A 61,016-nucleotide genomic window follows, 5' to 3' on the forward strand; every position below is an offset into this window, starting at 1 on the left:
GCTCCACAACAGCCCTTCCAGCCATGGGGACTCAGCTCTGAGCCCCCAATAAAGCAGCCTGGAGACCCCCATGCTCGTGTCGGTCCTCCCTCACTCACAGGCAGAGCCTCGGGGTTACACCAAGCCAGTGTCTTTGCTCTGGTTTTGGGGGTAAACTGCAAAGTGGTGCAGAAGCCTTGGGTGGGGCCACGGGCTCTGGGCACAGGAGATGCCTGGGTGCTTTGCTCCATCGTGTGGGAGAAGCCAGCACTGCTGGGACACCAGGTGATGGTGATGCTGAAGGGCCACGAACTCCCTGTCCCACCCAGGCCATCCCATGTGATCCTGCTGCCCTACCTCACCCCATTATCCACATTCCCTTCCTCTCTGGAACCTCTCAGCAATCAGAAAACTCAGAGGCCCCCAGATTTCCAGACCTTGGATCTGAGCATGCAGCTGTGGATTCCTATGCCACAGCCCTCTGCATCCTGGCAGCACTCTTCCCACTGCACGCTCCCTTGGGATTTGCTTTTCCATCCAGAGGAGCAGATGTCCCTACGTTTGTCCCCTCAGGGCTGCAGGATTTCAGTAGTTGAGGTGCTGGGGGGTCTGGGACTGATGGGGATCCCTTTGTACCTCCTTCAGCCTGGGCCTGTCCTGAGATGTGCAGGGGATGTGGAAGGCTCTGCACTGCTGGACAATCACTTTTTCTGCTCCAGCTCTGAATTCCCCATATATTTGGTGTCCTCTCAGCAACCCTTCTTGTATGTGGCCCTGCTTGCCTCATGGCAGTCCCCAGGAGCCTGGACTGCTCCTGTCACGGAGCCACTGGTGGCACAGGGGCTGCCACAGCCCCACGGGGAGTTTGGGGACCCCACCCACACATCTGCCAGCATGAGGTCTGGGGTGCTGCGGTCCCAAAGGGAGTATAGATGTCTGTGAGTGGCTGGGGCACCCTGAGAGTCCCTCCAGTTTGGGGAGCAGAGGGAGACAGAGAGGAGCTGCAAACTCCCTGTGCCTGGCCCAGCACTCAGGGTACCACTCTGCATCCCACCACAGCATCCCTGCAGCTCCCCATCCCCAAACAACCCCCCCAGTTCAGCACCAGGCAGACAAGTCCCAACTCATGGCCGGGTCATTTTGCCCCTTGTGCCTCAGCCAGGCTCCACTCTGCCCGTGCCAGCCCCCACACTTGTCCCACAGCCCCTGGCCCACCATGCCATGTTTGCCCTTTGCCACAGGTGGGCTCAGACATGGTTTCCCCACCGTGGGTGGGTGATGGCACAGAACTCGGCAGTGCCTGGGGCGCTTCAGAGTTGGATCCAGACGCTCCATCTCTGTGGCCAGGGGTGAACCCCGGCCCAGCCACTGCCCCGGCCTTGACACTGTCTGCAAACGGGAGCCCCAAAAGAGTCCAGTAAAAGCCATGTTTGAGTTTCTAGCTTGGCAGCAGTTACTATAGCTACAGCAACGGCACCTTGCAGATTGGTTTCCATAAGAGCTTGGTTACTATTTAACATCTCCACCCACATTAGCCCTGATTAAGCGAATCAATAAGATAACAGGAGAGGCAGGTTTCCTCGCCCTGCCTCTCCGCTGCTCCCTCCTGCCTTCACCTAGTTCCTTAGTGAGAGACATTTTTATTTATTTATTTAGATTTCTTTTTTTTTTGTTCCTCTACTTCCTCTGGTTTTTCCACCCCAAGTCCCCATAGCAGTAGCCGGCGAGACATGGTCAATGTAAGCACCCAGCTAAGCGCTAAGATGGAGGCTCCATATGGTGAGTACGGCGTTCCCATCGCCCGCGCTGCCGTCCCGTCGCGGGGACCGGGGCTGCCAGCGGGCAGCAGCCCCCAGCCCCACATCCCAGCCCCGCCACGCTGCCTGGCCCCCACCGGCTCAGGCACCTGCAAAGGCTGGAGATGGAGGCAGGAAAAGGGCTCTGATTGATTTTTTATGCGATGTGAATACATCTGTATACGCGATTTCTCCCTCCCGCTCTACTTGGCCCGAAGAAGAAGGCACGTGCCCAAGCTGGCAGAGGGGCTGCTGGAGGGTTTGCAGCACAAGTGGCAGCAGCTTAGAGGAGGTGATGTGCTGCCTCAGGACATGCAGCCAGCCCCGGTGCTCGGGCTGTGGCACAGCCGGGCTGTGTGAGCGGGCACAGCGGGCACAGCCAGTGCCGAGCTCCCGCCAAGGGCCGGGGCTGGGCCGATGTTACAGCTGGGCAGGTTTCCCAGCAGGGAGTGCAGTACCTGGATGAACAGCAGCCTCCAGCCTCTGTGGTGCAGAGCATCAGGTGGCACGTCGCTGCCCAGGCTCCTGGCCGCAGGGAATGCTCTCCAGGCCTGTGCCTGTGCTCCCTGCATGGCACAGTGGGCACCAGCCCGGAGCAGCCCTGCGCCGCTTTGCTCCTTGGCTGTGCTGGGTGCCAACTGCCAACAAATGCACGTGGGCACCAGGGGACAGGTGCCCCTGCCCGGGCTCACATCAGCCCGCTGTTATCCTCAGGACAGGTCAACTGTGCCTGTGCTGCTGCACAGCAAAGAGCTGGGGCTGGTTTGGTCCTGTGTGATTTGGGAACACCAGTTCCCTGGATGTGGCCAGGATGTGGAGTGAGGCCACAGCAGTTGAGGTCTCACAGTTATGAGGCTCTCCATCACTCTCCATGGCTCTCCATCACATCCTCATGGCTCTCCATCAGTCTCCATGGCTCTCCATCACTTCCTGTGGCTCTCTGTCAGATCCTCATGGCTCTCCATCACTCTCCATGGCTCTCCATCACTTCCTTATGGCCCTCCATGACTTCTCCTGGCTTTCCACCACCTTCCATGGGGCTCTCCATCATACTACCTTGCCTTTCCTCACTCTATTTTTCATGTCCTGCTTCTCTTTTCCTTTACAAACATGTACAGCCCCCCCAGCCCACCTTCCAGCCAGGTGCCAGGAGGGCTTGTGGGACTCCCAGGCCACCTCCTCACACTTTGCTCATGGCCTTACTTTGGGTGGTGGTTTCTCTTGCTCCAGACCTGCAGCCTCCTGTGGGTGCCACCTCCAGACCTAACCCACCCCTGTGGTGGCATCCACACTGCCCTGTGCATCCTTGCCCCAGTCCTCAGCACTTCAGTACTCTGCAGATCACTTTATTTCAGATCACATCTCCCCATGCTGAGCCATGGGCTCATCAGCATTTTGGTGGATCCATGGCCTGTGGCAATAGAAACATGTAGGAACTGCACAGGGTCTGTAGTAGTGTCACTGTGCTGGGCTGGACCAGGCAGCTGTGGTCAAGCAGTTATGAAATGCTGAGTTTTAGCCTGTTTTTATCAGGTTGCTCATTTGTGCATCCCAGGCCCACAGGAGCCAGGTCTCTGGAGGACCTCCGTTCACCCTGGCCTCTGAGCTGCAGGATACAGAAGTGGGACTGGGCCTCACACAAAGCTGGACTCAGAAAAATGCCCAGTTTTTGGTCTGTTCAGTGCAGGTCGTGGCTTTGTGTCCAGCTGGTGCTTCTTGGACAACGTGCAACGAGCCATGTAATTCAGGATGCTTGTGAACTGGTGGAACAAGGGCTTGATGCCTCTGAGATGTGCTGAGTGTCAGATCCTGGAGCAAGGACTGGCCCAGGAGCAGTGAGTGCTGAGCATCCTCCATGCTGAAGCCCCTGCTGCTGGTGGGAGATGGCTCCTGGCCCACCCAGCTTGCTGGGACTGACTTGAGCCTCCTTTGCAAGAGAAGAGGAGGCTCAAGGGCTGTTCCCATCAGCCTGGGAGACAGGGTAGTGCAGGATGGCTGGATCTGGCTGCCCCCACATCCAGGGTGCCTGTGTCCAGCTTTGCCCCAGGGTGCAAAGCCAGCCTCATTTCTGTAGTGAGCAGCCAGCTTTGCCTGACAGAAGCAATGCAAGGAGCTGGACAAGCTCTTTAATCACTTAAGATGAAGTTACTCTGCCCACTTGCATCTGGCTGTAATGGGAGCAGCCTCTTGCCAGCCCTGGAACATCAGGGACCTAAAACACAGGCAAGCAAACATTTCCGATATTATTTTCCTCCTGATTTTTTTTTAAATTTTTTTTTTTCAATCCTGGTTTTCTCCTAATTTTTCAGTCTGAGAGTCAGTGACTGAGCCACATGCTGAGCTTGGGCAAGTGCAGGCATAGCCGGGTGCTGTTGGGTGGATGGGGAGGAATCGCTGCCCATCCCACCCGCGGCCGCTCTCCCATCTGCTCCCGGGGCTGAACAAAGGCTCGGGCCGGCACCGCTGCCTGCGAGCCTGGGGCCGTGCGAGGGGGAGAGAAATAAGAAGTGTAACAAAGCGAGATGGGCCTCCCAGAGCAGAGCGAGAGGAAACTCAGAGTGTTGGCAGAAGGAGGGGAGCCCTCATAAATAAAACGGGTGAAAAAGTTATCCAAATAGAGGCGAGGAAGGGCTGGAGGGACAGGGGACCGGGCAGTGCAACCCCTGGCAGACTGCAGCACTGCAGGGCTGGGATGGGGGTGGGCAGCAGGGTGGGCACAGCAGCCAGGATGCATCATCATGAAGATGGCAAAGTGGTGGCCAAACCCTTCCCAGGGCCACTGGCAGTTTTATTCCCGTGCAGAGCAATGAGGGGGCTCACACAGTGGTGGTGGTGCTGAGTCCCAGCCCAGCCCATCAGTGCTGCTCTCCCAGCCCTGGAAGGACAGGCCATTCCAGCTGGCATGGCTGGTGGATGCACACCAGGGTTCACCTTCAGCATTGGATGAGCCTTCAGACTTAGAGGGGTTGCACAGTTATTTTCAGTTTCCTTTGACAGATAGAAACATTTTCTGATTTTTCCTTCTCCCCCTCCATCTCGAGGGCTCTGGGATTTCAGCCTCCATCTGAAGCCAGGGATATATTCAAAGGGGGAATCTAGGCACTGGCATTCAGCCTCAGGTCTAGCCCTCTCTTGGCACTGGTGGCATCAGTAAGAGCAGAGAGTGGGGCATCCTCCCACTGCAGTTACTGCAACCCTCCCATCCATCCCCTGCCCCTGCCATCAGCATTCCCCCCAAACCATATCTCGGGGGCACTCTTTTCCCTCCCATCAGACTTGTGCCTTGTGGAAGGGATCTGGGGGATGCACTGCCAGGTGGTGACAAAGGTGGCCTGTCCCCAGCACCCTGCACTGGCCCCTGGCCAAGAGGGGAGTGTTGCCACAGCTCATGGAGAGCCAGGGAGCTGGAGCACAGTCAGCATCCTCACCACCACATGCTGAGGGCAGGCTGGGAGCTGGAAAGGGCTCCACTGGGCAAATTGGTGCTAAATCTCTATGGGAAGCTGCAAATGGTTGTGCAAGAAGGCAGGGGATGGAGAGAGGGTGAGGGCATCATCCTCTGCTGGGCAGCGAGGAGGGGATGAGCCCCTGGCTCCACCTTTATCCTCCTGATGACACTTGGGCACCATCCGGGCAATTGGTCTCAATCCCAGTGCAGGCAGCACTGGGAGCAGCTCTGGGGTCCCCAGGGCCTGTGGTTACAGCAGGGCCCAGCACATGATCAGGGCTGGCCCTGATCAGTAAAGCAGCTTTGGAAAATAGCTGAAAAATGTGAGACGTCATTGCTGCTCAGGCGTTCTGGTCAGATGTGAGCAATAGTTTCAACTGAGGAACATAAAAGGAGGCAGAATTTCCAAATATTTTTACTTTGCATTGTGAAACAATTATTTTTCACTGCCAAATGCATCTAGTTTTTTACAGCTTTCCACTAGATATGACCCGAGCTAAGCTTTTCCTCCTTGATTGCTCGTGTCAGCTGCTACTTAATTCCTCTGTTTACACCTCGTGCTCTGTGTCCATGGCCCGGAGGCCATCAGGGACCAGTGGGTGTTAGGACACCTGAGACAGCCCCCTTCCTTGTCCCCATTCCTGCTTGTCCTTGCTGGCTGTTGGGGGGAGGCTATAACACTGGTGTGGCAAGGTCAGCACTTTCCAGTGCTTGATGCAGGCAGGAAGAAGCACAGATATTTACTGAGATGCAAAAGGGACAATCACTGCTTTAGAGCCTTGGCCTGATCCCGAGAGTTATTTGCTGGTGCTTGGTGAAGGTTTCCCTGGGGAGGAGCTGGGGATGCTCCCCCCATTTCAGGGGCTGCAGGGATGCTGCTCAGTGTCATGGGGCAGCTGCACTTGCCCACAGGACTGTGACTTCTCCTGCCTCACCCCAGCTGTTCACTGGGCCAGCAGCACCCCCTTGGCTTTGCTTGAAACACAATGGTATTTTTATAGAGGGGAGTGAGCCCAGAGGGCTGCTGTCAGTAGGAAATGAGCTCTGGCCCTGCGAAGTGAGCAGCAAGAGGTTCTGGAAGGCTTGAGGAGTGTCTGAGATATGTTCTGAGCTTGGCAGGGCAGGTGTAGGTCTGCGAGTCAGACATACTGTGTTAGTCATCTGCTGACATCTCTTGAATGGCATTAAAAATGTTTACTTAGCATGAGTGCAAGGGGATGGTGAGCAATGGTGGTCCCACAGACAGCAAGGGCTGGGTGAGTTTTGTTTTGCATACAGCAGTATTTACAGCAGGGCCAGCAAAGGGGCTCAAGGCAGCACACAGGGCAGAGCCAAGGGGTGTGTCGGGCAGGGGGATGCCTGCAAGCATCTCTGCCAGCAGGCTTGGGGTCAGAACAGGGCAAAGATTGCAAAAAAACATCCGCGACTGTTTGTGTTCAGGCTCCTTCTCTGTTTGCTTTCCTCAAATATTCAAGCAAACAAGGCTCCTGGCAGAAATGTATGTGGAAATGGCAAGTGTTGCAGAATTTTCATGGAAGGCAGGTTTCGAGGTAGTGGTTGTATTGTGAACCTGGGGCTGATGGCTCTGCTCTCCTGTGCTGGGCACAGGCACCACATTCCCAGCTTCAGCCTGAGCATGGACTGCAATTACCCAGCAAATCCCTTCAGGAAGTGCATGCCTCAAAAAATAAAGGTAGGCTCAGGATGCTCCACTGAAGTTATGAGAGGAGCAGCTCCATGCAGAGCAAGTGGCTGTGGAAAGGCACCAGCAGTCAAAGGTTCCTGGCTCCAAAAAGCTGCAGGGTCTGCGAGGCCAGACCAGTCTTTCTATCCCAAAATGCTGCAGCCAGCAGAGGGACTCCAGCTGCATCCACACAGTAACAGGAGCTCTGGTGCTGAGGGGCAGACAGGGACCATCACTATGGGCTCAAGCCCCCTGAGCCCCCAGCACCAAGGTGTCACTGAGGGCACAGCCAGTGCTGGCACCTCCTGATGGGAAGAGGACTGACAGTAGGGAATGGGTGACACTATGTGCCTCCTGCTGTAGGTCACCAAGCGTGGCCCATCTCCTCTGTGATGGTGCTCTGGGAGCCCTGACACCTTCTCCTTCTCTGGACATCCAAGTGGGTTTTGACATCCCAATTTCATCGCAGCCCTACAGACCTCTGACTTTGCCCCGGACTTCCCAGGGCAACACCTTCCCTGCAGCTTTGCCCATCCATCTGTCAGGGTGGGTGGCTCAGCTCCTGTGAGCACAGGGCACCCAAACCCACCAGCCAGTGGTGGGGACCAGTGGGCACCTTTCACCTGCCTCTGCACCAGAAACCTGTCCCAGCCATGGGTGTGTGTGAGATTTTATAGGCGATAACACCTGGGAAAGTGGGAAACGCAAGGAGAGCCATACACTCAACTTCCTGGCATGGCCCAACGCTCTGGTTGGGAGAGCCAATGTCAACAGATAGACCTGAAGGAAGGAGTAAAACCAAATACCTGGGCACTTCTCAGAACAAGAGCTGTAAAACCTGCACAAACCTGAACAAGTGCCACAACACTGGTTTATGTGGTCAGAATCAATAGTAGAGCCCACTCAGCGTGTTTGCTGACACATAAACGACAGCCACCGTGCCATGTTTATGGCCCAGTGCCCTTCATGGAGTCCCCAGAGCCCAGCTCCTCTGCCCTGCTCAGCCACTTCTCTCCCCCTCTGCTCCCAGGGGAGGCTCATCATTTTGCTGCACGGCCCCCAAGAGGCTGACACCCCATGGCTGACACCCCATGGTAAGAGACTGCTGCAGCTCCTCTCCAGTGTGCCAAGCTGCCCTGGCTTCCAGCTGGCTGGACAAGTCCTGCATCCCACCCCATTGCCAGGATGGCACTGTCCACCCCACTACTCCAGTGAAAAGCAGTGGCTCAGCATGGGAAGAGGATTCTCTGGTGCTACTGTCACCCAAGGAAATCTGGCAGTGGGCTGTGAGACTGGGTAAAGTGTCAGGTTAATGGACAGGGCAGCACTGGGGGGCTCAGCAGAAGGCATAAAACAACACACACCCACATGCACCCCGTGGAAAAGGGCCCTGACTGTGCTGCAGTTTCCCATCCAGCTGCCTGGCCTCTTGCTTGCAGTCACCACAGCTTGTGAGCAGGAGCAGGTCCTGCCCCAGGGATGGGCAGGCTCAGCCAGGTGGAGGTGCCCAGGCAGGGAAGAGTGTGCAAGGCTCTGATGGATTCCCAAGGGAACCAGCCTGGCATCGGCAGGGCAAAGGCGGCATCAACAAATGAAGGGTGGAATAAGGAAGCAGGAGGGGCAACAGGACAAACACCCAGGCTTCAGATCCACAGCCCTGGCTGCTCTCCTGCCTAAAGTCTGCTGCCATTGAGGACTAAATGGTGGTGGGATGGAGGGGGTGGAAGCAGAGCCGGGTAGTGCCTGTGGCTCATCCATGGGTGTGTGCCTGGGGACTGCCATCGGCTGGGAGAAGTCTGTGTTGACTTGGGTGTGTTTCCCTGTTACAGGCATTAAAAGCTGTGTGGAAACAGAGGGGTGAAGGGAGGTGTCATGGGGTTACACACAGTTCAGTCCCAGCCCTGCCCTTGATGCTGCTCCCTGCTCCATGTGGGAATGTTGGGCATCAGCCCCCACTGCAGCAGCTTCACCTCCAGAAAAAGGCCCAGAGAGGGCAGTGCTGGGGTGCCAGAGAGAGGTTTCTTGTAGTCTGGCAGTTGGAAAATCCATTTTCTTTCTGTGGGCTTGTCTTGGATGGGCTGTGGGACAAGGCACAGCCAAAATCTCAGGCTGCCTGGGATGGGAGCACCGGGTAGGAAACTCTCGCCTGCCACCCTGTTTCATCCCCATGCCTCCTATCCCACACATCATGATGGTGGCCAGAAGGGGAGACCAAGGTTGTTGCTCAAGGATGTGGTGTTCTGGGTATTTATATAAAAACATTTTAAAGAGAAAACAGTCAGCCCCTCCCTGGAGAAGGAGTCAGACCCACTCCCACTGTCAGACACACCCAGGCACATTTTCTGAATCAACCTCTAGAGCTGCATGTGTGGCCAGGCACCCCCTGCCCAGAAGAAACCCACTGGCAGGCCAGAGAGCAGGGTGAGGGCACCTCTGAAAGGTGGCCCAGAGAGCAGCAGGTACTGCTGTGGGTGCAGCCGCGGGGCACAGACCCAGAACCACCTTATAATTTTCCTCCGGGTAGCGGCCAGAACCCTTTAAAACCTGCAGCTCTGCAGCACAAACTCCTGCTCCCCATCAAATCTCATTGTGACCAGCATTAAGGGATTAGCCAGTCCCTGCTGCTGCACTGCAGCCAGCTCCTGGGCATGGCTCGTGCCCCGCTGCCCACGGGGGGCTCACCCACGGCTGGACAGCCCCGTCCAGGGGCAAGACTCCCTTAGCTCTGCCCACGGAGCTGAGCACCTCTGGAAGATGAATGGCAGCAGATACGACCTCCTCCAGGAAACTCCAGGTACCCCCCGCGCTCCCCTCGGCGCTCGCAGCACGGAGAGAAGGGGCTGCGTAGCCAGGCTGTGTGAGTGAGGGGCACCAGCAGCCCCCAGGGCCTCCCGTGGGGATTCAAGCTGCCAAAATGTGCTTATTCCCACTGGTCCCCACCCGAAGGGACCCCGCACGTTTTGCTTTGTGCGGGGTGAACATGCCAGGTTTGCGGGTGCTGATGGCTGATGTCCCCAAGTTCATTCTGGGGCTCAAGAGAGAGGCACCCCAATGTGGGTGGTATGTTGGGGGGTGCTGTGACTCCTGGGGGAAGAGGTGGTGGAGTTAGGCTGGCATCCCATGGACACTCCAGTGACTGCCTGTGTTGTTTGCAAAATGATTTAGTCATTCTCAGCCCAGCTCCCAGTGTCTGGCATTACTGCCCTGTGCTGCAGTCTCAGCGGGCCTGGGGACGGATCCTGCCACTTGCAGCACAGCCTCTGCTCCTGAGCCACATCTGCAGCAGGATTTACCCAGTCCTCATAATGAAAGCTTAAAAGCAACTAAGAGAAAAACACTTCCGACTCAAACCTTACCAGCTGCATGGAATTCTTACCAGAGTAGTTTTTTGGTTCCCCCTCTGTGGCCCCCTCCAGAACTTGTCCCACTCCAGCCAGCTCTGTGCTCAGCCCCAGCACTCACAGGGACCTTGGTGAGGGGGCGAGGAAATGAGGAGGCTGAGTGGGCTCAGGGTGCTGCTGGAGGGGCTGCAGGCACTTGGACATGTTTTATTCATCCTGAGCCCTGCACCCCTGTTGCCTCACAGAGCCTCATCCTCAAAACACCCCGACATCCCCCCTCCACCCTGGGGCACAGCAAAAACCCTGGGGCTCCTCTGGCCTGAGCAATTCCCCCCAAGCAGGGCTTGTGCTGGCAGTGGGGTTGGTGCCTCCTGTCCAGCCTGCATGCCAGTCACCACCCCACGGGATGAGCTCCCCACGCCAGGGCTGAGTGGGGAGCCACGTGCTGGGGGCTGCTCCCAGCAGTACCTGAGCTCTTTATCAGCTGGCAATTCATTTAGGAAAGTTCATGGCTTCAGTGTCCCGTGATACGTTCGGTAGAAATGGTTCATTTCCTCAAATGATGTAGTTTATGGTCATAATATAGTTTAATATTTTTATGATACAAAAGGCCAATGGCACTGGGTCTTACAGGAATGCAAAAGGAAAAATAATAGTGTTATCCAGTCTTGGAGACACAGGTCAAATACTCAAAGGCTAATTAGCAGTTTCCCATGTTTGGTTGCAGCTGGCACTGCAGTGTCCTGGCCATGGGTTCCTGGGACTGTGGAGACCTGTGATCCCTTTCCCTTGCTGTTCCCCATGTAGGAGACTCCCATGTTCCCACACCTTGCTTTCTGCTGTGTTTTTGTGTCCCTGGCAGTGGACAGGATGGTTGTCTTGTACAGGGGGGTGTGTGGTGGCCACGGGCTGCAGGGCTGCACAGCTGCTGTGGACACAGAGCCCCTGGGTCCTGTTTGGCTCCTACTCACCTCTTGCTGTGCTCTGGCAACTGGGACACTGGGGACAACAGTGTCCTCTGGGGACAACACAGGCTGTTCAGCACTCTGCACACTCCTGCAGAGAAAAATCATTTTGCACTAACTTGTTTCCTTCTGTCTCCAGAAACTGGAATCTCTCAAATTTTAACTTACCACCCCTTTGTGTTTTCTTTTTTCCTATGCCCAGCCTACCTCTCCCCATTCAACCCTGCCAGTGCTCCCACCCACAGCAGCTTTTGGCCTTCCTCGTGCTGCCTCCCATCAGGGGCCTGCTTGGCCCTGTCCTGAGATGTTCCCCCAAAGTTCAGCTCCCCAGCTGGGAATGACTTTGCCAGCCAGCCCGGGGCAGGAGGAGGGCAGATGGAGCAGCCCACAGCTTGGGGTTCAGGAAGACACTTTCTGCCCTTGAGGTGCCCTTGCTTGGTCCTCCCCTGGGGCTGTGGGCTCCGACTGTCCCCCTGCTATCCCTGCCCTGCTGCAGCTCTGCCTCCACCCTCCTCCAGCCCCCCTAGCAGCTTTGCAGACTTTTGCCTTGATTTTGAGTGAGGGCTGATCCCGAGAGCCCCAGCAGCCTCTGGAGGTCACTTCCAGGCGTGGCTTGCTGATGCATCCACCTTTGCAAAAAGAAATTTAAAAAAAAAAAAAAAAAGTAAAATTTGATGTGTAACCATTGTTGATTTTGGCTGTTCTCCTCCCCCTATTGCTCCACAGCTGGAACGATTCAGGGGCTGTTTCACGTGTGTACAATGAACATATAATGTCAACGAAACGCAAGAGCCCTGCAAACAGCTGGCAGGGCTGAAGGCAGGGACTTGCTTGCCTGTCAGACTGTGAGCTCAGTGAGAATCCTCGTCCTGGGAAGCTGCAAGATTACTTCAGGTCCAAAGGGATCACATCCACCTGCTAAACAAGTTCCCTCCAAGTCCAGAGTGGGCTGCTGAGTTCCCTGCCACACTAAACATGTGAGCTGGTGAGGCACAGAGGGCAATAGGTGCTTATTGCTGGCAGCAAACCCTCCTCCAGAGCTGCTGCTTCCCTGTGGCTTCTGCTCCCCCATTTAAATGGGGCTTAAACCACAGGCAAGCAACTGCCAGTGCAGACAGGGCATCCAAAACAGCACATGGCAAAGTCAGAGATTTTCTGGATTTCCTCCCAAAAAGGCAGGAGAGTGTTTTGCAGGAAAGTGGCCAGGTCTTCACTGGGTTGAGATTTGGGTGGAGTGCAATGGTCCTGCTGTAGGGGCTCAGGGGGGCAAGTGGGATCAGTGGTGGGAGCTGTAACTCGATACAAATTGCAGCCTGTGGTGTAAAGGAAGGAGATGAATCTCACAGTTCCTCTTCCTCACTTGGTCTTGGGCTCAGTGGGCAATTTTACATGAAAACAGAGCAGCCAGATTTCCAGAGCCTCAGGTCCCAGAGGCCAGATGCTGTTTTCAGGGGCTGCAGTACAGGCAGGGTGATGTTGATACACACCAGTAAATGCCCTGGCATTTTTGAGCACAGCTGCCCTTCTGGGAACAACTCTAACTTACTGTCCTTGCATAATAACAGCTCCCAAGGGAAATAATAATTACTTCCTCAAGAGTTCAGAGCCTTTGTTAGGCAAGATAATAAACCCCTTTCTGGTCTTGGGATGAAAGGCACACACGGTGTTATTGCCAGAGCAGTATATCCTGAAATGGTCTGACTGTCCCCAGGTTTGCAGTTCTTTCCCTACCACATTTGCAGAGCAGCTATTTATTTAACTCCAATAATTGTCTCCAGCCCCAAAACCCATGCCAGCTTCAGCTGAGATGCACATGTTGCTTTTGGAGAGGAGTTCAGGCAGAGTCTTCTACCTCCTTTGAAGTGTCTCTTCCCATGTACAAAAACCGCCTTGATTCTCCACACTTGGCTTTTGGTTGGTTTGGCCCCATTTTGATAACTTTGGCATTGGTGAGAAACAGCCTGAGGTTGCAGGCTGCCTCTGTCACTCTGAGCTGTGCTGGGGAGCCTGGGCTGCCACCACATGTCACAAGCTCATCAGTGGCAGTGTGTCTGGGATCTGCTCAGGGACTGCCTGTCCTGGGCATCACCCCAGCCCCAAACCACATCTGTCCCAACCTCAGTGGCAGGTGCTTCAGCCCTGGGGAAAGTAAATCACCAAGAGTGACTTGCTGTTTAACAGGCCAGTAAAATTGCCCCTTCCCCCAGGCATGTGGCTCTTGTCTCCTCCTTCCTGTTGGTGCTGGAGCTTGTTGATCATCCTCCCTGTCGGGAGCTGGTGGATCATTTTGGTTCACCTCCACAAAGTGTTTTGCCAGGACATGGATGTGCTGTGTGCAGCTGGCAAGGGGCAAACAGACCCTAAGGAACTTCTGCTGAATCACCAGTTTTCCTGGAAGCTTGTCTCTGCTTCTGGGGGGATGGACACGGGAGCAGACCCCTGTCTGTGTGTCTGTCATATGATTGCCCAGAACAGAGGCAAAGATCTGCTCCTTGGACTGGGGGCTTGTGCAGCTGCACTGACCTGTAGCCCCCCAGCCCCTAACAAATTCCTTGGAGCTGCTTATTAACACACTGACAGCTCTGCTCCAGAGTCATGCTGAGCTAGAAGGCAGAAGGGTTTGACAGTGTGGCCTAAATATCCCTGTTTACAAAAGTCTGACAAAACACAAGCCCTTGGCTTTATCTTTCCCATTTGGAAATAGTCACAGAGCAAATATACTCATGGCATGGAGGGAGGGGGATTTATATTGACTTTAGAAAATTCTGTTCTTTAAAAACAGGAAAAAAAGCTCATCCTCAAGCTGTGCAGACTGGCTGTGAGACCCAAAAGTCCTGTGTAGAGGCTTAAAGCCTGCCTGCTAATCTGTAGCAGTTCTGTGTGAGCAACTCAAGCAGTAAACTGCTCTCTGTTAATTTTTTAATGCAGAACAAACAGGTCAGGAAATGATTAGCATGAGAATAAGTTGAGCTTAATTGGGAGAATCAGAAAAGATGAGAGGGAAGAGGCAAACTGGAGTTATCAGTTAACCATACAGAGTGGCTCTGCCTCCACAAGCTCATGTTCCCTCTTGCTTTTCACCCCCTCTGAAGCTGCTTTTTTCCCCCCCCTTCCCTTATTTAAATCATGAGATAAAATTGCTGGTATAAGCACAATGGAAGTCCTTGTTTCACTTTCTCAGTTTCTATCTGTAGTGACTGGTCAAATGAGTTGCAGGTGATAAGACTCCTACCTGGTTATTCCTGATGGTTCTTCCCAGAAAGGGAGCTGCTGACATTAAATGCAAAATCCTCTTTGTGCAAGTACCAGTGCTGTGCTCCAGTGCAAAATTTCGGCACGTTCCTGGCAGATCCAAGGACTGAGCAGAGGCATCTGTGGGCAAGGGGAAGAGCAGTCCTCGGGACTGCTTGGACTGGAGTTTGGTCAGTGGTCGGAGATCTATATTCTCAGATAGGCAGGACTTTGTCCACAAACTGGAATTTGAAATTTCAAAGGGGAAAAAAAAAAAGGCAGAAGGGACCTTTGCATGTGTGGAGATGACTCTGCTGGTGACGTTCCCCCAGGACTTTTGTTCTTTGTCTTGTAACTGGGCTTCCTGCTTCCCCACGGCTCGCTGGGTGACACAGTGATGGGCTGGGCAGTGCCCTGACCTTGTTCAGGGTTTTCCTGCTCTACAGAGGTTTCAGACCTGAGCCCATCTCTGCTTCACTTGCATGCCAAGAAAAAGCCATTCCAGCTCCACAGTGGCCTTGGAGCTGCGAGTGACACGAGAGATGGGATATGTAGCAGGGACAGCAGTGGTGGCATCACCAGTGAAAGATGAGGTTGGTCCTGCTGGCTCTGGGCACTGGCATTTCTGCCAGGCATTTCTTAAGAGTGGGGAGCTGGCAGGAGGAGATCAAGAGGCATAAAAACTGGAGACAGGTTCAGCCAGTGGCTAAGGAGAAGCTTCCCATTAGGACAGTCAAGCATGAGCTGCCTAGAGAGGCTGTGCACTCTCCATCCTTGGAAGTGTTCAAGACCCCACTAGATAAAGCCCCAAGCAACCCATGCTGCTCTCACAGCTGCCCCTGCTTCCAGCAAGAGGCTGGAGTAGAGACTTCAAGGTCCCTTCCAACCTCAATTATCCTCTCATCCTACAACACCCTGTTCAAGAAGTGCCCGAGGAGCCCTGAGAGAGGTGCCTGATCACCCACTTGACATGAAGAGCTCAGAGGTAGCTGATGGCATCCTTACCAAAAATGCCCTATTAAATACTCTATTCCTGATTCTCATTTACTGAGAAGCAGAGATCTTATTTTCAGGGAATCCCCTTTAGCATTGCATGAATTCACCAGTCAGGGATATATAGATAAGACAGAATTAGTGTCATGATGTGCCAGTGTGGGAAAGGATTTACTGCTCCACAGATAAAAATTAAATACTCACTTGGCATAGAACACTTCATGCCCCAGAGCTGTCATGGTCTCCTTTGCAGCCATCTCCTGACACAGGAAACAGTGGGTGGAGGGACAGGAGGGAGGAAGGGATCTGGGAGCAGAACTTCCCTGGAGCACCTGATCTGGGAACAGCCTTCACCAACTAGTGGGCTTTTACCAGCTATGAGTTGTCTCTCTTGGACTAAAAATGACAAAACGTCTTCTGTAACCAGAAGTGTTTGAAACAGCCCCACAACCAGCTGCTGACTTGAACATCTCCAACCTAAAACATCTGCAGGGCCGTGGGGTCCTGTTGGTGAGTCCAAGCCATGACTACATTGGCAAGCTGTCCCAAAACCCACCACACAAGGATGTCAGGGGGAGACCAGGACTCCTCAGGCAGAAGATCCCAGGGGAGACATCATCTCCCCCAAGAGCCTGTGCCCAGGGAGCAGCCGACACGTCTCCATCAGAGCCCATCTCCAGGGCATGGTGTCCTTGGCTGGTCTGGCTGCGAGAAGAGGGATTTGGGAGGAGGCACTGGTGACCCACAGAGGATGGTGGCAGTGAGAAAACAACAGTGAACACAATTCCAGGCGGAAAACACCATGTCCCATTGACAGTCCCAGCCTTGTGAGCCACCTAATGCTCTCCAAACTTCCCCGCTCCTTATCTGCCGCTCTCCCGCACACGCTGCCTCTCCAATTTCTATTCCTGGCCCTTTTAATCCTTCCTGCCTGGGGAGCAAACAGCCTTTGCAGCCTCCTTGCTCAGCAGGCTATTGAAGCAAAAGGTTTGTTTTGCTGAGCAGAGCAGAACGGGCCGTGTTTTTACAATATTTTACCAGACGCTGTGGCAAATCCTGCACATATTTGACCTGGTGTCTGTAGCATTTATCTAATCAAAGGGATCACTGTGGCCTGGCCAGGACTGGGATGGAGGTCCCTGGGATGAGGCTATGGAGGGGGCTATGCTCCACCTTAGCATCCCCATGCCGGTTTGCACACCATAAAATCAATTTTTGGCCAGGATTGTGTCTGCTTAAGAGAAGAGCCACCTGAGTGCAGAGAGCTCTGGCCTGTCCCTCAGGTGAACTGGCCAGATGACTGTTTTACCTACAGCAAAGGGTCATTTATCACCAGTCCCAAGTGAGAAGGCAGGGGCTCTCCCCTGAGCTCAGATTCACTCCTGCATACCAGAAGCCTCAGGGTAGAAGAGCTGTTTAGAACTGTTATGTAGGTCATTGTTGTGGGGGGGTGGCAAGGGCTGCTTGAACAATTCCTTGTCCTCCTAAAATGTGAATAGGAAATCATCACTAGCATCACTGCCCAAAGGCACGAGCTATTGTGGAGCCAGAGACCTTGGTGTCACACCGTGGCCCTGGAGGCTCAGCAGGGCTGGCAGTGCACTGGGGTGCCTGGGAAGGACAAACACAGCCCAGTTGGGAGCTCAAACCAACAGTGCTGGTTGCGAAATCCCAGGGATGTTTTCAGCGCAGAGCGAACTGATACCAGATCATTAATTGCTGGTTCTCTTGCACCACGTGCCGTTCAGCAGTCGATTAAATCCCCACTCAGTGATCTCACAATTGCACAGAAATGTCTCAGTTCTGGCTGAAGTGGAGGAGTGATGTGCTCAGGGGCAGCTGGGGAGGAGAGCACCCAGGGTTAGCAAAGAGGAGAGCACAGGCAGCTCTGCTGCTTGCTCCAGTCAAGGGGGTCCAGCACCAGCAGGGTCAGACCCAAGGTCTGGGCGAGGCAGCAGAACCACCGTTGGTGCACCCACAGAAGGAAAAATCACACTGCAGAGTAGAACTCTGCTGCGTTTTAGTATGTCTAATTTATTATCGATTATTTATTATTTAACTCATCTAATTAAAATTTTAAGACACATCAGTCAAATCCTGAGGCTGGGGGTGTTCAGCATGGAGTGATTTCAGTCATGGGACAGGAGCTGCCCTGATGATTCCCAGAGTGCCTGTGCCACCCTCCAGCCCCGCTCACTGCTTGGGCACGGAGAGTGGGATCTGTTTATGGGGCATGCAGATGCTGTAAAACCTGATTTATAGGGAAGTAAAAGGAGTCATACACTTTGCTTTACATAGCAACGTGTAAATTGCCAGGCAGGAGCTGACCTTCCCTGACCGTGAGGGAGAGAGAAGGAGAAGGAGTGGGAGGGATAGAGGGAGCAAGAGAAGAGAAAAGCAGGGGTGAAGGCAACCAGTGGTGGGGAGGGGAAGGCAGTGACAGAAGCCAAGAGCAACCTTGTTCTGCTGGTAGGGTTTTCTACAAGTTTTCCATCCCAGGCACCATTAAGACCAACATTCAGCACCAAGGTCAATAGCCTGGGAAGGTGTTCCCTTGTCGGTGAGAGCCTGCTCCCCTGGTCCTGCCTGTGCCCAGGAGGAGCCAGGATCAGCAAAGTGCCTTGAGATTCCATAATAAACAGTCAACAACAATCACTGCAGCTCCACCAAAAAAAAAAAAAAAAAAAAAAAAAAGCTTAGCAGCATTCGGCAGCATTCTGCAGTGGGTGAGATGATTAAAGATTAACCCCTGCCTCCTGCCTCCACCCCTCTGGGGAGTATAGGCCTTGAGGCTCAGCAAATCCTTTCAGAGAAATATCTGAAATAAAAGACAACAGATAGGGGACGCAGCCAAGGCAGAGGGAGGCAAGAGGGCCAATAGCCTCGGACAGGGGAATCGGTACAATCTGGCCCGTGTTTGCTGATGATAATGCGCCTTTCCAAAGCCCTCATAGACATGGAGATGGCAGATTATAGCGCAGCGCTGGACCCGGCGTACACCACCCTGGAGTTTGAGAACATGCAGGTCCTGGCCATGGGCAACGGTGAGTCCCCTCCGCCTTCTCCCCTCTGCTGGGGTGGGATGAGCCAGGGGCTGCTGGAGGAGAAGTCCCTGGGGTGGCCACCAAAATGCTCCCAGCAGGGCTGGGGCACGGCAGAGGTGTCAGACGGGGGGCTCCCAGCAGCTCATGGGGGGTTTCTGCTTCCCCCAGGGAAAAACAGAGGTGTCTGAGCAAAGCTGTGTTTGGGGTAGGTGGGATGGTGCCCTGCAGCCCAGACACCTCGGGAACAGGCACACGGCAGGAGCTGGGTGGAATGAGAGGTCCCCACCAGACATTCAGCCCAGGGATTGGGCCTGAGGCTGGACACGGTGGGGTCTCACCCCCCCCAGAACCCAGCCAAGAGAAAAGCCTGGCCAAATGATTTTGAGTGAAATGCTGCTGATGGTTCACCAGACAGATGACTCAGCCTGTGGCTCCAGAGCAGAGAGCCAGCACCAGTCCAGCAGCAGCTGGAGATAGGTTTTCCTGGAGCAGAAAGGCATTTAGCACCTGGCAAGGGTGAAAATCACTATGAGAAGTGATTTAGGCACTGCCCCCACAGCTGCTCTGAGGCCATGGCCCTTCCCTTGTGCAGTGCTGTGGTGTGGGGTGGCATTCCCTTCCCTGGGAGCACGGGGGGGCCAGGAGGCTCAGCCCCCAGTAAGACGGACAAGGGGACATCGAGAGGATAGACAAATGTTCCCATCCCTTCAGGAGGGTACAATCACACTTAACTCTCCAGGATTCACACTGGCCCACCCATTTGGGGACCCAAGAGTCCTGGTGATTAAATGCTCAAAGATAACAGAAGATTCCCCTCCAAGTCCCCCCTAAAGTCTCTCTAAATGTGATGTTAATGGCTAAATGCAGCACACCACAGAGAGCAACCCTCCAAGCCCTTTCCTCCTGTGTGTTGTGTCACCGAGGCTGCTGGGCACCTCTGTCCCAGAAGGGCTGTGCTGGTGGCATGGACTCTCCCATCACAGTCTCTGTGGGTCTCCCCCAGGTTATGGCTCTGCTCCACCATGGATGTAACACCGTGGTGCCAAAGCAGCTCTGCTGTGCCATAACCTGCCACTGCTCTGGGTCTCAACCCCTTCTCCGCTCCCTCGGTCTGGTCCTACCCACCCAGGTGCCTCAGGGCCAAAAGCTGCCCCCTCCGGCTCTGCTGATGTCCATGGGCACTCAGGGACAAGCCCAGGTCTTGCTCCCTCTCTCTATCTCTCTCCCAACCAGCAAGCATTTGCACAGGGGGCTGCGATTTGGCTCCCCTGGACCGAGGGCTCTCTGGGGCAGAGAAACACAATAATTTTGTATGACAAGATCAGGTGTGATGTGACACACACTCCAGAGGTGGATGAGTCAGCTGGGGCAGGCAGCACCAACTCCTCTCCTCTTCCTCTGCCTGGCTCCAGACCAGGGACAGGTCTCACTTCCAGGGCTGCTTTGCTGTGCCCATATCTCTGCCTGCAGAACCTCCACCTGTAGAATCTCTGCCTCCTTTTCTGGCCGAGGACCCAGAGCTTGGTCCCTGCCCTGCACAGTTCTGCAGCTCCAGCCCTGAGGCAGCTGCTCAGCAGGGAGTTTGTCACCATCACAGGCCAAAACGAGTCCTGTGTTCAGACAGACTCAGGGACCTCTCGAGGAGCTCCTGTCCCAACACAAGTCTCAGCTGTGAGGTCTCAAACTTAAAGCCCGTTTTTTTTCCTTTCCCCCATTTACCTCAGCTCCAAATCAATCCCATGAAAAAATGCTTGACTGCAGCAGTCAGAGCCCACGTTTCTGGCACTACAAAATAAACTTAATTGGAAAATTATCTATTAGGCAATAATTTCATTGTTGTTGGCTGTTAGACCAAGATGTTGCAATTTTTCTGATAATGGTGCCAGTTTTTCCTGCTCTATGTTCATCTGATTACAGTGTGATAGACTGCTAAAAAGGGATTTATCTGGGCTGTCACAGATACACAAGTAATGTGATTACAGGCAGATCAGCCCTTCCTCTCTCATCTAAGTCCTACGTTTAGCTGAAAGTGGAAATTTAACTTTACTTCTGGAATGACCTGCATGCAGCTGAGCCCTCAAGAGGAGGGATGTTTTTAGAGGCAAGCTGCTCATAGGGACAGGAGACAGCCAGAATGGCCTTGGGAGGAGCTCAGGGCTTTGGGAGTGGGGAGAGGAGCTTTGCCCCAGTGTTGCTGCACGCAGGGAAACGCAGCTGTGTGACAGGGTGTGCCAGGCAAGGACGTGGAGAGGCAGCCAACTGACTCAGAAAGAAACACAGGAGAGACACAAGGGATTACAAAGACAGAAAGCAGGCAGGGAAATGAAAGATACTGCCAGAGCCAGGGCTGGCTCCAGAACCCTCCCATGCTAGCTCACTGCTGGGTCCATGCCAGTCACTCCTGCTGAGGGATGGCATGAGCAGGATGTGCAGCACCTGCTGCAATACCTCTTCTTTTGCAAAACAGAAGTTAAAATTGCAGCCCCGCCCCAGACAGCCTTGCCTTGGCTTCACGTCCCCCAGCACCCACACTCCAGCTACCACTTGGGACCAGCTTTTTTATGGCACCCAGCCCCTTTCTGCTGGGTGCCAAGAGGGAGCAGCTGTGACCCTCCCAGGGTGAGCGTTAACTGTGTCCCTGCCAAACCCAGAGACCAGGGGCCAATAGACTCAAGCATTAAAAATCCCAGTAGTTTCTATGGCTTTGTAGATCCTGGGTGTTATTTGCAACTGGCATTTCCACTGAGGCAGGGGAATGTGCCTATGCTGATACAGAAAACATACATGGGAGGGGACAATTAGATCAACTGAATTAAGGGCTGATCCTTTCAGCCTTGAGGTTTGTTTGGCTTGCTGGAGGGGTTTAGTGTAGGTTTTTAGCCTTTCAGATGTCCTTTCCTCCAGAGGCTGCTGCAATTCCCCATCCTCCCAAAAAACCCCTGCAAATGCCAGTCCCCCTTGGTCTGTAAGGACTGCAAGACAAATCAGCCTCCGCTGTGGTCCTACGAGACTCCAGGTAGTGTTTGCTCACATGAGTTTTCCAGCTGAAGTCATTTGAGTTTGTTATGTACCTAAAGTCTTGTTCTCCCAAAGAAGTGCTGTGCAGGCTGGAGCTGCAGTCCTGGCACTGAGGCTCTCCAGGAAAGGGAGCTGGTCACCTTGTTTCTGTAACTGCATCTGCCCAGGGCTGGCTTAGGCTCTTTCAGTGCTATAACACAAACACCTCCCTAATACATCAGCTGCTCGCCCTGAGCTGTAATACCTCAACTTTAACTCTGCATCAGCTTTTTCTCTGGCCACACTGCTGCAGCCCAAGGCGTCTGCAAATCCCTGAGGAATTTTGGCTCTGCTCTGTGACTCCTGCAAATGGGTCTCTGCTTTATCTGAAGGCCTTTGGGAAGAGCTGTCTCACCCTAACACACAGGGAGCTTTTGCACACTCAAAATACAACGACTCCAGCACTCAGAGCACCCACTGCTCCTTACACACCTCTCTGACCGGCCCTTGTCACACAGCCTGGCTGCAGCAGCCTCGTTCCTCCAAAAATCAAGTTTCTCTCTGGAAACTGAGTTAGGAAATGTCAGCCGTCTGTCTCACTGCTTTCTTCTTCTGTGTCCTCCCCCAAGCAGACACGTCTCCATCAGAAGCAGCCAACCTCAACACTTCCAGCAGCATCGGGGTGAGCGCGCTGTGTGCCATCTGCGGGGACCGCGCCACGGGCAAGCATTACGGAGCCTCCAGCTGTGATGGCTGCAAAGGCTTCTTCAGGAGGAGCGTCAGGAAGAACCACATGTACTCCTGCAGGTAAGGCCAGAGGGGGCAGAGTCACCTGGCTGAGGCAAAACAGTCCCTGGGAGCTGAATGGCAAAGCCCTCAAAGTGCAGCAGCACCGTCCTTCGTCCTCATCATCCTCCCTGCGTCATCCACCGCTTTCCCTGACCTCGCCCCCCAGCTGGGAGGGGTCAGGGACTGCTCTAACTTTGGGATTGCCCTCCACTGATCACTGGGTAAGATCCTGGGAGGTCTTGCCCGTACTTCAGGGGCCAAGCACATCTTGCGAATGGATATGTCCAAGCCTGGATGTGGCAGAGAGATGGTGGGGGAGAAGACATGTTACAGGGGCTGAGCACCTCACTACTCAGTGCTCTGAGTGCAGCACAAAGCTTGCTCGCTCCCTGGGGGCTCTCGTTCTCCATCATGAGATGGAAGGGTGCCTGCCATCCACCTAAAATGCTGTCACTGACTGTTACATGATACAAGAACATCTAAGGAGCACCAAGCTGGGCAGGATGGTGTGCACATCTCTGAGGATGAGGCACTCATATTGCTCCTGCAACCCATGCACTGCACATTGTGCCATGGGTGGTGGCCCTTGGCTCTCCTGTGCCATCAGCAGCTGTGACCCACTCGTTCCCTGCTCTGAGTAACCCACACATAGAGAGTCACAGAGGAAACTGAGGAATCCTCAGCTCAAAGTGTCTAAATCCTTTTGGGTTTTTGAGTGAGTTACTCCTGAAGGCCTGACAGCCACTTGGAGAGTGTGAAGAGCAACATGACTCTAAAATCTGAGTGACAGAAGGAAGCTCTGGGTTTAAGAGTGCATGTGAAACACATTATCACTTGCAGCCTGGGATTATTTAAGCTGCCTGCCAAGGGAGCCCTCTCCCCACAGCTCCGCCAGAAAAGCCAAGGTGCCCAATTCTTTGGAGGCTGAAGCTTTTATATGTGCCACAGAAATGCTTAAAAAGCTGCTTTCAGGCATCCATTTGGGCAAATCTTAGCTTGGGGCTTTAAAAAGCACTGTAGAAACAAGCCTTTTCAAAAGCTACAGAACTCAGCGTGGCTGGGAGCCCTTTCCCAGCTCTGTACCCCTTTGTCTTTACTCTGCAAATCTGAGCAAATTTGCAAGTGAAATTCATGCTTTAAATGGCCACTGGACCTGTGCTGCCTGCGGGAGCCACACACATGGGAGATCAGTGTTTGCCCTACCAGGTGCAATGGAGGTGGTGACAGTTTAGAGGGAAGGAGCTGGTTGACTCCCAAGTCCTCTCTCAAGTGCAAGTGGCAGCAGAGCTGTTTGCACACCAGTGATGCTGTCCAGAGGTCAGAACCAACCTGTGAGCATCCCAGACACAGCCCTGGAGAGATGCGGGGATTTAAAGTGACTCTTAACCTTACTAGCTCAAGAACAACCCTCTACCTGCTTTTTATTCAGAATAAATTCATTCTTCCTTCATTCTAACTGGGATTTAACTTCAAACAGAGGCTACCAAGTTGTTTCTGACCTTCCTAGATCACACTTTTAACTTCCCTGGGACTTGCTAGTCCATTATGGGCATCCTATGCCTAAATAGTTAGTGAGTAAGACCAGCAGCCTGAGCTCCTGCATGCGACTCTCAGCTCTAGTCTGTCCTTACTGAACATCCTGAGGGAGAGTACAGAGCTGAGATGTTCAGTGCAAAGAAGAAACTGCAACACGGAAAAGGCACAGACCAGAGCTCCTTTCTCAGGATGAGCCTCTGGGAGCCTGCTCTGAGCACATTTTGGAGCTTAGGGCTCTGCCTTCAGGCTCAGTCCTGCTGCTCCTCACACCTTTCTTTCTTCCCAGGTTTAACAGGCAGTGTGTGGTAGACAAAGACAAAAGAAACCAGTGCCGGTACTGCAGGCTTAAGAAGTGCTTCCGAGCGGGAATGAAGAAGGAAGGTGGGTGATGGTTTGGCTTCCTGCACTCCCCCAGCAGCAGCCACGCTGGCTCTGTGTGTTTGAGGAAGCCCTCACAGCCCAAGGCCAGGCCCTGCCATGTACACACTTGCCCAGCCATCTCAGCCCTGTCTTCCCTCCACAGTGCTCACCTGGGCACAGATCCAGATTTAGGGAGAGTTTTGACCTCCAGTCATGAGCCCGGCATGTGCCCTTACAGGGTTGCATGATAGGAGTCACCCCTTGTTTAGCCCTGCTTCTCAGGACTGGCAGGAAAACCTGGTGGCCCTAATGATGGTCCTGTTGGTGACCCTGCTGGTGACCCTGCTGGTGACCCTGCTGGTGGCCCTTATGGTGGCCCTGTTGGTGGAGGGACTGCCAGGAGCAACCCAGAGGAGCTGCCAGCCATCCCACAGAGCTCAACCCACTGATGTCTACAAAGGGACAACAGGGAGGCCCTGTTGTTCCATACAGAGAAATCAAACCCTGTGCTCCTCCCAGTTCACACCTGCTCAAGGAGGAACTTTGGAGTAAAAGGGTCCTTGAAGACAACAGGGAAGTACCAGTGGTACCTGGGTGGCCTGCAGGAACACCTCTGGACAGGAACATTTCTTCCCTGTTTAAGGGGATGAGGTATTGCAAGGAACTTGTCTTGGCTTTTCCTGAAGAACATAGGAATCCTCTTCTCCCTGCAGCGTCCGCTCATCCCGTGCCCAGAGCTGTGCTGTTGTCTGTTAATATTCAATAGAAGTTACATTAGGTGCATGACCAGCTAATACTGAGCAAACATTTGGAAAACATCATGGCGTGACTGAACTCGGGGGCCTGCTACTGATAACAAGCAGCATAACCTTGAGAGCTCCTATTTACAGCCGCTGACTGCAGGGCTTTTCTCCTGGCCCAGCCTCATTATTGCTTTTTATCAGGTGGATTTATACATTGAGAACGTATCAATCCAGAGAGCCACCAGCCCAAGGCAGGCACTGTTCTGGTTCCCGTGCCACCGATCAATAGCTTATTTGAGCAGACACCATTGAGTGGCATGGCCGGGGTGAGTTACATCCAGCCCGTGGCCTCGTGACAGACAGACAGGCAAATCCTCCCCTTTGGCACTGCTGCTGCTGCTGCTCTGGCTGCTGCCACCTTGGACTCAAAGCCCAGGTCCTCAAGACTAGACCAAGTAGGGAGGCAAACTGGGGTCAAACCTGCCCTGGCTTTACAACAGAGGATGAGCAAGGCTTTTACAGCAAGGCATGAGAGAGCTCTGTTGCTCTGGATAGATGAGTAGGAGTTCTGCACTTCTTCCCTTACTGTAGCTTAGATGGAAGTTTTCCAGCTGCACCTATCTGGTGTAAGAGCTTCCCAAATGGACTCGCAGGAGTCCCGTGGACAAAGGAGCCTTGCAGGTACTCACCCCCTTCATTGCACACGTCAGCTTTGGGCTGCACACGTGAGCAGGGCCACCATTTCAGACCCTGTATCTTGAAATAAAAAAAGCTCAGATCCTTTGAAAGGAAATTTTCCCATTGAACTCTACAGGTGTTTGGGTTCTGAACTGACCCCGTCCTAGGGAAGTCTAATAAAGCAAATAGGAAATCAGAACCACCAGATGTAGTGAGCTCTCACAGGCATCCCATCACAAACCAGACACAGCTGCTCCTCCACCCCACCTGGCAAGGAAGCTGGGAAATTGCAGCTAAGGAAGGGGGATGCCAAGAGTCTGTGCTACTTTTTGCCATGAACGACCTGTGGCTCAGCCAGAATACTCTCTTGCAGCTGTACAAAACGAACGGGACCGAATCAGCACCCGCAGATCGAGTTACGAGGACAGCAGCTTGCCCTCCATCAATGCCCTACTGCAGGCAGAAGTCCTGGCACAGCAGGTACCTCTTCTTTCTTCTTTAGTAAATACAAAAGCATCAGGCACTACCTGGCTCATAGAGCCAGCTGACTATTTAATAGCTGAGTCTTCGAATTACCACCTCTGTTCTAAGTGACTTATCTGCCAACTCAACACTGGCTTTTCAAAAACATTTGTTACCTGAAACCACCCCTTTTATTTCTCCTTGGTCCAGAACTCACTTGTAACAATATGAGGCTGGAGAGCCTGCTGGAAGAAAACAGGGTAGAATCACTGAAATCCAAAGAGCTGTGGCTGCCTAAGTCCACGAGGGGCTGGCCCTGCATAAGCAGCCTCCCTTCCCCCTTGGCCATTAGGATCTTCAGATTCTGGCTTCCTGCACAGTTTCACAAGGAATCGGTTTCATTCTTGCTTTATGTAGATATCTTTTCCAGTTCTTGCTGAAATTGCCCATTTCCACTAACATACTGCCAAGATTTCCTAGAGTTTCAGAGCTCACCTGAAAAGACGGCTCTGGTTTTAAGAGTCTGGATATTACAAGTGGTGAACACCAGCTCAGCACTCTGTGGGAGGACACAGGACAGGATGGATACACACTGTGGGGAGGGTTTGTCTGTGAGAACAAGTGATGAGGATGGGGCTGTGCTGGTGGCAAGAGCTGCCACTGTTCATGGGAGCTGGGGAGAGCAGCAGTTCATGTCCTGGGGAAAGTGAAGAGGGGTTTGTGTTGGCAGTCCATATTCTTAATTGCTTCAAGGGTCATGTTACCCTGAAGGCTACCCTGGGAAATGCTCCAGGGCAGGATCTGCTGTGTCTGGGCTCCACATGAGGCTCAGGCTGTAAGATCCACTTCCCCGAGGAGGTGATGTGCCAGAAGGGCCAAGGACCAATCCTGTGCACAGGAAACACATCCAAACTCATCCCCCATCTCACCTTTTCCCATGCAGGACCTAATATATTTACATTCCCCATAAAAATAATGTTGGTGCTACTCCCAGAGGTGTGAGATAATGGGGGCTCAAGTCACCAGGTCTACAAGGGAAGGACATTTCCAGGACTCAAGAGTCCTGCAGTGGCATCACATGTAAGTCTGTAGCAGGGTCTGCTGATGAAAACTACCACCATGGACAAATCCAGAGGAGCTCTTGCTCTCCCACAGAGCACAGAGAGACTCATTAAACAAGGCAGGCTCCAGCACGGTAATTGGTAACTTTTATGTGCCTGGCTAATTAGAACAAGATACTGCTGAGGAGCTGCTTTCTCCAAGATCTAGGGTCACTCACTCAGAGGTCTTTATTTATTTGCTAAGCCTTCCGGGCCCACTGATTAGGGTAATACATGGTGAGATTTTTACAATCTTATTTATTCAATAATAGCTGGTGATCTGGAAAGCCTCCAGGTAATGCAACCTGAAAAAAAAAAAAAAATGCAGGTGGCATTTGAATTCCATTTCCTTGGAGAGGCTGGCAGGGTCCAAGCTGAAAACACTGGCAGGAACAGGACAGGAAGAGCTGATGTTGTACAAGAGCACAGAGGGCAGGCAGAGGGCAGCCATGGGGTTGAGTTAATTGCTTACAGAAGCATAAGGATAAAGTAGTGACTAAGGGCAAATTTTTAGATGGCCTGGGTGAGCAGCTACGCATGAGAAGCAGGCAGGAGGTTGGGTGCCTGGTTTGGGGGAGATGTCCTGTCCAGCTCTGTGTGACACTACTCGCAGAGCTTTCAGGCTTGTCCTTTGCAGATGAAATGGCCCCATTTGCCTCTCAGTGACAAATAATTGGTCATGCAACAAACATGGCCTGTGTTGTGGGCACGTTTGCACTTGTCCAGTTTTGCCAAAAGCACCTAAGAACTGGTGGGAGGCGGGAGATTGTTCTCTTTGAAGTCTGTCTTTAGCAATTCAAAGTGGGTAAGGTCAGATATTTATGACCTGGTGCTCACAGAAAGCAATGTCAGACCTGGAAAGCTGCCTTGAGCAGAGACTTGGTGTGCTCCTGGTGACTCAGGAGAGAAGCAGAGCCTGCACATCTCCAGCTCTGGCCAAGCACTGGCTCTGGAGCAAGGTGGAAGGAGGAGCAGTTCTCTGCCCTTTGGTGGGAACAAGTATCTTGTGCAGCAGCACTGGGTGGACATTTCCTTGCTACCGGTGAGGCCGACTGGTACACCATCCCCTCTGTTCCCTCCTGAGTCTTGACTGAGCACATTTGTTCAGTGGGAGGTAGATCCTGGCTTTAGAAACATTTCTTCTGTGCCTTCCAGTCTATTCAAGGCATTACAGTTTACCAGGATGATCCCCAGCCCCAGCTCTGAAGCATTCCATGTTCACAGATCCCCAGGCTGATCTCAATTTAAATGAGTTATGTTGGGTCACCTATTCTGGGGACTGGTTGTGCAACAGAAAAAAAAGTAATCTAATCGTTGATGCTGGAGTCTGCATCAGCACAACCCAGGGGCTGGGGATTTTCCTGTCTGTGTTTCCTCTGTGGCACTGAAAGCTGAAGGATCTCTTCTCTCCTTCCAGATATCATCTCCAGTGTCTGTGATCAATGGAGACATCCGAGGGAAGAAGATTGCCAGTATCTCTGACGTGTGTGAGTCCATGAAGCAGCAGCTGCTGGTGCTGGTGGAGTGGGCCAAGTACATCCCTGCCTTCTGTGAGCTGCCCCTGGATGACCAGGCAAGTCCCCCTGTCCTTCCCCGGGGAGCCAAGGACAGCTGAGACCTTCAAAGAAAATGTGCATTGTCCACTCTGTTATCCTGACTGCTGCAGCTGATTGGGAATGGTATCCATACAATGCCAGCATGGGCCAGGCATCCATACAATGCCATGTGCTGCTAATCAGCCCATGAGCACAGCCATGATAACACTGAGCTCAAATTAGGAACACTATCAGATGCACATTTTGCAGGGGTCAGCCAGCCAATTGTTTATCAATTACAATTTGAGCAGCACTTTGAAAACCTGAAGTGCTATACAGATGCTTGGGGCAATCAGAATTAGCAGGACAGATTTCTGGCCTAAGGTCTGCTCAAGACTTAAAAACTCATGTGCCTGTCTGTCTGTCTTTCTGCTTTTCATCTGGGGATGTGTTTGTGTTTGTACCCATAGTGTGGAATTGTTTAAGCTAAACACTAATTTTCTCCCAAAGCAATAGAAAATCTTTTTTTTCCCCCCCAGGGTTAAAAAGCAGGGATATATTTGCATTTAACACAAATTGCTGAAATGACATTTGTGGGTTCCCTAACCCAGATAAGCACAGAGGGTTTGATGTTCTCTGTAAAACTGCACTGCAGGATCTCAGGCAGCCTCAAAGAGATACAAGGACAGGTCTCCCTCTTTTCTACTGTGTGCAAGTGCTAAATTGTTTAAAATGGTAAGATCTGTTAAATTCCTAAGGCAAAAACATCTCAAAAGCTATGAAAACCAAAATAGCCTCCACTGGCAAATGCCATTTACACAGCAAACAGGCTGCAGCCCCCCAGGGGTCTGGGGCAGCTCTGTACAACACACTGAATCCTTGTGCCACTTGAAACAGAGGCCCTAAACCTGGATAACAACTCTGCAAACTACAGCAATTTCCACATGAGCTCGTTTTACAAGTGTGGGGCTGCAAAATTTCTCCAAGAAGGAAACAAAACCTAAAGATGACCCAGTCAGAACCCTGCCTTCCCACAGGGAGAGGCTGCTCTCAGCATCCTCTGCAGGCTGGTCTCGACTGAAATAGTTCTGTTGTGCCCAGCCATCCCCCATCATGAGCAGTTCCCAACCTGTCCCAAAGGGCTTGAGAGGAAACACTGCACTGCATTAAAACTAATCAATGAATTCCATCCGTGCTTTTGAAGGACAGTGTGAGAACTGTGGCAGCAGATAGTCAGGGGAGTGTGGGAGGAAGGACAGAAAGGCCAGGGAGTAGGAATGAACAAAACTGTGAAAGGCAGCTGCCCAAGGGGCAGGACAGCCAGTCAAGACGTGTCCATTGGGTACATACAACGTTGGGAGACACTGTTACATTGCCATTAAAGTGTTGCCTAAGAATGAATCATCACTGCCAACATTTTTATAAGAAAGGTCATACCCAACCCATTATTCTTCCTCTTCACCAAAATGTCAGAGTAGTGGGTTGGTGGAACAAAGCCATTTCTACTCAAAGTTGAAGTTCTACTTTGTTGTGTTACAACTTTTATATTTATCCTAGTTCACAGTGGAATGATGTCTCTCAGGTTCATCATTGCAAGAACAAATATCAAATGAGATGGCTTTGCCTTGTTGAAGTAACTGACTTTAACCCTGCTCAAACAAGCAAATTTTAGGGAAACAAAAAGGATGGTTACAAACTGAACTTTCCTGAATTAGGCAGGAAATTTCTGTGTGAGAGCTTTGCTCCTCCCTGGGACTTGCAGTTTTTTCCATCCTTCTCGAAGTTTTGTCAGATAGGGAAGCCCAGTTTTGTGCAGCTCTGGTAATTATGAGCAGCTCAGCCAACATATCCACCCATGTTTGGATAGTGATAGAGAGAGGCTAGATTTTGGCATCTAGATAAAGACTCCCCAGGATCATGTGTGCATAGTCTTTTTGCAAGGATCTCCACTCTGTTTATTTTGCATAACGTTTTTCACCGTCTGCAAAAAACAAAAATTCCCTCTCTCTGCCATCAGCATCTTTCCTAACCAGAACTGTCTTCTATGGGTGACACATTCTCCTGGCATTTCTGGTAGGGTAAGACTCCTCTTGGCTTTGTCAGATGCTGAGGGATAACACACTGGAAAAAGGGACCATTCCCACCAGGACATACTTTTCAGGATCTATTAATGTTTAATGATTGTTTTCTCCAGCAGAAGCTCCTGGCAGGACATTAAGAAGCCTCTGTGTCAGGGTGTCCAATTGTTAACTTCCCTTTCTGCCTATATCTCTGAAATTTTTAACTGAAGGAGGGCAAAAGACTCAGAACATTCTCAGGAGCCGCTGGAGGGTGTAAAATTAAACACTTCAATCATTAACGTCAGGAGAGAAAAACATGCCTTTGGCTTCCCTGGCTCCAGTTCCCATGGCTGGGGAGGGAATAAGTGGCCAGAGGGTGACCAGACGTGAGTCCCCATGAGCATGATTTCAGTGGGAGGTGGGCACAGCCCAGAGGGAGAGCAACTGTCCACAGCAGTGGATTGTGCTTCTCCCCAGTTCTCAGGATGGAGCTTGGTCCCTGGTTCTACACTTGGCAGGAGTTGCCTTGTCTGCAAACAGCCCCCTGTAAACATGTCCCATGCTGATGTGAGGTCCTGGGACAGTCTGGCATGGTCTTGCTCATGACATGTGTCCTGAATATGGGATGCTTCAGGTGTTGTCAATTGTCTACTGGTTCTGCTGCATCTATAACAGGTTTTGCACAGAAGAAACCCATTTTTGAGCTTTCTCTCCCTGTGACTCTAGAGGAACTCTCACTCCCCATCCTCGAGTGCAGTACAGGAGCGCTGGGCTTTGTCTCTTGCTTGTCTCTGCCTCTGCATCACCCAAATAACTTCTCCCTGCCCTTGCAGGTAGCACTGCTGCGTGCACATGCAGGGGAACATCTGTTACTGGGAGCTGCCAAGAGGTCCATGGTGCTCAAGGATGTCTTGCTGCTAGGTAAGGAGTGCACTTCTGCTCCCAGCCCATCTGCTTCTGTGATGCTTCCCCGCTGGGGTGAAGGAGAGGGTGGTTCAGTGTTTGTGGACATCCTTTTTGCAGGGTAATGGCTTGAGCCCTTCTGTATTTTAGCGAGCCTAACACAACCTTTGGGTGCAGGGAGGCTTGGCAGGCATTCACATCAAGGCCATGACATGTGACAAAGTTGGGGAACTGTGAACATTTCCAATGCACCCCCAGGTTTGTGTAAGCAGGCTGTGGTGTGATTGAGAAAAAAGCTCTCACTCCTCAGCCAGCTTCTCCTCACTTGAGTGGCTCCTGTGTAATGAGGGGCTGCTCTGGCAACACAGACCAGCGTTTCTGGTGGGCTGGGGCAGGGAAGGGGCAGAAGGGGGAACTTCTTAATTCCTCCACCCTCAAAATTATCTCAGCGTTGGTTGCCTGAGTTTTGAACTCCTTGTCACCCGTGATAAGTCTTGAGCAATGGCAAGGTGATGGTCTCTGTGCTGCTTGTCCCAAGGAAATGACCACATCATCCCACGGAACTGCCCCGAACTGGTGGAGGTGAACCGTGTGGCCAACCGTGTCCTGGACGAGCTGGTCCTCCCCTTCCAGGAGCTGCAGATAGATGACAATGAATATGCCTGCTTGAAAGCCATCATCTTCTTTGACCCAGGTACGCTCCAGCTTGGAGAGAGTTACCATCAGAGAGGACAGGTCTGGGTTATGCTGACCAGTACTGGCCCTGAGTTGTGGAAATGCTGCCTGGTCTCCTCTCTGGGCCAAACTGTTCTTAGAGGGAGGGGAGAATTCAGCCTAAGAAGAGCAGAAATGTCCATTAAAGCAAAGAACACGGAATCAGAGACAGCCTGCCTCAGGCTGCACCCAGACCTCACGACGGGCAGCTCCTGGGGAACAGCCTGGATAGCTTGGGGGTTGTGTGTGTGTTGTTCCAGATGCCAAAGGACTGAGCGACCCCTCCAAGATCAAGCGGATGCGGTACCAGGTGCAGGTGAGCCTGGAGGATTACATCAACGACCGGCAGTACGACTCGCGGGGCCGCTTCGGGGAGCTGCTGCTGCTGCTGCCTGTGCTGCAGAGCATCACCTGGCAGATGATAGAGCAGATCCAGTTTGTCAAGCTCTTCGGCATGGCCAAGATTGACAACCTGCTGCAGGAGATGCTGCTGGGAGGTGAGTGCTTGAGGGTGCTACATGCGGCCTCTCAGTGCTCAGTGCTCCCTGATCACCCTCCCCTTGAGAATCTCCACATCTACTGCTCCCTACCTGAAAAATTTAGGAGATAGCCTGTATGCAGGTCAGCCCCTGACTCACACAAAATCATCTCCCCTGTCACTGGTAGTGGTAACTAAGGGTCCTCTACTTCTCTTCACCTAAAGAAATGCATTAGCTCTGCATCTATTTACAGAGAGGTGTCCCCAGCCCTCTGCACATGGACAAGCTTTGCTGTGCAACCCCCGTCTCCCATTTCACTAATCCTCCTCTGTCAGAAGGGAGCCATCAAAACAGAAAAGTCTGAAAGCTCAGGTTGAAAGAGTGTCACAAATTTTCTAGTGGGAGCATCCAATGGGACAACACAAAATGAAAAGTTGCCACTGTGCTATTCTTTACGTAGAGGTGACTCAGGTGACTCAGGAATATGATCCTGTATAAAAGGAAATGCAGGCAGCATGCAAGGGTCAGGTAGCTCAAGGCATTCATGGAGGAAAAAGGGAAGGATGTGCTCCAGCCACCTACACACAGGCTGATCGTGCACAAAGCCTTGGACCCTTTGGTGCAGTGGGTCTGCCCATCTGAACTGTCTCCCTCTGCCATCGTGGAAACTAATGTCATGTGCTGCATTTTAGGCTCATCAAGTGAAACACCGCACGCCCACCACCCCCTGCACCCTCATCTGATCCAGGAGAACCTGGGAACAAACGTCATTGTGGCCAACACAATGCCTCCTCAGATGCACAACGGGCAGATGTGTGAGTATTGCCAGAGGGACACAGAGCTCCCAGGAGCTCCCAGGAGCTTTCCAGCTTGCCTGTGGAGGTAGTTTCTACCTTGCAAGGAAATTTCCAAGCAAGACAGAGTCTCTGGTAATGAGTGTGTGAGAAATTCCTATGCAGAAAAGAGGGAAAGACAAACAGAGACATGGATTAGGTGAGATTAGATTAGGCTAGACTAACTGATTCAACAAGATATTCTTTGTCAGACTAACCTTTACATAGCCCTTAAGGGATGAATGATCCTATCCAGTGCCTAGTGAAATCAGTGGAAAAGCTCCCCTTCCCTTGAATGGTTCAAACACATCTCAGTTTTCCCTCTGCAAAATCACAGGAGAATTTGGTCCACTATATGGGGCAAACCCTTGGGAACTTGGGCTGAGATGACCTTGGCTGACCAAAGAAGTGGCCAGTATGGGTCAAAATGCCAGCAGGTCCCCTCATTGTTATTGTGGTTCTTCTGGGGCATCAAACCATCCCTTACAGCAAACACACAGGCCCTTAGGAACTTCTGCTGTGCTGACACCTGAACCCCACAAGGCTGAGGACAGATCCCAGTGCTGCCAGGTCCATGAGGCCCTCTTCTAATGTTGTTTCTCTCTCTGTAGCTACTCCAGAAACTCCACAGCCATCTCCACCTGCGGGCTCAGGACCAGAGCAATACAAGCTGCTGCCTGGAGCCATTGCAACCGTGGCAAAACAGCCCACGTCCATCCCACAGCCTGCCATCACGAAACAGGAGGTCATCTAGCAACCTGCAGAGCAGCTGGCCTCCTCTGGAAGGCCATGTGGGAGAAAAGCCCAAACTGACTCTGTCACTGTGAAAAGAGAAGCCATCCAGAGGTCCCTGGGCACAAACACACGGACTTGCTGATTGGACTAGTCCACCACCACCAAAAGCTGTCTTCCTGCAGCTCTGGACAGTATGTGCCACGGGCAGCCCTGAGTCCCAGAACTGAGGCTGAAGCCTTACTGAAACCCTCAGTCCTTGTCAGAAGGGCCAGATTCCTGCCTCCCCCTGTGGGGAGATGGCAGTGACTGGCTGGGGACAGTGCAGCTGGCTGTTCCCCCACTGCCACCTCGGCCCTGGTTCAGCACACACCAGAGCCTGCCAACAAGGAATTCTCTGTGCTGTGTGAATGGAGAGCTCCCCTCCCACAGCTCCCCAGACAGTCCCTAGTCCTGCCAAACCTGATGGAGATGGAAGCTCCCCCAAGAGCATCACAGCAGGTGAAGCACATGGGATTTGCCCAGAACTGCTCCTCAGCCTTGGCTGGTCCCAGGTCTCTGCAGGGTGCCACCTTCCAACACACTAACCCTCCCCCAGCCAGGTCTAACAAATCTTTTCAGCTGATACTGGAGCAAAGTCTGGCCCACCAAGATTGTCCTCTACTTGGATCCTTCTGTCTTTTGAGGGGTTTTGTAATTTCTGTGCCATGCATGCCCTCTCACCACAGGCTCAGAGAGGCAACCACTGCCAAATCCTTCCCTTACACCACTTACTGCCTCCTGGGCTGGGAATTTGGGGGACCACGGGATTCCAGAGACTTCAGCTAATGGGAGGGGGTCATCCTCACGCAGGCACTGGCCCAAAATATCACTGGCCCCACTACTGTTCCTCAGCAGTCAGAAGAAGACCACAGGATGCCTTTTTGGAAGGAGGTGGGGGGAAGGACATAAGAAGGGGAGAGACCTGTGAGGGTGAGAAGAGCTTGAGCCTCACAGATTGGACCCAGGTCTTGGGCTGCCCAAGTGCTGGGAGCGTTGTGACTCAGGATCTCAGTTCAGACCCAGCTTTAATGCTAAGATGTGCTATACAATCCACTTCTCCAGTGCAGTGCCACTCCTTCAGCTCAGAATGAGTGGCTGATAACAGATTTGTAGGTCTTCATAACACGATAAGGATTTCATTGTGACTCCTTCAGACCTCAGAAGGTTTGAGGGCAGCAACCTCAAAAATACAACGCTCTGAGTCCTGCAGGGACGAACGACAGAGGCTGAGGAACGGCCCTGTCTCACCCAAGCCCCTTGGGTCTGCCCCTGCCTACTCTGCTCCCTCCTGCCCCCAGCCCTGTTTCTCTGTGCCTGCCTGTGCCAAAGCCCCGTGGATGTGACCTTTGGTTTACAGCTGGAACCAGGAAAGGAGCCCTCCTGCCCGGCTCCCACCTCGCTGGGGGCCAGCAGGGCTGGAGCTCTCAGAGCCCTGCACGACCTGAGGCCTGAGTCACTTCTGGCCTCTCGGGAGGATGGGGATGGTGGAACCACAGCTGGTGGGGATGAACCCAAGCCAGCTCAGCCAGAGGAGCTGCAGGTCTGTCCCTTGATTTCCAGGGCAGAAATGAACCACCTCTCCTCGTGCTGACGGTGTCGGACGGGTCGCGTCGCCTCAACGCCGCTGGCATCGCACCCAGTAATTTATTGCAATGATGAATCCAATCATTTTCTGTAAATTATTTTGTAAATCACATTGATTATTTATAATTGGGAGATTAAATGCCAAAAAAACCCACCCCCCCATAATAACCCGGCTGTCTTTTCCAACTGCAGCAACCTTTTATTCTGTACGTAGACATATTCAGTGGGGAATCCTTTTTGGTCCATTTGCACCAAGTATTCCTTGATATTGTACATTAATTTTTGCTGTTTTCTGCCTTCCAATGGAAACAGGAATATTTCTTCACTAGAGTTTGTATTCATAAAAAAAAAAAAAAAAGAAAAAAAAAGAAAAATAAATGCAAAAATATTTTCTAACTTTTCCCAGACAGATGGATTTCTTTCTCCTGGGAGGATTTATTGTAAATCAAGGGGCTCACCTCCCTGTTGCTCTGAGCACAAAGCATATGTGTATTGAGGAAAAAGACCAAACAAATGTTTGATGGTGTTGCCAGCTGTCACTATTTCCTGGCAAGCCTAATGCTAGCTGGTGTCTGTCCTGAAGCTACGTGTGCTGGAACCACGAGATTGAATAACAACCCCAATTTTCAGTAAAAGAAAAACAAATGCGAAGAATAAATATTTGCTTTCATGATTCCAGGGAGCTTAAAGATTTGAAGTAACCACATTCTGAAAGCCAAGAAAAGGGAGCTAAAATATGGTATTCACACTTCAAACATGTTCATTTTTATGCCCTTCTTGTATTTCAAAGGTAATTTCTGAGCACTTTGGGGTGGTGATTGTGCTTTGGTTCCCACACAGCCACCCTGCTGCTGGCAGCAGGTGAGAGCCTCATTGAGGCTACAGGTCACAATAAGATGATCAAGTGAAAGTCAATTTGTCACTGGTTGTAAAGGTGAAGAAATACATGACAATTAGAGAAGGCTCGTAATGACCTGCTCTTCTGATCACAGGGAGCCCGTGCTCAGCTGTAGCGTGCCCAGGAAGATAATAGGGAGATAGGAGAGAAGTCTAGATGGCTGTAAAGATTAGGGCTCTGAGAAGGAACAACATCCAGCATCTCCTGAAGCTCAGGTTTGCAGGAGGTGCCCCTCGTGTTCCTCCATCTCCTGCCCCTGCTGTGAAATGAGTCTCATCCCAGGTACAAGGGATGAGAAGCAGCCTGATTTTCCACCCCATTTGCACAAATCCAGTGGCTTCCCAGTGATAGTCATACTGGTGAAAAATGTCAGCAGGGATGAGATGAAGGGATGAGACCCAGACTATGTTTGAGGACCATGTGGAGACAGCACCTAGAGCCTGTCTCTAGTCTGGAGCCAAGGGAGAATAGGACAGACCTCAAATCACATGCCCTCACTATCTGTGCACCTGTGATGATCCAGAGCCCCAGTACCTTTGCTGAATGCCTGAACAAGGGCAGCAAAGGCAGTCACAGGACATGTGTTAACCCAGAACACACAGGACTGGTTAGTCCAGTCAAGACAAAGAAAAGGAGATAGTTCATTCTCTTTAATGTGGAATAAAAACCCCCAGGACTCCTCTGCTGTGACCCATGGTTATTTTTACCTGTGTATATGCCCTAAAACTCCACATATGTAATATCAAATCTTTAAAGCAATAAATTCTCCTGGATTCCTTCCCATGAACTACTCTATCAAGGTTGTACTTTACCTGGTTAATCTTAAATCAGTGCAGTTCCTACAGGAGATTTCTTATTGCTGGATTCAGCTCACTTGGGAAAAAAACCCATGAACTGTCCCAGAGACAACCTTGTCCTTAAGTGGTGTCCTTGATCCCAACCCTCACCTCTTTTGTCACTCCAGCCTGGAATCATCCTGAGACACTGCTCTTGCCACTCGTGGGCTGTGTTTTACCCTGCTGGGTTCCCTGGAACCCACAGACAATGTCCCATGTCACAGGAGATGGTGGTTGTAAGTATTGGCCTTTGAGACACAACTTCCTTACATTGTTTTTGAACACAAGAGCTTTCTGTGCTTCCAGCTTAGCCTAAGGATGATTTCCTGGAGAGCACTGTCTCCAGCTGCGGAATCTTTTCATGATGTCCAAGCAAAGATTTGTGAAAGTGGTATTTTTAGGTCCTCTGGCCTCTATGAAATACATTCTTTTCATATTCCTTATATAACCTCCATCTGAAAGAGCCAACAGGCTTTGGAGCCTTTCCCACTGCTTTCATATCTCAGTGGGAGCGGAAAAAAAAAAAAAGAATGGCAAACTAGTTTTATGGCCTGCATATCATCTCTGACAAAAGCAACTATTGCTGCTATTAAACTTGCAAGTGCACACACAAGCACAGATAATCATGAACACCAAGAGGCAGCAGGGACGGCTCAGCAACGTGGCACTGCTGAGCCAGGCAGTTCTGTGTGCCAGGCTGGCCAGCTCCCTCCAGGCTGGATGCAAATATCACCAACCAGTTGGGGAACTGAGGCCACACACTGCACAACCCCTTTCCACACAGAAAGGCTGGAGGAGAAATGGTAAGGTATGTTTAAAATCCTTCTCCCCATTCCTAATGGAGGTGTGACCCTGCTGATCATAAACACACCCAGCACCAGGCCAATAAACTGGCAATATACTGCCAGCTTCGTTAGGTGGGAGCAAGCAGGACTGCTTGGCACAAACAAGACTGCAGTCATGACCTGTAGTTCAGTGTCCTGTGTGTGAGAGAAGAGGCTGTTGGGATCAACAGAGTGCTCCCATCTCAAGTCCAGGGGGAGAAGAGCTCTGAGTCTAACCCAGGTCTGGGAAGGAAAGTAGTTTGGGAACTGTATTTCCAAGGCTTACTCTGGCTTTGGACCTGGAATGATGCCAGGCTTGCCTGATCGTGACTGCTTTCAGAGGCCTGAGGCCACCCCTACCTTGGGAGACCAGTTGTGGATGGAGACATGGGTTCACAAACCCCCAGGCTCTGCAGGCCATGCTCCACTCCAGTGTCCCATCTGTCAGGAAGGACACTGATGTGCTGGACCAGATCCAGAGAAGAGCAGCGAGGCTGGTGAAGGGACTGGAGCACAGGTGCTGTGAGGAGAGGCTGAGGGAGCTGGGGGGGCTCAGCCTGGAGAAGAGGAGGCTCAGGGGAGACCTCCTCACTCTCTGCAACTCCCTGACAGGAGGGGGGAGCCAGCTGGGGGTTGGTCTCTTCTCCCAGGCAACCATCGGTAGGACAAGAGGGCTCGGTCTTAAGCTCTGCCAGGGAAGATTTAGGTTGGATATTAGAAAGAAAATCTTTACAGAGAGGGTAATCAGCCATTGGAATGGGCTGCCCAGGGAAGTGGTGGATTCTCCGCTCCTGGAGGTTTTTAAGATGAGACTGGATGTGGCATCAGTGCCATGGGCTGTGAACCATGGTGGTAGTAGATCAAGGGTTGGACTTGATCATCTCGGAGGTCCTTTCCAACCCAGCTGATTCTGTGATTCTATGATTCTATGACTAGTGGCTCTCTGCTGATGCTGAGCTGCCCAAAAGGTTTCTTTAATTTGTGGTGTGGTGTCCAGAGATTCCACCTGCACCCCAAGGACCAGAGCCCCTCCTGGCCTGAACTGCACGTAGATTATCTTTATTACAGGACTGTTATGTTTGCACAGTTTAGTGATTTAATATCAGTTTAAAGCCTTCTCTGTGAGCAACGCTGTTTGAAGTCATGCTCCCTCTTTTCAGCTCAGCTTGCCAAGACTGTAAAACCTTTATTGCTAATGGTGGAAAACCTTAAAGAAGCCAAGATAACTTTCCCAGGCTGGGTATTAAGACTGGGTTCGGATGAGTAAATAAGTGAAGAGTATTACATGGACTTCATTAAATATCAACCAACACCAACAGCCACTCATTTATAACACAACGGCAGGGTGAGGGAGCACCCAGGAGCAGAGCTGGGAAAGGTATGAATCACATGGGATAGGAGAGATGAACATGAGAAGGGCTGGAATTGCCATGGAGCTCCAGGTGTGGCTCCCAAGGTCACAACACAACTCCTGACTGAAGCTCGTGCTAAGACTATAGATTTGGAGCTGATGAAGTGGCAGAGTTGGTGTGGTTCATCTCCTCTCAGCTGGGGAGGGCTCTGGGCACGTGGTGTGTGTGTCCTTCTCCCTTCTGCCACAGCGGGTAAGGACAAAATTCTCCCTCCTAGGAGGGAGAATTTAAATTCAGGCTGCAGCCAGCACATCTCCCGGGACTGTCAGTTCTTGGATGTTTGTTTTTTAGCTTTTACTTCCTTATAGACAGCTCCTGCCTTTACTGGTTTCTAGTCACAGGGTGCCAACACCAGGAAGAGTAAATTACAGAAAGTCTTGCTACAGTTCCTGTGATTTCCTGTGCCAGTATTTTAAAACTCCCCCTACAGCTTGGCTTGGTGTTTGAAACCCCTCTCTTCCATTCACCATCCACTGCTCTTCATGAGTTCAGCACTCCCCACATAAGAAAAACTGAGGTAAGGACCATCCCCAAATTATGTTTCACTTCCAGCCCTTCCTCATTATGAAGTATTCTAACTTCTACTTTCCTTCCTCATTTTCTCTCACCTGCCTAAGACTCTTGCTCTCATTTTAATATCCTTTTTCATATCTCTCAGTGTGATTGCTTCTGATTCTCCCTTGTTTCCTGCCCTTCTTGTTCCCCAAAGCAGAGCTTCCTTCACACGTCACTCCTTTCAAACATCCCTGCTTACTCCTAACACCCTGTTGCAGCAGTCATTAACCAGTCAGGACTGGAACTGTCACCTCCTGCTAAATTTTTCTCCCTTGTTTGAGAGGTGCAAATTCCAAGCTGATTGTGCAACCTGTAGCATCAATTCCCATTTGCAGCTCTAGTATCTACCAGCTCTTTGGTGTTTTGAAGCCTTTTCTCAAACCAGCAATGAGTCAGATCAGGTGATCCAGGAAACTCTGTCATCCCTTCAGCTGTGAGGCCACACATTCATCTCCCCAACACACATCTTCTCCCTCTCTCCAGACTGTTTGTAGCTGCCGGTTTCAGGCTCTTATCTCTCCCCTGGGACTCCAGGGGCTGCTTCTGTCACACTTGTGCTGCAGGAGCTGTTTGAATGGAAACGGGATCAGTGCAAGTTCTCTTGTCCTCCTGAGGTCCCTTCCAACCTCATTTTTCCCACAGTCTGCTGGAGAGGGAATGGAGCAACATCACAAACAGATCCAAACTGGTCCCAGCTTCAGGCACCAGCTTGCCAAGTTGCACCCAGGTCTGGGCTGGACTATCAGCACAGGGTGGAACCAATGCACTCCTCTTCTCTGGAACGTCTCTGTGACACACTCAGTTGGTTTCCATGCTGGCACATCTCTTGCCAGGTGCAGTGCCACTGGAACATTTTCCACTTTGGAAGGGTGAGTCCTTGGGAGAGAAATAAATCAGAGCTCAACCTCTGATGCTACAGAAGGGCCTTGATTCCCGCTGCGGGTTCCTGGGATTCCCGCTCTTTGTCCAACTATCTTTGGCTCCCTCTCCCGGCTGAAAACACGGGTTACAGCCAAGAGAAAAAAGCAGAAACCACCACGCTCCGGGGACCCTCCAACCTGCGGTCCTGTTGCTGACTGGAAGATGCTGAAGCGTTTGCAATCTAACTTTGCATCCCTTGATCAGTGGGGTTAAACATGTTATTTTCCCTTCCCCAGCACTCCCTGTTGAACCCTTTTTAATGCAGCAAGCCTGGGAGCAACCATCTGTTTTATTTTTATTGCAAATTCCACGCAGGGATGTCAGGCATCACCACCTGAACTCCTGTGGGATACGGCTCTCTGCCCTCTGAGAAAGAAAACCAAAGCCAACTACCCCCAAAAATCTCCCTTTATTAACATATAGTCCCTCTGTTGGCGTTTAAATTCAGAATACAGCCAGCACATCTCTTGGGCCCCGCTTCCATCCAGCTGTGCTTGCCTGGCCCCTGCTTTGAGGCTGCCCTACCCTTGGCCAGGTAATTCCACAGTTGCTCTGGCTGACAGGGAGCAGCTCCAGGGCCCGCAGATGGTGCTGTGGCCTCATTCCCGGCTGCCTTTCTCCTCTGTTCCCGGTCTGGGAGGTCACTGGTCTCTCACAGACACCGGCTCAGCCACAGATGGGGACAGTGGGCTGGGAAAGACCCTGGGGAGTGTCAGGTCATCACCTGAGTGCTCCTGCTCTTGAAGGTCAGCTCCGGGGGGGCCTTTTATATACACACATACATATATATGTATATGTATGTATACATATATGTGTAATGTATATAGTATTTATTTATAATACATAATAACATAGCATTATATATAATATATAAATAGTATATAGTGTGTGTATATATATTATATATAAATAGTACATACTATGATATATATGTATGGTATATGTGTTGTATAATATTATGTAAAATACATATTACATATAAATATATATATTATATATAAAAATATATAATATACAAAAAATTGTATATTTTATATATATATGTAAAATATATATTTGTATATAATATATGAATATATATTGTATATTATATATTATATATTATATGTTATATATTATATGTTATATATTATATATATAAATATTATATATTATGTATATACAGGTGTATATGTTATGTATATACACGTAATGTGCACATATATGTATGCATATGTACAGATACATGTATATAATGCACGCATCATATTAAAATACATTATTTTATATTTTTACACATTATTATGTTTATTACACACACAACTGTGCCTTCGCGGCTCGCCGTTCTGCCAGAGGATAAGGTGGGACTAAAGGGCAGAGGTGGCCGCGGGGTTCCCTCACGCTGCGACGGGCAGATGGCAGCGATGGAGGAGAACGCGCATTTTCGGTCCAAGGCCGAACAGGCGGGGATCCGGCGGGAGTTGCTGCTCCCTGAGGGAACCGGGACCGGAACCGGGACCAGGACGAGGACCAAAAGCAGGACCGGGACCAGCACCGGAAGCGGCCCCGCCCCGGGCCCGTCGCGCAGGCGCGGCCGTGACGTCATTTCCGGCGGCCGGAGCCGTTCCGGGGCGGTGGGGCCGGGACACGGCGCTGCTGCTGCGGGAGCTCCGGTACGGGGGGACGGGGGAGCCGGGGCCGTGTGTGGGTAATGCTGGGCAATCCTCGCTCCGCCCGCCGGGACAGGCACCGAGGGCTTGGGTCCTGCCCGTCCTGGGCTGTAACGCGTCCCTGGGAGCGGTCCCGGTGCGCCGGGACCTCCCCGAGGAGCCCGGGGAAGGCGGTGGTGTGGGACAGGGGTTCCCGTGTGACAGCCAGGAGCGCTGTCATGTGCTGTGAGGGGCTGAATGCGAATAGCTCAGCAAAATAAAGGCATACTTTGTCCCCTTCCAGCCCCAGGTCTAGCTACAGGAATTATGCCAGGCTTGCAGCGTTCTAATTTTACGTTGTTCTCTGTCCACCTGTGACTGGATTTGGAAATGCAGCCCCCAGTTCAGAAACGCTGGCATGCTGCTGAAAACTAGATTAAGCCAACCTTAGTACCCATGCAAGTGCTGGCATAAAAGTCTGCAGTTTTCTTAACCTGCTCATCCGGTCTGTGCACCGCAGCCATTTCTTACGTTCCTGAGTGCAGCTCCTCCTGAATTGCTCAAAACGTTCACGTGGGCAGAGATGCTGATCAGTGCCTGTGTTTGCCAGAGGCTCAGGCCTGTTTGGGCTGAGCTGGGAGAGCTGCTCAGAAGAGGGTGTAATTTGGCCAAATGTGAGAATCCTGCCTGACTCTGATGTGTTTGGTTTGCTTTAGTTTCCAACTGAACACAGGAAATAAACATTAAGGTGAATTAAATTCTGTATTTCTGCAATGAAGCTGTGTAATTTTGTATTTCGAGTTTTGGTTGGTTGGTTGGAGAGGTTTCATCCGAGGTAGTTTTCTACCTGCGAGGCAGGATAAAGAGATTAGAGAAACCTGCACTTTCTAATCCTGGTAAGATAATTAAAATGTCTGGACTGTGCATCTGGTTGTAGCGCCGGTTCTTTGAAAGGCAGTGTCCTTAGCAGGGGAACAGAGGGATACAGAACATAATAAATATGCAAATCATCAGTGTGGTTGTTGGTCCGTGGGATCGTTTGTCATGTGCAGCCCTTGGTTTTTGACAGATTCCTGCTGCATTATGTCAGGAGACAGCGACTGCACCAGGACCAGTCCATCGGCAGGGTCTCCATCAGACAACGAGCTCTTGCCGGATCGGCCGAAGTATGTTTGTTCCCTGTCTCCTGATCTCGTTACCAAAGCCCGGGAAGAGCTCCAAGAGAAGCCCGAGTGGAGGCTCCGTGACGTGCAGGCGCTGCGGGACATGGTGTGCAAGGACTACCCCTCCCTGGGGACGTGCCTGGACGATGCTTTCTTGCTGAGATTCCTCAGAGCCAGGAAGTTCGATTACGATCGAGCGCTTCAGCTCCTGGTGAACTACCACACCTGCAGGAGGACCTGGCCCGAGGTGTTCAGTAACTTGAAGCCATCTGCAATAAAGCCTGTCCTGGAGTCAGGCTTTGTCACTGTGCTGCCTCATCGGGACCCGGAGGGACGTCACGTCGTCTGCATCCGCCCAGGTACCGAATCAATGCCTGAATGTCTTTGTTCTCCGTCCTCGAGGTGTGTCTGGGCCAAATACTTGTTCCCTGCTCCCCTGAACAGTGGGGACTTGTGCAGAGCATGTGGGTTCTCTCTGAAATTTGAAAAGCTGCCTTGTGAAGGGACATGCTGGTCGTTAGCCAGCATTATTCCAGTTCCTTTTCCTGTGTCAGCAGTAACTGCAGTCATGTGAAAATGAAAATGCAGTGAGGTGGGTCGATGAAATATCAGACAATTCAAGGAAAACTAACGTATAGTAACTCAAATTGAAGCAGGGCTGCTGGCCTACACTTAGAAGCTTATGATTTGCTTTGACAGTAAGCAGAGAGAGGAGCCTGTGGCTCTGGCTCCCATGTAAATAATCAGCCTTCCGTGTGCTTTTGGTGCTGCCAGGCTTGCTGTAAATTTGTCTTCATTCATTCTCCTCTTTTCCATTTACCTGCTTTCTTTCTGAGCTGAAACTGCTAATGAGCTGTGCTGTGTGGAGAACGGGGTTCTGAAAACCATTGCCTTTGCTCCCTGAAGTAAACATGAGTTGCCATTTCCCTCTTGCTTAAGAAAGGTATATTTCTTAATATACAGTTCCGCTCTGAACTAGAACTGTGGCTATTAGAGACTGGCTTTTAAGAGTCCAGGAGAACTGAAATTCAGTTTTTGGAATGTGTTTTGTTAGCTTATATTTACTCTCCGACTTACCATCCATGTCTTGTAACCTCAGACAGATGGACACCCAGTAATTATCCGATTACTGAGAACATTCGTGCCATATACTTAACGTTAGAAAAACTCATTCAGTCCGAAGAGACCCAGGTGAATGGAATTGTAATCCTGGCAGACTACAAAGGAGTCAGCTTATCTAAGGCGTCTCATTTTGGTCCTTTTGTAGCCAAAAAAGTGATTGGAATTCTTCAGGTAAGACCTGAACTGGTAGGAAAATAAGCTTGTGCATTGTAAATGACTGCTTCTGTGTCTTAAGAGTTCTTGACTGTGTCACCACAAACTTCATCATCTTGGCTTTTGTCAGCAGAGTTAAACATGTCTCAGCCCAACCAGTTTCTCCCACCCTTACTGCCGATTTACCTCACTTGCCCTTTTTTTTCTTTTTTGATTTTTGCATCCCTAAAACTAAATTTGCATTAGAAATGCAAACTTCTGAGCTGGAACAGCAAAAAGCAGTTCTGCTAGGTGGTGGTAAGGAAGAGAGAGAACAGAGAATTACACTTAGAGAGGAGACAGTGAGGAAATGGCTCGTTGTTTAAAAGGTTGCTGTTGGCTGAGATGGAGCCAACTCCTGGGCAAGTGAAGGCTCCAGTTCAAGTGCTGCTGAAAAAGTTTGGCAGAGAGGACTTTTGTATGGGTGTCATTTGAGGAGCTTTTCTATCCATGCCCTGAAGGCAGAGAGGCTTCTCAGCATAGGGATGGCAAAAGAGACAGTAATAAAAAGCATCTCCTCCTTGATGTCTGGAAGGAAAGTGGTGGAGAGCAAGTGTAAACACAGAGGAGTTGGACAAAACAAGGTGAAAGGAGTGAGGGGTAACCTGGCCAAAGTGGCAGGAAGGTCTGATGATTTCCCTTGATGTTGATACAATCTGGGGGGGTGAGATGAGAAAACTTCTCTTGAAGGGGTTCATGCCCTCATTACTTTTGTTCTGGCCTGACTGGTTATGTTCTTAGTTGTATCCATGGGGGGGGTAAGGAAGGATATAGTGAATCAGGGGAGTTTGCAGAGATGAGACCAGTGAGTTTAGGAATGCCTTTATAAGAACTCGCTCCTTTAAAGTATGATCTAAATGTGTCATTTAACTATGAGCCCATATTTAATTTGTACAAATAAAATGATGGATGTTACTAGTGGAGGCTACTCACAGAACAACAGCTGAACTTGGGGAAGGACATAAAGACATGGGTGGTATTTAAATGTGTTGCACCAGCCTTGCTGAGCTGCAGCTCTTGTAAAGAGGAGCTAATTCACTGACCTTGCCAGGGAGAAAAATCCTCCAGCAATGTGTGTTATGTGCTTTTCACTCCAAGCATTGACTGCTTGCTTTGTATAGGTAGAACTGGTTATAAGGGAAAGGAGCTTCACTGTGGCACATGAGACCTTAATTGCTGATCATGAGCTCTTCCCTTTGAAAAATATTTTGGCAAATAAATTTCTCCAGCAGAAACCCCATGATTAACTGTTGTTTTAAACTGTCTTGTATAGGAGATACTGTGTGTGTCCTGCTGGCAGCAGAACCTGTTTGTCTTTTGCAGGTAGTGTTATAGAATAGCTGAAATAGCAGAAAGATTGCAATATTATATTCCTTCTTTACATAAAAACACATTTAGGGTCTCTTGGGCACCATATCTTGTAGTTGGACACAGTGTTGGAAGCAGCTGCTCTGGTGCTGAGTGTGGACCACTTTGTGACTGCATCCTTATCAGGGCTGGGAATACCCAAAGGACAGGGATTTTCTAAGTGTTTCTGTCAAGGGAGATGGAGATCAACATAAGAAATGAAGATTTACTGACAACAGTGTGTTTATTGATGCAGGGTTTTCTTGCCTCTTGACTTTGTTTTTATGCTCATAGATCTCATCTTAAGACTGTTCCCTGTAACAAGTTGCATTTCTGTTGCTGTATTGGTTTATGTTGGTGCCTCAGATTAAAGTTTGGGAGCCAAACTTTAATGGGATGTGCTGGCAGTCAATCTCAGGAGATTTAGGAAAGAGGAAGGTGGCAAATGTTTTTTAAACTGCATTACAAAAATCTTCTTTACCCTTCAGGATGGATTCCCCATTCGAATAAAGGCTGTTAACATAATAAATGAGCCTCGTATATTCAAAGGCATTTTTGCAATCATCAAGCCTTTTCTGAAGGAAAAGATAGCAAACCGGGTAAGGATTTGTGTGATTTTAATGTTAATACTAATGTTTGCAGGTTCCTTGATTGGCCATTCTAGAAAAAATAGTTGTAAAACTTGACAGCTAGAAAAACATTGGTGCCATTTTACTTGATCTAATGGGTCCTTTCTGCTTTAATTTTTAAAAATATGCTGTTGAGAAAATTCTCTGTGAGAGAGAAACTTTGAGCAACTTAACATGGGCATAATATTAATATGGAACTTTAGTACATATGCTCTGTATTCAGGACATAAATTCAATCCCTACAGTTGGATTATTTGGGCCACTAGCACTTCATTTATGAGGTGGTGTCACAGGAAACCTGTGTTGCACCTTCCTTGCTCTTTTCCCTTACTCAAGTGTCCTGTATGGCACAAGTACCCTCTCCACAGGACTGGGTGTGGTTGCCAACGATTAAGGGGTTTTTTTCCATTAAGATGAGTACTTTAAATCCCATGAACAAACTTGGTGATGGGTTGAATTTGGAATCTGAGCACAGACAAATGTCAAGTCTCTGTTGCTGGGAGTTGATCTGCACTAGATGTGAGTTGCCTCAAGACTTCTCTCCCTGGTGTGTCTGACTGCCCCTGCCCACCGTTGTGTGTCAGACAGGGACTGTTGTGTGCCCATAAGGACATCACCCCTAAAATTTGCTCTTTGACTCAGAATAAGCTGGTTAGCTGACTGCTTCACCAATTTGCTGCAGAGTGTTCAATGTGCACTTTTAAAGCCCTTTTGCTTTCTTCTTCAGTTTTTCCTTCATGGCTGTGACCTGAATTCCCTCCATCAGAACATTCCCCCGGTGATCCTTCCCGAAGAGTACGGCGGCACCGCGGGCAAGCTGGACATCTCTGCGTGGAACGAGCTGCTGCTGGCCTCTGAGGAGGACTTCCTGCACGACTTCTCCCAGCTGGTTGTGCCCTGTGACAGCTCCCCCCACGACCTGCTCGTGAGTGGGGATGCCGATGAAAAGCAGTGTGATGATTCTCTGCGGGGCATGAAACCTCAGCTCTATTACTGCTACTGAGAAACCAGGGCAGGGGGGTCTGCCAGCAGTTCAGGTCTGCTCTCATAGGTGATGTTGGGAACTCTGCCTTACTCCTAAACCTGCAGTTTAGGGACAGACTGCTGAGGCACTTTACACTGTAGAACCAAAGGAAGCTGGAGAGGGCACAATGGGGGCAGGGCAGAGTTCGGGGAGAATAAAAGCAAAGAGCACAAGTTCTGTAGAAGACTTGAGGCTCATCAGCCTCCGTGTGAATGGTGCAAATGGCCTGTTCTTTCTAATGATAAAGGGAAAAAAATATTGCAGGATCATAAGCTTGATATTTTCTTATCCCCTCCCCACATGGGCGAAAAGTGACAACGATGATTTACTAACTTTGTGATCATCTGATCCCTTCCCCTTCTGCAAACACCAGTAATTCAAGAAAAGAAAATGGCTTGTGAACCCTGCAAAACACAGTTCTGTAGTGAAGATTGCATAAACCCATGAAAGTCTTACCTTGGCCTGTCCTCTGTCACATGGTTCAGATTGTGAGTTGGCGTTTCTGAAATATCTCAGTGAATATTTGGCTCAAATTAATACAGAACAAAACTTATTCACAAATACCCCTATGGAGAACATCTCCAAAACTTCCTCACTGTAGGAGGAACTGTGACTGGTGGATTAACTACTACAACATCTATACCATGTTTGCACAACAGGTGCAATCTTCACTTTCAGAAAGCAGGAAGTTTTTCAGATAAGTCCTTTTGACTAGACAACAGCTTCAAATAATGAGGTTCAGGACCAAATAAAAAAAAGCTGTGTCAGGCACCTTCCCACATTGTCAATTCTTTTCTGGTTGTGATGAGGAATTGGGTAAGTACCTCCTCATACCCAGAATTCATGAGGAGGCTTTGTAGCAGTTGGCATGTGATGTATAGAAGGCAATACTTCACTGTAAGACAGCAAGGTGCTGCTTTAGCTTGTTACTTTGGGTTGAATTTGAGTTTAAGTCTGTGAAACCAAATGCAGACAGGCTTTTTAAAAGCACATTCCTAAATTTCCTGATATTGTAGCATTCTGTTCACTGTGCTTGTTGGCTCTTTTGTGAAATGTTACAAGTTTGTTTTTTTTAAACTGTGTTAACCTCTTTTGTCTTTGGTTGTCATGTTCCTGTATGAAGTTAGACTTGAGTCATCTCTGTGATATTTACTCATTGCTTGTATGCCTGTGCTTCTAGGTCTTTGTCTAGAGACAGAACTAAGACTCCAGTGTCAAACCAGGGTAAGATACTGATGTCTAAATAAGCTGTTCCCACTCCCCAAGCTCTTTTTGTTTAATGGTCTTGACTTAGAACTTAACTCTCAGCACACTCTTTGCACACGTTTTTCTGCACTATAGTGGTGTGGAGATGGGAACCTCACTAGGACCAGGAAAGTACACCCTGTCACTTCAAGGTGAGATATTTCACTATTTGGTGGAAAAGAATATCCCTTCTAATTGGGGACTTACTTCTAGAGCACTTTCTCTGGATGAAATCTTGATTTAGTGCCAAATGGGATTATAGGCACCAGTGATGTTTCTGTAAATATAAACCTAAAGCATCTTGAGGATCTCAGACATACATTTTTCAAAGTGCCAAACTCTGTTTTGGATGTCTTTCTTCCTCTCAGTCCCCCTACAGCATGACTGCATTGCCAAAAAGAGACAACTCTACCACTGTAACAACTTCCTGACCTGGCAGCAGATCTCACCCTGGAACGAGGGGGTAGCAAATGCCATTCCTGTCATCCAGGCTTTATAAAAAGAGACTGGGTCTTAAAAAGAGGTAAAACCATGAAGCTTTTTTTTTCCTGGGTGGCAGTTCAGAATCTGTGGAAGCAGAGGACTCATCACCTGAACAGTTTTAGATTAAAGGTGGGAAGAGAGTCATTTTCCTTGGTGAAAGCATCTGATTTTTCTTACCTTTGTCAGTCAATTGTAACTCCTCTTTGATAGCTATTACCTTTAGTGTAGAGATAAAAACCCAAACTACCATTTTCATCTACTTGAACTAAGGTGAAAGAGTACTGCTAGCCACCTCCTCCTCTGTGACCAGAATGCTCTGTGTGTTTTGTAGAGATTAAATCAGATTTTTGCCTCACAAGGCAGTAACACACAGGACTTAGGGCAGGTCAGTGGCTGCCCAGGCTGCTGAACTGCCAGAACAGAGAGGATGGTGTTTTTTTGTTGCTCTGCTGCCTCCTAATTCCAGTCACAATGTACAACTAAAAAAAAAAATAAATAGGATGGGCCATTTTTCCTGGAGATGAAGGCCTGACTGACAGTGGTGCTGCAGGGTTGGAAGTGGTTGTATTTCAGCAGTTAACTGTAGGAACAGCTGCTTTGAGCCCCTTATGGAACTACTAGAGAGGGAGTTGCAATACTCAAAATCCAGTGTCCTTCAGAAAGAAAGGAATCTAGTGGTGTTCAGCAGAAGGCTGAGGAACCTCCACAAAACCCACCCCCTTTTCCAGGCTTTTGGATTCTCCTGCATGCCTTAAATAGCAGGCAGCCTAGATCCATCTCACCCTCTTCTTTCCTCTGCTCACAGAGAAACTAAGAATAAATAACATGATTTAAACATAATAGATAAGGCCCCGTGGTTGTGCTGGCTTTGGGTGGGGCAGAGTTATTTTCTTCACAGGAGCCACTCTGGTGCTGTGAGAGGCAGCAGCCCTGTGGTCCTTGGTTGCTGGCTGGAGTTAAACCCCCCCAGTTATCAATGCTGAAAACTGCCAGTCTTGTGCCTCCAGAAATTATTTCCCTTAAAGCTGCCTGCTGGGCAGTTATGTCAGGATGCTTGAGCTAAGCCAGGCTTACCTTTAGCAAGCATCTGTTATTTCCAATTTGCTCTTTCTTGGCTTTAGAACTCAGACAAAAGTTGCAGCTCCACTGAGCTGTGTTTCTAACCCTGAACTGTCTCGAAAACCAGGCTCACAGAAAGCACAGCTCTGTGTTCTGTGCACCTGGCTACAGAGCTGACAATGTTCTTTGAGCTTTAGCACTTACTAGCAAAGAAATCAGTTTGTTCCCAGAATTTCTTGTGTCAGCATTTGGAAAAATAAACGTTTGTGTTTTAAATATAAACACAACTCTCCTTATATTTAAGAGAATAGCTAGGAAATGCTTACAGGCTGGGGGTGGTTTTTGCTTGGGGTTTGTTGTTTGGTTTTTTTTTTTTTCTTACAGCACTACAACCAATCTTTTTGCCACTTGAAATAACTTTGTTTCCAGAGGTTATATGCCTTGCCCAGTACATAAGCCATCCCTGACAAATCCAAGACATAATAAGGGAATATACTTGAACTTCATTGGCATTGGGTGGGACAAAAGGTAGCTGCAAACTGTACATTAAAGTACTTGAATTTATATATTGCAAACGGGTGTTAAGAGCCCTGAGGTATTTTCAGGAACTGGCTTAAGTATTGTTTTTGTTAAATCTCATTTTGGCATGAGTTAAATTGTAATGTTACTCAAACTAGTAATTTTGCCTTCTGTTGTATGTGGGCCTAGAGGTGTTGGGTGGTTAAGTGTACATCTTATTTTGACAAAATTTATTTTTATATTGCATTTTATAAAATGAAGTCGTCAAAAATGTGTAATTTTATGATGCATGACTGGGTAATTGTAACAGCTGCTAATTTGATATTTTCAATATGTTTGCCTTGTGTCATGTTGGGATACTTTACTGTAAAAAGTCAACAGCAACACACAAGTTTCACACTGAACACACAGTTGCAACTGAGTATAATCACCACAGCACTGAGTTAGCAAAAGGTGTTGCTTTCTACTGCAGAACTGAAGTTTACTTGAACAACTGTACCTGAGCCATTTAAGGGATGGGATTTGACATTCAGAGAATCACATGGAAGGTGCTGTTTGTTCCAAAAGAAATATTTTATGATTTACTTACTTGCTGCATGGAGAAAACACCCAGTGCCATCCCACTGGCCACTGCAGCAGCTGATCACTGGGTGTGGTATTTTCCACTGGAGAATTAACTGCTGCTTAACAATTAACAACTGGGCCACTTTCAGTAGTTAGTCTGCTTTATTCAAATGAGTTTACAGTGCAAATGCCTTAGTGCCAATAATAATAATGTCATGTACAACATTTTTGTAAGCCTATCAGACAAGTCAAATTAACCAATCATTAAGCTCTATTTTTCCAACATAATCATAAAGTTGATTTGAGCTACTGATGCACTTACCACTCTAATTGACAAACATACTAAAAAACAAGTAACCATAGAAGTTGCCCCTTAGAAAGGGCAAGTTTGTTCTTAAAAAGAATTAATCAGTTTTTCAACCTCTGAGTTCTGTTCTTTCAGTGAGGAACGAAGAGCTTTTTTTTTTTTTTTGCCACAACAAAAAGTTAAGTAATTTAAATAGTTTTTCTTTAAATAAATTTTTGCAGTGGAATGTAGAAATCAAGCAGCATGGCTTACACTTCCAGATACTGAAGCATTAGCATACTAGTGCATTATGCTGAATATAAGTGTTCTTTAAAATATATTACTTCATATTTAGCTAAATGTTACTTCTATTCAACAGAAGGTTGTGGCTACTGGACAGAACAGATAATTTCTTTTGTGCTTTAACAGCACAGCTGTAGTGAATTTTAAAAATGCAGTAACAACCCTGATGAAGGTTAAAATAGAAAGATAACTGATGATAATTTTGGTGCTGCATCAAGCTTTATGCAATATATAACTTTCTATCCAACTGCATATTAATATCAACGTAAGAAACAGTAACTAAAGCAATAAATGAACATTTTGGCTTTCAGCAAAAGAGTTCCTCACTTTTGTAAGCTCAGACAGGTGCAGCAAGTTAACTGAAGTCTCTATTAGTAAGGACAAGAGGAGCCACTAAGGTCCAGAGATAGAGAAGCAGACAAACCCAGCTGGAGGTTATCTTCACCCACACGGCCGGCCACTTGCTTGTCATTGTCTTGAAATCTGCATCAGGGCTGAAAAAGAAAAGAAGTCAATTAGTAGACAGAGAAAGCACTTCCCACTGTTCCATAGCTCTCTGTGAATCTGAAGTTTGGGCAATCATTTGGGACACTCCAGTGCAAAAACCTTTGTGAGAACAAAGTGAGACAACTAAACCAGCAATTTCCTGTGGCTCCTTCACAGGCCTCTTGTTCTTGGGAGCCAGTTGTCAAACCTGCTTGCCCATGCTGATGTGCTGCTCTTCAAGGCAACACCTGCATGAGCTGAGCAATAGACCCCTGATGGCTGCTGCTCTCTAAGTGTATTTGCTGATTTATACCATGTGCCAGTCCTGGGGAAGGTGGTTATGAGCTGCAGCAGCAGAGGGTATGTCCAAGTGTTTCCAACAGATGTAGGAAATGACATCTCTGATGCACAGCACGTGTGGCTGTCCCTGCACATCCTTCCCAGGGTGAAGAGCCAGCAACATCAGGCTGGCCTCTGACAAACTTCCCAGGAGGCCTCCTGGAGCCAGTTTCATGTGTATCCTTCCTGCTACTTGCTCATCTGAAGGATGGCAGCCCCACTGTGCCCTTGCAGTCCCCCGGAACCACAGCTGCTGTTTGTGCCTTTTTACACCTTCATTCAGTTACACAAAACTGAGAAGGCACAACTCCAATGAGCTGGCACAGGGACAGCACTTGAAGGAGCTTGGCAGGATCAGCCTACAGGGCAGGAGTCTCCTACCCACCTGGGAACACTGGCTGGCACATACAATCACTTTCTATCTTGCTCCTACCTGTACCAGTTGGTGAGTGTCATCATGATGTACAGAGAGGCAAGAAAGAGCATGAAGTGGAAGAAGGTGTAGCTGTACTGAACACCCTCCTTCTCGTTGTCCGTGACACGGCGCACGTCTCCCTCCTCCGCAGCCCCGCTCCCCGTCCCCAGGGTCTCCTCCAGGATGGCAGTGTCACTCCCAGACAGGGTCAGCTTGTTCACCTGGCTGTTACTGGAAGAGCGGATGCTGCAGTGGAACAAGAGAGCCGTGGTGAGAAACCCCTTTGGCTGTTTGCTAACACAGCAACAGAGCACACGGAATGTCTGCGAGCAGCAAACGGGATTTTTTTTAAATCCATCTGGAAAAATAAGGGAGCTCCTCAAAGAAAACTCTTCTCATCCAAGCTTCTGTTAACCTAAGTAAACAGCAATCCTAGTCCAGATCATAGAATTGCCTGGGCTGGAAGGGACCTTAAAGATCTAGTTCCAAGCCCCCTGCTGTGGGCAGGGATACCTTTCACTAGACCAGGTTGCTCAGAGCTCCATCCACCCTGGCCTTGAACAATTCCAGGACAACCTGTTCCAGGGTCTTACCCCCAGTGAAAAATTTCTTCCTAATATATAATCTAAACCTACTCTCAGTTGATGCCATTCCTCCTTGTCCTGTCACTACATGTCTTGCAAATAGTCTCTATCTTTCTTGTACCTCCCCTCAGGTACTGGAAGGCTGCAATTAGGCCACCCCTAAGCTGCCTCTTTTCCTGGCTAAACAGTCCCCATTCTCCCAGGCTTTCCTTGTAGGAATGGTGCTCCATCCCTCTAATCATCCTGTAACACATGTTCTGTTGTCTGGATTGGGGCTGATAAAGCCTCTCCTCCTCCACAAAGCTGAACACAGGTTTAGGGGCTGAGACAGCAGCTGGATGTGAATAAATGCAGGTACATTTTGCAGTAGACCCAGGCTCTAACAAAAGAGGCAGACAAATCCCAACTATTTATCACTGGATAGCAGTGCAGATCCTACCTGGAATACAAGAGGCAAAGGACAAAGATAACCAGTCCAACAACACTCTGGGCATCCCACCACTGCAGGGACTTGGGCGGAGCAGGAGTGGCAGGTGGGACAGTGGCATTGGCTGGAGCAGCTGTGGGTGCAGCTATCTGGGTGATGATGTTCAGCAAACTTGGGTTACAGTTTCTTTCTGAAAGGGATTTCAAGGCAGATTAGAGAAATGAGCTTTGCCAGCACTTAACTAAGAAAAGATGACAGGTAAGCTTGCAACTTCTCATTCCCTTTAACTGCTGATCTCTTCTGTTCTCCAGAGGCAGAAATGGCCTGGAACATTTTTCCTTCCTACGAGCTGGGCAAGGGTGTAATAAATAAATAAATATATAAAATCAGAATGCCCTAACACTGGTTTATTTCCCTCACAAATACCCCAGTTTAGTTCTGCAAAAAGGCAGTCTGATGGTTTCAGTAAGGTCAGCTTTCCAGCCTTGCTGAATTTCATCTAGACAGGTCAGCAATCCCCACACTGTGATCTGTAACAGCCATCAGCAGCTTCTGCTTTCACACCAACACATGACTTGAGACTGTGTGTGGCTTACCAGGCTCGTTGGACATGGCTGCCCAGGTGAGGTACATGGTGTAGAGTGTGATGACAGAGGACTGGAGGAGCCCAGAGCGAGGCTGATGTTCCTGTTCCAAAACAGAAGAGCAAGCCAAGGTCAGAAGGGCAAGTTTTACCTGGGGTTGGATAGTTTTACCCTGCTGCCACAGAGTCAGCAGTTACTAGCATGAAAAAACTTTGTTTTAGAAATGCATTGGGCTTTGCTCTGTGTTCAAAAGACTGGGAGAAACTCCTTAGTCATGTAACTTATGCAGGAAGCCACTCAAGCATGGAAGGAATAAACAAACCAAATCGTTTCTCTGTGGCCAATACTCTGTTATGGATTCTCACTGAGCTAATCCCAGCTTTTTAACCAATTTTGTAGATGTCAACCTAGCATGTGACTTGAGCAATACCAGTTCAGAATCAAGTAATGTGCAAGTGTCCTCTTGTATTAAACAAGCTTACCCATAATTTCAAAGCCACAGTACTAAGCCAATAAATCTCCAGCTTATTTTGCTGCTCCCTAACAGGTTTCTCTGTTCTGCCAGAACCTTCACCACTACAAGCATGTTAGCAGCCCTCCACATGGAAACAAAGTCCAAAACTATGTTAGCTAAAAAAAGCCTCTCTTCAGAAAACATGTCACTACGTAGTGCATTGGTTTCAGAGCAAGGTATTTTTTTTTAAAGTTCCTAGCTAGCATAGCTATTGTAGCCACATTTTAAAGTTCTTATGTCTGACTGAATTGGTACTACATCATTTCCACTTCTGTGCTCTGTATGTTAGAAGAAAATACCAGAGAAAAATAATACCTGAACTTTTGGAAGGATAGAAACGATGGAGACAGCAATGCACAGGATCATGTTAAAGCTTATGAAGAACTTGTTCTCAGTGCAGTCATCAGGCTTCGTGTAGAAAACGTAGAAGAGAACAACAAACACCAGGGACAAGGCGTAGAACAAGCTTGTACAGGACAGGAGAGCTGCAATTGTTACAACACAGTGCAGTTTTAACAGTACATCTGAAGTGATTCAATGTCCAGCTACCACTGCAACCAGACAGTCCTCACTTGGCAGGCTGGGCCAGAAAACTAAAGTAGCACAATGCGTTTTTATTAGGTATGGCTGAATTTTTGCTTGGGCTCACTAAGTGGTGTAGCTCAGAGGAAAGCCAGTGCTGCCATCAGGGGAGTAAGGCTTGCCTTCCAGGATCAGTTTTAATTAGTTTAACTGATGTCAAGCCACAGTGACAAAATGAGAGTATGTTTTGCACACTTCTCACGGGCATTTATCAGCCCTGAATTCCTCCTCCTATGCTAGAGGCCACCCATTTTCCTTTCCCCTCTGTTATGTTCTTTGTAAGAAGCTACAAAATGCTGTTGCAGCATTCTTAGCTGTGTGCAAAGAACCACAACAATTAGCACTTTGTAATTAGTGGCCAGCTGGGGAGCACGTGCCAAGGCACACTTGGTGTGGCTCTGCAGCCACTGCCAGACACAACTGAGCTCCTGGGGACCAGGGCAGGGGGGTGGCAAAGTTTAGATTCGAAGAGAACCAGGCTCTGAGCTCTGCACTCGCACTGCAAACCAGGCAAGGGTGTTTATTAGCACTGCCAGACCTGCTGATCACAAGGCTAAAATATTCTGCATTTTATTGAACGAGAAAAAGGCAACTCTGCAGCTATTAATTCCATGTGTTTGCAGCAGTGACTCAAGGAGACTGTGGAGTGTAAGTGTAGGTACATCTACAAACTAATAAATGATGTTCTCAGAGCACTGGCCAGCAGAAACAAATCCTTCACAGGTTCAGATTCCTACCTGCATACCAGCATTTAGCATTTCCCTCATCCATTCTATCAACCCAGCTCTCATTCCAGGAGTGAGCAAAGTCCACAAGAAGCACCAACTGGATAAGAATGAAGAAGAAGGCTCCAGAAACACCAATCCAAAACCAAGCTACAAAAGGGAGCAAGGAAAACAGGGTTAGCTTCCATCATTTGCATGTTACCTCAGTTTAAAAAATTAAAAGCCCCTCATTATACTGCAGACAAATAATGAAAAACTCTGAAAGTGTATTTAGAAATGCAGATGCTGTTAATCACTCTGCAGAAGTGTGCAAGGAGCCCCAGCTATTCAAGGCTGCAGCTGATCCTGGTCAAGCTGAGCATGGGAACACTTAGCCCAGCATGTTTTAAGAATGAATGCAACATCTAACACACCATAAATTTGTGTACATAAGTGCCATCAGGCCACGTTTCTTTAAGGGTGAACAACCCTTTAAAGTTGCTGTGATGTGAACAGACAGTAAAAGTTTCTCACACAGATTTTTCAGACTCTGGGGAAGTATTTAGCACTGGTCAGTGTTCTGAGCTGCCTCCAGTCTAGGTCGTGTCAGAAGACTTGGCCCAGTAACGACTATCTCATGGAGTACAAAATTATTAATACTCAAAACCTAGGCAGGTGAAAAGAGATTCCTGATTGCTATAACTTCAGCTGGTCACTAAAATACTGGATGAACTCAGATACTCTAAGGAAGTTGGGCAGAAACTGCATCTCCTGCAAGAGAACTGTCACTATTAGAACTGTAGCCTGGTAAGTCTGTGAAAAGGTTTGAGTTTACTCATCAGAACCCACAGTGAGTATTAACTGTACCTCTTGTGAAAGGCCCTTCAGGGATGTAAAATGCTCCAACCATGATGGCCACAATGGCAGCTATTTTGAAGAACCAGAACCTTTAAAAGAAGACAGAAGTTGTAAATACTGGTCTTAATCTGTACACAGTAGTCATGTGCTACATGATCTGCAAGCAGCTTGGTCCTGCTCCAGCCAGGGATTTGGAGCACATGATCCTGTTGACCAGAGAGGCTGAGGTTGTGGAATCCCCACCCCTGGAGGTGTTCAAGGCCAGGCTGGACGGGGCTCTGAGAAACTCTGTCTAGTGGAAAGTGTCCCTGGCCACGACAGGGGTTTGGAATGAGATGAGATTTAAGGTCCCTTCCAACCTGATGCATTCTATGCTCTCCAAACATCCCTTTCCAATTAAATGACTCTATGATGATTAAGTCATCTAGCCCAGAACTAACCTACTTAGATCAGGAAATCAGGGATTGGAAATCAGGAAGCAGTTTCTGCTGGCTGAGTCAGACAGTGAGTGACCCAGTGAGTGTCACAGGCAATCTCACATCTCTGTGGAAACACAGAGGGGTGCCCAGAGCACTGCCCTTTTGGTTACCCCACCTCAGAGCAGGACACTCAATCAGTACACTGAGCATCTGACATGAACAGGAAGCTTTTTGGGAGACCAAAGCACTACTCTGTGTTCAGCCCAAAAGAAACTCGAGGCTGCCAAAAACCAACCTGCCACCATGTTCAGAAAGGACACAGGAGTGGGGAATAACCTGGCAGCCCAGGCAGCTCACACACATACCCGTTGTGTATCGAGGCTCTGGGGTCGTTACTTGTTTTCACCTCTATCATGAGCAGGGAGAGGAGGAAGAAGAACACAGCCATGGCAAAGCTGACACGATAGACAGCTCTGTACCCCACAAACACATCGCAGCTGACAAACCCCTCCAGGTGGGGCATCCGGGTGTGAAGCCCCTCATCACAAAATCCAGGGATCTGGAGGAAGACACATTTAGTAGTGAGTTCACGGCTGCATTTGTAAATACCTTCTTTAAGCCCTGTAACAGGCAAAGCTTTCAGTCAACTGCCTGCTGGGAGATCTGAGAACAAAAGGCCTCGTGCTCAGACCTCATTATCATCTGGCTTTCCCCAGGTCAGCACTTTTCATCCAGGAAGATTAAGATACCACAGCAGCAGGCTCCTTATAACAACTGACCACCTCCAGGCTGGTCAGGTTTCAGAGACCAGGCACGTACCAAAAAAGGCACATTCACTGAATTTGCTGTTTCAGCTGGAAGTCTCTTAACTCGGGGAACAAGGGCACTTGGGTGTTTATGCCTCTCACATAACCCACTGCACGTAAAGAAAATCAATAGCCACTGGCACAATAATGGCTTTTCAAACGGTCAGAACGAGGTTTTACCCTCCCTACCTTTTTCAGCTGCTCTTCCATGCCTGGTGCCAGCATGATGCAGGCAAGCACAGTGCTGAGGAGGAGGAGGAAGGCATAGATAAGACGTGTCACTGTCGAATTCTTGCTGTTGGGACAACATCGGCACAGCAAACACGAGGCACCGCTGCACAGACAGGGAATCTGAAGGGCAGAGACAGAAATAGCAAGGGCATTTTCCTCGCAGCTGACACAGGGGCGACCGGCGACGCCCAGAGGAAAGCCCGAGCTCCATTTGGAGACACTCCACTCCCGGATCGCACCGATAAACCGCTAATCGGCGCTTCTGACGGACAGTGTGTTTGCGAACACCCGCAGATAACCCTGTTTATCGCCCCGGGCTGCCCTTGGGCGGGCCCCGTCCACCACCGGCCCGGCCCGGCCCAGGGAAGGAGCGGGATCGCTCCAGCCGGGCCCCGCTCTGCCCCGAGGGGCCGGGATCGCCCCGGCTGCGGCGGGGCCGCCATGGTGGCTCAGGCCGCGCTAGGGTACACAGGGCGGTCACCGGCCCCGCCGGAGGCACCGCTCCGGGCCGGGCGCGCTCGCCGGGGTGTCGGGGGAGGCTCGGGGTGGGAAGGGGAGGTTTCGGGGGCAGGGGAGCCCCGCACTCACCCAGCTGGCGAGGGAACAGACCCCCAGCACGGCCCCCATGGCGCCGCCGCCGCAGCTTCCGGCTTCCGCCCACACCCCGCGGCCTCAGGGGGCGGGGCCAGCCGGGCGCCGCCGCCGCCGCTCATTGGCTGTCGCCCCGCTAGGGGGTGCCTACCCGCCAATGAGACGGCGAGACGGTGGCGAAGGGCGGGGGAGGGCAGATGTTGTTTACCAATACTGCTTCCGCCTTCGCCGAGCGGAGACGGGGCGCTGATTGGTGCAGAGGCCGGGAGCGGGCGGTTACTCCTTCAAGGCAGCCAATGAGCGGGGCTGATTGGCAGCCCCGACAGCCAATCCGGATCTCCCTCTCCCTGCGGCCGCTGGGGGCGCTCGGCAGCGCCTCGGCGCGCGCGGGCATTGCCATGGCAACAGCGCCAGTCGCCGGGGTGTCACCGGGTAGGG

The 61,016-nt window shown here is 50.0% G+C and overlaps 3 protein-coding genes and 2 long non-coding RNA genes across 7 annotated transcripts; 3 read left to right on the forward strand and 2 right to left on the reverse strand.

Annotated features, from left to right (window-relative positions):
* Positions 1-1,562: 1,562 nt before the first annotated feature.
* HNF4A (hepatocyte nuclear factor 4 alpha) lies at positions 1,563-36,370 on the forward strand. Of its 3 annotated transcripts, none has more exons than XM_027646100.1 (10): positions 1,563-1,758; positions 22,111-22,285; positions 24,090-24,184; positions 25,958-26,064; positions 28,564-28,719; positions 31,575-31,662; positions 32,183-32,338; positions 32,619-32,855; positions 33,530-33,652; positions 34,282-36,370. In XM_027646100.1, exons 1-10 carry the CDS (start codon positions 1,710-1,712, stop codon positions 34,422-34,424), a joined length of 1,329 nt encoding a protein of 442 aa, XP_027501901.1. In that variant the 5' UTR covers positions 1,563-1,709; the 3' UTR covers positions 34,425-36,370. The 3 variants fall into 3 exon arrangements, with proteins under 3 accessions (XP_027501901.1, XP_027501899.1, XP_027501900.1); XM_027646098.1 differs by lacking the exon at positions 1,563-1,758 and adding an exon at positions 18,199-18,481 and having other exon boundaries at positions 22,108-22,285; XM_027646099.1 differs by lacking the exon at positions 1,563-1,758 and adding an exon at positions 18,199-18,481.
* On the reverse strand, positions 10,814-14,804 carry LOC113948471. Its single transcript, XR_003528160.1, has 2 exons — positions 14,446-14,804; positions 10,814-11,304 (listed from the first exon to the last, which is right to left on the reverse strand). It is a non-coding gene; the product is annotated as an uncharacterized LOC113948471 (long non-coding RNA).
* A 3,588-nt stretch (positions 36,371-39,958) lies between the features above and the next one.
* LOC113948531 lies at positions 39,959-42,273 on the forward strand. Its single transcript, XR_003528184.1, has 3 exons — positions 39,959-40,190; positions 40,334-40,515; positions 41,196-42,273. It is a non-coding gene; the product is annotated as an uncharacterized LOC113948531 (long non-coding RNA).
* A 773-nt stretch (positions 42,274-43,046) lies between these two features.
* Positions 43,047-52,218, forward strand: TTPAL (alpha tocopherol transfer protein like). The gene is made up of 5 exons (XM_027645895.1): positions 43,047-43,126; positions 44,172-44,624; positions 45,365-45,558; positions 47,415-47,525; positions 48,283-52,218. Exons 2-5 carry the CDS (start codon positions 44,186-44,188, stop codon positions 48,556-48,558), a joined length of 1,020 nt encoding a protein of 339 aa, XP_027501696.1. The 5' UTR covers positions 43,047-43,126; positions 44,172-44,185; the 3' UTR covers positions 48,559-52,218.
* Positions 52,219-52,592: 374 nt separating this feature from the next.
* Positions 52,593-60,670, reverse strand: SERINC3 (serine incorporator 3). The gene is made up of 10 exons (XM_027645894.1): positions 60,576-60,670; positions 59,946-60,107; positions 59,316-59,509; positions 58,541-58,620; positions 57,707-57,844; positions 56,703-56,872; positions 55,886-55,976; positions 55,302-55,479; positions 54,297-54,524; positions 52,593-53,532 (listed from the first exon to the last, which is right to left on the reverse strand). The coding sequence occupies exons 1-10, from the start codon at positions 60,612-60,614 to the stop codon at positions 53,394-53,396; spliced, it is 1,419 nt and encodes a 472-aa protein (XP_027501695.1). The 5' UTR covers positions 60,615-60,670; the 3' UTR covers positions 52,593-53,393.
* Positions 60,671-61,016: the final 346 nt, after the last annotated feature.

This window comes from Corapipo altera, unplaced genomic scaffold (assembly GCF_003945725.1).
Source record: "Corapipo altera isolate COAL_440 unplaced genomic scaffold, ASM394572v1 64, whole genome shotgun sequence".
In the NCBI taxonomy this organism is placed as follows: Eukaryota; Metazoa; Chordata; class Aves; order Passeriformes; family Pipridae; genus Corapipo; species Corapipo altera.

Coding starts and splice junctions, on each gene's coding strand:
- HNF4A (XM_027646098.1), top strand. CDS start 18,361: ATGATAATGCGCCTTTCCAAAGCCCTCATAGACATGGAGATGGCAGAT. Junction 32,856..33,529: donor GCAGGAGATGCTGCTGGGAG/GTGAGTGCTTGA, acceptor GCTGCATTTTAG/GCTCATCAAGTGAAACACCG. Junction 33,653..34,281: donor GATGCACAACGGGCAGATGT/GTGAGTATTGCC, acceptor CTCTCTCTGTAG/CTACTCCAGAAACTCCACAG.
- TTPAL (XM_027645895.1), top strand. CDS start 44,186: ATGTCAGGAGACAGCGACTGCACCAGGACCAGTCCATCGGCAGGGTCT. Junction 45,559..47,414: donor AAGTGATTGGAATTCTTCAG/GTAAGACCTGAA, acceptor TTTACCCTTCAG/GATGGATTCCCCATTCGAAT. Junction 47,526..48,282: donor AGGAAAAGATAGCAAACCGG/GTAAGGATTTGT, acceptor TTTCTTCTTCAG/TTTTTCCTTCATGGCTGTGA.
- SERINC3 (XM_027645894.1), bottom strand. CDS start 60,614: ATGGGGGCCGTGCTGGGGGTCTGTTCCCTCGCCAGCTGG. Junction 60,108..60,575: donor TCTGTTCCCTCGCCAGCTGG/GTGAGTGCGGGG, acceptor TCTGCCCTTCAG/ATTCCCTGTCTGTGCAGCGG. Junction 55,977..56,702: donor CTATCCTTCCAAAAGTTCAG/GTATTATTTTTC, acceptor GTTTTGGAACAG/GAACATCAGCCTCGCTCTGG.